Source organism: Magnolia sinica, chromosome 13 (assembly GCF_029962835.1).
Source record: "Magnolia sinica isolate HGM2019 chromosome 13, MsV1, whole genome shotgun sequence".
NCBI lineage: Eukaryota > Viridiplantae > Streptophyta > Magnoliopsida > Magnoliales > Magnoliaceae > Magnolia > Magnolia sinica.
In genome coordinates this window covers 78636182-78708270 of record NC_080585.1, presented here as the reverse complement: position 1 = coordinate 78708270, position 72089 = coordinate 78636182, and the positions used below count along the sequence as shown (strand labels likewise).

Sequence of the window (72089 nt, the reverse complement as noted above, 5' to 3'; positions counted from 1 at the left end):
GTCTTTTCCTGATCTTCAAGGGTTATGTCTATCTGGTTGTAGCCCGAATACCCATCTAGGAAGCAGTAATAGGAATGACCAGCTAGCCTTTTTAAAATTTGATCGATGAAGGGCAAAGGAAAGTGGTCCTTCCTCGTGACGATATTCAACTTCCAGTAGTCAATGCACATTCTCCAACTAGTAGTGACGACTCTAGTTGGCATGAGTTCATTATTGGCATTGGCTTTGATGTGATTCTGGACTTCTTCGAAACCACCTTATTTGGACTCACCCATTGACTATCGAATATCGGGTATATGAAACCCACATCCAATAGCTTAAGAACCTCGACCTTAATCACTCCCTTCATGTTCGAATTTAATCTACGTTGTGGTTGTTGGGAGGTCTTCGCATTATCCTCTAAATAAATGCGATGAGTACAAATCGAAGGGTCAATTCCCTTGAGGTCCGCAATAGGCTATCCAAGGGCTACCTCATGCTTAATGAGAGTAGAGATAAGCTTACTCTCCTGTTCTTGCTCAAGGTGGAAAGAAATCACCACTGGGTATGTCTCATCTTGACCTAAATAGACATATTTCAAATCAGAGGGCAAAGGTTTTAGGTCAAGCTTCGATACCTTGAGGTTAGACAGTAGAGACACTACATCAGTTTGAGGTAATTCTTCAAATTACGGCCTCCAACGGTTAACTTCAAGTACCGGCATAGTATCAAGCATGACACCCGTCTCCCTAGTCATATTGTCACGCCCCAAACTTGAAAATCGGGCTCACAAAATTTCCAGTTGCCGAATTCGGCGCTGATAGCCTCCATAGTACCCCGTTCTTGGCTCCTGGCACCCATTTACAAGGTTCCGATCCTGGGATCCTACAAGGAGGATTTTCAACATTAGTTTGATTCGTAATGAGCATAATCAAAGGCATAATCCACAAACAACAACTAAAAACTCCATCACATTTCCACTATGATTAAAAAACTTATAAGTACAATGCGCATAAAGGGAAATACAATGATGATAAATAAGAAGCTCCAAGATGATCTGCTACACGCTCCTACCTCAGCGTTGCTGCTATCCAACATCTCTTGTATGTAACGGTCGTGCATAAGCTTAAGGAAAGCTTAGAGGGTGGTGAAAGTGTGTGCGTAATGTAGTAATACCATTGTGCAATATTAGAGTAATGCGGAATATGCTGATGAATACATGACTACTATTGGCCGTACCAAGGCTATGCGATGCAAAGCATGAATGATGTCGGCCATACCAAGGCTATGTGATAAGAGATGCAACTCAAGCATATGAATCCTCATATAAGTCCACATATCAATACAGCTCAACTCTAGAATATCACAAGGTCTAGTGCACTCCAAACCAGATTGTCGCCCCATCGCACGCAACAAGGTGAGTGGAAGAGACCTCACTATCCGCCTGCCAATATTGGGCTCGGCTCGTCGATAACGGACCCATTCCTTGAGTTGGTCAAACTCATCCTAGCTTTGCCCCCTCCTCTCGGGCGGGTAAGGCCGCACCCCCTTCCAACCGACCACGATACAGTGGAAAGCATGGCCTTTCTAGTAATCGGCACTCGGCGCTCATGCATCCACTCGGTCTAGACATTGGAGTAACCTCTTGGTACCATACGGATTTAGGAAATTTCACCTAGGGACATCTATAGCACCTCATGTAGAACAAGATTTTTAGTGTCCAATCCTATCAACCATGATATGCTTATGGAGGCTACGGCCCTGATGTCGCTAGGGCGTACAATATACACGTCACACAATGTGAGATGCATGAATCATGTAATTCAATCATACAGCAAACATGCGCGTACCGTGCGCTCATGTGGGCAACTCCCCTTACCAAGGAGTCCCATAACGATCTGCCCAATGGATGTGCTATGATCAATCAGTCCTCATATCAAGCATATAGATGGTGCATATGGGCATGTATCATGATGCGATGTTGTCATAAACTCATAATCGGTATCGATAACCGGTACCGATAATCGGCATCGGCCTCGATAATTGGCACCAATAATCAACATCGATAATCGGCAGCGATAATTAGCATTGATAATCGGCACTGATAATCAGCGGTGATAATCCACATCGGCCTCGATAATCGGCACCAATAATCAACATCGATAATCAACCGATAAGCAAGGCGGGGTCCATATATGAACAGCCGATTGAACCATAATATAAAGATCAGCCCTCGGTCGTGGTTATATCCAATCCGATAGCTTGGAGTCATCCGTCTATGGTGAATGGGGCCTACTTATTTGGGTTAACCCACAAAGAGAATGGGCCTAACGAGGCCTAAGGGAATGTCACAATGAGGACATCTAACCATCATTGCCCATCAATGTGGACATCTAACCAACATTGCTCCTAAGGAGTGGCCCATATAAGGGATTCATACACAACATAATGGCCACACATACATCACATCGGGCCTCATGCAAGGGCCTCGACTGTACCATAATGGGTCATGCCCATGGGCCTCGAATACATACGATGGGCCTCGCCTGTGGGCCTTGGATACATCATAATGAGCCTCATATATATATATATATATATCGAGTGGGCCGCATTACATGGGAAGCATCACATGGGCCACATTATATGGGCCGCACCAATGGGCCTCATATATATCAAATGGGCCGCACTAGTGGGCCTAATACACATCACAAAGGGGGGGCCTAACGTACATCAAGTGGGTCGCACCATCTACACCATTCATCTATTCGTAGGGATCATTTTAGAGCATTTAAAAAATAAACCATATCGAAGGATTATCTGGACCGCACTCCAAATAACAGTGGTGATAATGATTTCCACCCTTAAAATTCCCAAGGCCCACCATAACATTTATTTTCCATCCAATCTATTCATAAGGTCACAAAGACCTGAATTAAGTGGATAAACAAATATCATATTGACCCAAAGCTTCTGTGACCCCAAAAAGGGTTTCAATGGTGGACGTTCATCAACATTGTTTTCTGTAGTGGGGTCCACTTGATAACTAGATCTATCTCATTTTTCTCCTCAAGCCCTAGGACTAGCTCACCAAATGGATGGATGGTTTGGATGAATCACATATATCAGGGTGGGGTCCACGTACGTGGCCCACCGATAGGATGAGCTAATCAAATGGATAAACGGTTTGGATAGAACATGTCCATCAGTGGTGGGTCCCACTAGACGAGTGTGGATGATATCCTTACATCATGGTGGGGTCCCCACAGCCGGTCCAGATGGACGGCTAGGAACAAAAACATTAGGGTGGACTCCCACGTGGTGTGGCCCACGTAGAATATTATATATATACATATATATACACACACACACACACATACATATACACCTGGCGGGTCCCACGTGGATGTGGCCCACTAAGATATTGTATATATATTAATATTATATTTATTTATTATATTATTATTATTATTATTTAAAAGACAACCAACATCTAGATAGATGGATCGCTGGATGAAATACACACTGATGTGGCCCACCGTCCAAGCAATGGGTAGTGAGGATCCACACGTGCAATCATAGTGAGGCCCACCGCAATATGGACGGCATGGATGTAAACCATACATCATGGTCAGGGCCCGCCTGGCCTGCTGACGTCTGTAGCTGCCAGCTGCATGCTGGCCACCGTCCATCAGACGGTCCGTCTGTATGAAAACAGATGGATGGTGTGGGTGAGATCCACACAGGTGGGTCCAACAGAACTTGGTGACGTCAGCAGTTGGTGTGGGACTTACGCCAGCCAATCCGATTTCTCATGGTGGGTCCCACCTCCAACGCCCAGCCCACCGTCGGCACTCATACATCACGGTGGTCCCACGTAGTGGGCCACCAGATTTGGATCAAGCTAATATGTATTTTCCCCCTCATCCGGGCCTGTGTGACCGTCTGGTCATGCAGGCCCCAAATTTGGATCAAGGTGGCCCATTCGTCAGGTGGCATGGATAACATACACACATCATAGGTGGGCTATTAATTATATATATAGAGAGAGACATCGGCGGTGATGGAGGGGCCCCGCCACTATGGGCCCCTCTTTGTTACAATTAAAGCATACATCAAGGTGGGTCCCACCATATGTGGGCCCTTAAATCACGAAAATAAAAAATGAAAAAAAGTAGATCTAAGATCACTCACTGTCGATCTCCTCTTCCTTCTTCCGCCAACACGATCTATGGCTCCAAGGGGTGGATTTTAACGGTTGAGATGGACTTTGGATGGTGGGATTGGGTAGTAGGAAGGTGGGCCACACCTAGCTCTCTTGGAGGTTAGAAAATGCTTGGACGTGGGATTTTTTGTGTTTAGGGTTGCTTGGAAAAGAAGGGAGAAATAAGAGAGAGAGAGAGAGAGAGAGAGAGAGAGAGAGAAGATGGGATGGAGTGATGGATAAGAGAGAGGGATGGGTTGTGTAAGAGTTTGTTGACTTTTGGGGTAGCTTGTGTATGAAGGGTATGGGTTGTAATGGGTTGAGTGATGTGAGTACTTGACTTGTACTTGACCCTTGATGGGATTGATGTAACATTTGGGTAGAGATTCTCTTGAGTTTCGCAACGCGCAGTGTTTTCCTCAAATTGAACGTGGGCCCACATCTCCTGGCCTGGGTATCGCCTCGGCATGCGAGACGCGAAATTGAAACAGCGGCGACAGCGCAGTCGTTAGTGTACAAGTCTCGGGTTGAGTCGACTCAGGTTGACAGCATGTGTCTCAGGGTCGAGCGCAAATGCCGGTTACAAGTAGCGGGTTGCCTGAATTCGACAGGGAGGATCGCAAAAATCTACGAAATGGTATAGACTATGATACGGGTCTTACACATATCATTATCTAAATCATGGGAGTGGGCCAAGCACATCGCTAGAGGGTCAAAGGATAAGGTAAGAAGTGCTCTCTCTTCTATGAAAGAATCAATCAGGTTAATATCGTGAGAATCATCTTCATTCTCTAACTATTTTCCTGTGTTGAAAAAGATATTCAACTCTAATGTCATATTCCCGAAAGACATACTCATGACTCCATTCCTATAATTAATGATTTCGTTTGAAGTGACAAGGAATTGGAGACCAAGAATGACGAGAATTTGAGTGCTTATGTCCATGATGGGTTGAGTATCCAAGATTATAAAATCTATCGGATAGTAGAATTTGTCAACCTGGACCAACGCATCCTCGATTATCCCTCTCGTTACATGGGTTGAGCGATCGACAAGTTGTAACGTGGTCCGGGTGGGTTTTAATTCACCTAAACCCATTTGCTCTTAGGCCAAGTATGAGATCAGATTTACGCTCGCCCTTAAGTCAAGAAGTGCGTGCTCAATTCGGTAGTTTCCAATTACGCAAGCGATGATTGGGCTACCGGGATCTTTGTTCTTTTATGGCACATCTTACTTTAGGATGACACTCACTTTTTTAGTTAAAATGATTTTTTTGGATACTTTGCCATCTTTTGGTCGTACACAAGTCTTTCAAAAATTTATCACATGAAGGTATTTTCTTAATGGCATTAAGTAGAGGAATATTGACTTTCACTTATTTCAACAACTCTAGAATGTCCTGAGAATTAGAGAGAGGTTTTGGTGCAATCAACCGTTAGGAGAATGGTGCAATCGGCTTACCTTAAAGTTCCAGTTCTAACTCTTGTACAGTGTTACTAGGTCTATAAGTTTCATCTACTTCTTGGTCCTTACACTTCTCAGCCCTTACCAGAATAGATTTGTCAATTATCTTCCCACTCCTAAGAGTGGTGATAGACTTAGCTTGCTCAATTTGATTTGAAGAGCTTGAATTACTTATTTCGTATTGCAGTTTAGGATTGGGCAAAGGTTGAGGAAGAAGCATCCTCCTCTCTATAACCATAACACGTAAATCCATCTTTTGCATAAATTTGGTAAGTTCTCGTATTGCTTGAGTAAGCTCTTGGGTTTGTGTGGAATTTTGAACCAGCTCTTCTTGAGGTTTTCCGTAATTTAGAATTTGATTAGGGAATCCTTGAGGAGTAGCAATTTGTCCATTCATCCAACTAAAATTTGGATGATTTCTCCAACTAGGATTGTATGATTAGAGATAGGTCCATTAAAAGGTCTTTGGTAATTATTCACAGCATTGGATTGCTCATTTAGTACCTCTTGAAAAGTAGGTATTGTTAGAAAATTTTCGGTTGTGTGAATGTTGCAAGCACAAATACCGTAAACAGTTTCCTTAGACTTATCCCTCTTTAATTACATGTCCTCGAATTTCCTTATGAGATTAACTACTTTAGCATTGATATCATCATCCTCTTTCAGAAGGTATATTCTACTCCTCTCCTTTGATTGAGTGGGCCTAGAGGTGGTGCTCTATTTTGGGGTGACATCCCATGACTATGTGTTTTCAGCAAGTCTATCCAAATAATCTCACACATCATCGACGTTTTTATTCACGAATTCCCCATTGCACATTGTCTCAACCAATTGGCGCATAGAAGATGTCAGTCCATCATAGAAAAGGTGTGTAATGTGCCATGTTTCAAAACCATGTTGTGAGCATGAACTAATAAGATCCTTGAACCGCTCCCAACATTGGAAGAATGTTTCATCTTCCTTTTGGGCGAAGTTCATGATTGACTTTCTGGAAAAACCATGCATGAGGGCGTGCTCACCCCCGCCGATTGTAAATAATCTCATAAGGTATGAGGCGGGGGTGCTTAATGCACCTCATTTTCATCCTGGACTTCCTCAACCCTAGGTTGAGGAGGATTTGGAGGTTGATTGGCCGGTTGATTGACAGCCATAACTTCAATTAACTCTATGGATCTCGAGTGGTGTCTACTCCTTTGATGGATAGATTACCCCTTAACCAATCCTCCTTCACTCAAGAGACGTTGACTCTTGTCATGGACCTACTTGGGTATGAAACACTCTCAGCCCTCAATTTCATATTCTAACCTAAAACTAAAAAGGAAAGAGGGAATAAGAATTCTGGAAAAAGAAAGGAAGAGAATTAGAAAGAGGTTATCAAATTGGAAGTACCTAATTTAAGATCCTACTAAACAACACAAAAGAAATCAGTTTCTAAAAACAGAAATAAAAAGATAAGTTAGTATCTAAAAAAAGCAATCCTATAATTAGAAAGTTTCTAAAAACATAAAACAAAACCTAATCTAGAATTAGAAAGAAAGAAAAATTAGAAAAAGATTACCAAATTAGAAGTTTCTATATTAGGATCCTATAAAACAGGAAAGTTAAGTTAGTTTCTAAAAAAAAATAATCTAAACAAACCCTAATCCTAAAAATAGAAAGTAAATAAATCCTAATATTAACCTATTTATAAAACTAATCAATCTCAGAAAAACACAGCTGTTAATCCCCGGCAAAGGCGCTAAAAACTTGTTCGCAACCCCAAGTGTAGGGTCACGATGTAGTAATAATCTCGATGAGACCGAGGTCGAATCCACAGGGACTAATCTCGTGTGTATTCTGAATTTAACTAGAACGAGAACTAGATGAAGATGTGAATCTAAATCTGAATTAATTGAGAGAGTAATTGTGATCAAAGTGATTAAAACTAACAAATTCAAAGGTGGAAACTAGGGTTTCCAAGGATCAACTTGTAGGTTCTCAGGATGCTACCTTGCTTGATTCAATGATACAACTAGAATTAGAGTCCTATCTTATCCAGTTAGTAATAAGAGATTTGTAATATCTCTAAACTTCTCATGGATCTAATCATCAATAGATGAGGGTTGCGAGGATTTGGAAGTGATTCCATCACCTAACCATGCCCAGGAGACAATGCAAATAATAGGATTTACTAATCCCACAACCAATCATAAGAGAATTGTGAATATTAGAATGGATTTCATCATCCTACCATGCCCAAGGGACGATGGTGAACAACAAGACTTACTAACTTGTTACGCCCCAAACTTGGAAAACAAACTCACAGAATTTTCAATCATCGAATCCTGTGCCGATAGCCTCCGTAGTACCCCATTCTCTGCTTCTAGCGCCCATATGCCAAGTTTCGATCTTGGGATCTTACAAGGAGGATTTTCGGTGTGATTTTTTTTTGTAAATAAAGGAGCATAACCACAGGTGTACCCAAATCACAAAGGCAACATCATCATCAAATATCCACTAAAATAAAAAAACTTAAGTACAATACATGAAGGGAAAATACAAGATAAATGTCAAAAGCTCCAGAAGCTCTACGGCACGCTCCTGCCTCAGCTCGACTGCGTCCTGGCATCACCTGCACACATCTATTATGCATAAGCTTATAAAAAGCTTAGAGGGTAGTGTACGTGTGTGCGCAAGATAAGTGTCAAGCACACAAATATCAGCATAAACAGAATACTGGCAAGGCTATAAGTAATTCAATATCAGAGTATACAATGCAGACCGGCTATGTCATGCGGAGTCATAATGAGCCAAATATCAGATACCGAGGATGCAATACAATATGCAATTCTGAAGAGTTACGAATACCATCAGCTTCATTTAAGCCATATAAATGTAGAAACATAGCAATCTAAATGCCATATGCCGTGGATGTAATGCAATATGCAAATCCTAGCGAGTCCATAATACCATCAACCTCATTCAAGCTATGCAATACAGAAGCATAGTAAACCAAATGCTGTGCTGAGGATGCAATACAATATGTGGTGCGAGAGAAATGACCAAACTAGAGTATGAAGTCGAGATGATAGTACGTAGTATCATAAGCTGTGGGGTCGATCACAAGGGATTTCTATCCAAACCAGTACCATACCTAAATTTGGATAACCAGACTCAATGTGGTAAACTCCTAATCTCAGGTTGGTCGCCCGCCCCAACCGAAACCCTGGCCATTGCGAATGTACATATAACAAATTAGTTGCGCACCACCAGCCCGAGTGGATAGTGAATGAATGAGTAAAATGCTGAGTATGCAACTCCTACTCAATAAGTCCACATATCAGTACCGTACATCTCTGGGATCATCACCGGGGTCTAGTACACTCTACACCAGCTTACCGCCCCATCAATCGCACAACTGGATAAGTGAAAGAAACCTCACTATCCGCCTACTAATATCGACCTGGCTCATCGATAGTTGACCCATTTACAAGCTGGCCAGACTCAGCCTAACATTGCCTACTCCCTCAGGCAAGTAAGGTCACACCCCCTCCCAAGCGACCACGACGTAGTGGGAGACGCAGCCTCCTAGTATTCGCCCCTCATGCGCTCATGCATCCACTCGGTCTATACGTTAGGGTCATCCCCTGGCCTCGGGGGTTTAGGGATTTTCACCCAGGGACATCTATGGCGCCCCGATGCTAGAAACAAATATTTCTGGTGTCCCATCTGGCTGTCCACGATATGCCTGTGGAGGCCACGGCCCTGATGTCGCTAAGGCATACAGTAGTCATATCACAAAATATGAGATGCATGAGTCCCATAAACAATCATGCATCAAACCTCCGCGTACCGCGTGCTCATGTGGGGCAACTTCGTCTCTCAGGGAGTCCCATAAACAATCAGCCCAATATACATGCTATGCTCAATCTCTCCTCATAACAAGCATGCGGATGATGCGTATGGGCATATATCATGAAGTATACCAAGCATGATTATAATCACATGCATGATGGTGGGCTGGTATAAGACGCCCCATAGCCCATATAAGTGAATGGGTGGTGTGCACATAATCATCTACACATGGTGGGCTTCACACCATCACAATTGGGCCTCACACATACAATGGGCCTCGCGCATATAATGGTCCTCACACATATGATGGGCCTCATACATCACAACTGGGTCTCATACAATCATAATGAGTCTCGTATAATCACAATGAGCCTCATATCATAATAATGGGCCCCATATAATCACAATGGGCCTCATATAATCACACAATGGCCTCATACAATCATAATAGGCCTCATGCAATCACACAATGGGCCTCATACAATTACGATGGGCCTTATACAATCCCAATGGGCCTCATACAATCCCAATGGGCCTCATGCAATCACACAATGGGCCTCATACAATTGCAATGGGCCTCATATAATCACAATGGCCTCATACAATCACAATGGGCCTCATACAATTGCGATGGGCCTCATATAATCACAATGGCCTAATATAATCACAATGGGCCTCATATAATCACTCAATGGCCTAATACAATCACAATGGACCTCATGCAATCATACAATGGGCCTCATACAATCACAATGGGCCTCATACAATCACAATGGGCCTTATATAATTATAATAAACCTCATAATAACCTTATACAATTATAATATTATGCTAACGCATACTCAGTGCGTATACTAACATAGTCATAATCAATAATTGGCCTATATATGGCGGGGTCCATAGAAGGACAACAAATCTAATCCATAACATGAGGATCGGTCCTCAACATTGCATATGCTAAACCTAATACCACAGATTCTTCTACCTATGGCCAGAGGTGATTATGCATCCTCCTCATAACAAGGATGGATCTAGATGGCCTACTCATGGGTTTAAGAGTGAGCTTCAAGGTTTGGGTACCTCTACTAGCATCGATGGGGACCCAAAGAATTGGGATAGCCCAATAAGGCAAAATGGATCATACTAATAATAGTGGGGGTCAATCAATTTGGGTTAGCCCACTAAGGGGGAAATGAGAATGAGCCTAATGCAATCACAATGGATCTCATACCATCTCAATGGCTTGTATCTTGATGTTATACTAGCACGAACTCATAGTCGGCATTGATAATTAGCCTATACACAAGGCGAGGTCCATAAATGGACAACAGACCCATAACATGAAGGTCGGTCCTCAACTGTGGGTATAACAAAACTAATAGCACGGATCCCTCCATCTACGACGATGATGAACTCTCCTCACATTAAGATTGGGCGTAGGTGGCCTACCTACATTCCTAAGGATCTGGAAAGGGTTCCATCTCCATACTATCATATAGCCATGCTAGGTGCCCTAGGGGGGCCAAATAAGCCCTAGATGGACTTTAAGATAAAAGAAATAATCATATAAACAACCAATGGGGGCCCAACATTTTGGGATAGCCCAATAAGAATAGATAGATCATGCAAATGGGGCCCAATGATTAGGGTCAACCTACTTAGAGAATGATGAGAATGGGCCTAACAAGGCCTAAGGGAAGGTCACAATGAGGACATTTAACCATCATTGCCCATCAATGTGGACAATTAACCAACATTGCTCCCAAGGAGTAGCCCACATAGAGCTAAACATATAGTAGGGCCCATGGCCTCACATAAGGGCCTCACATACAATATAATGGGCCTCAATCATGGGGCTTAATATACTTCTCAATGGGCTTCATCGTACGGGCCTCGTATACATCACATCGGGCCTCATCGTATGGGCCAATATACATCACATTGGGCCTTATCATATGGGCCAATATACATCACATCAGGCCTCATCATATGGGCCAATATACATCACATTGGGCCTCATCATATGGGCCAATATACATCATATTGGGCCTCATCATATAGGCTAATATACATCACATCAGGCCTCATATACATCATATTGGGCCTCATTTCATGGGCCGCAAATACATCACAAGGGGCCCTATCCCATGGGCCTCAAATACATCATAATGCGCCGCATTACATGGAACGTATGAATATATAATGCATACATCACGGTGGGCTGCTTGTTGGACGAACAACCCACTAGAGTCCAGGCCCAGCTGAGCGTCCAGCCAACGAACGGTCGAGATAAAACATATATGCATGGTGGGCCCCACTAGTTGTGAGCCGCCCAGGTAGTCGGCCAGGCCGTGGGCCTCCCACGAATGACCCAGTGGCCTGAGAAGGTTTCAACGGTGGATACTAGTCCCCACTGTCCAGCAGTGTCTGGCCTTCTGCTGGACGATGTGGATTTCACACACATCATGGTGGGGGGTCACACCGTCCAGGTGGACGGTGCAGATATGACAGATGCATCAAGGTGGGACCTACATAGATGAACGATTTGGGTATACCACATACCTCATGATCTGACCCACAGAACTTTGTTGTCATCAATACAAGTGGGTTTCACCGTCCATCTATGGATAGTGGATAAAACACATAACAGGGTGGGTCCCATGTACACGTGGTGGGTCCCACTCGAAATTTAGATCTAACTCATTGTCTTTGTGATGCCATAGAACTATCTCTACAGATGGTTGAATGGTATAGATACAACACATGCATCATCATGTGGGCCACACTGTCCACGTGTGGATAGCGTGGACAAAGTATACATCGGTGAGCTCCACCGTCCATTGTTGGATGGTGGACATCGTGGATAAAACACTTACATCTGTGGGGTCCACCATCCATTGCTGCACGGTGGACAGCATGGATGAAGCGCAGACATTAGGTGGGTCACATCGTCCATGCTGGACGGTGTAGATAGGATGGATGCATCCAAAATCGCACGTCCAGATTTATTGGACGGTGCGGATTTCTCACACACATCAAGTGAGTCCACGTACACGTGGCCCACTGATTGGATCAAGCTGATATTTTTTCCTCTTCGGTCCGGGCCGGTCCAAACGGACAATAAGTGGGCCCCACTTAGACAACGGTGTGGTCCACCAATTGTACGGCGTGAATAAAACACTTGCATCATGGCAGGCCACAAATAGGGAAGAGAGAGAGAGAGAGAGAGAGAGAAAGAAAGAGAGATCGGGTATGTGAGGGAGGAGCTCCGCCACTATGAGCTCCTCTCGGTTTACAACGCATACATCAAATGGGTCCCACCACAAGTGGACCCTTAAATAGAAATCAAGGATGGAATTTTCAAGATCACTCACTAATTTCACTCCTTCTTGGCTCCTTAGAATGCTAAGCTCCTTGGCTTCAACTTTGATGAAGGATGATGAAGATTGTAGGGTTAGGATGAGAGATGAGGGGGTAGGAAGTGGGCCTTGATCTTAGGTTCTTTCTCTCCTTGGGAATTTTTTGAAAATGGCAGAGAGAATGGAGATGGGATAGAGTAAAGGATGGGAGAGAGGGATGGTGTTGTGTAAGATGGATGGGATGAAAGGGATGGATGGTGTAAGAGAGGGATGGGTGGAGAGAGAGAGAGAGAGAGAGAGAGAGAGAGAGAGAGAGAGTTGACTTTGGGGATGGCTTGTGTAAGAAAGGGATGGGTTGTGTACTTGACTTGTGATTGATGGATTGATGTGAAAGGTGATAGAGATTTTCTTGGAATTTACAACTCGTGGCGTTTTCCTCAAAATAAACGCGGGACCACAACTCCTGGCTTGGGTATCACATCGGTGCGCAAGATGCGGCAGTGGAACCGCGGCGACAGCGCGGTCGCTAGGGTACAAGTCTCGGGTCGAGTCGACTCAAATATACGGGATGCGATTTACGGTCGCGCATAAACGCCGATTATAGGTTGTGGGTCGCTGGAATTCGACGAGGAGGATCACAAAAGTCTAAGGAACAGTATGGACTAGGATACGGGCCTTACATAACTTCACAATCTAAAATCAGAAAAATAAGATATTCAAAGCTATTACAGATCTATTGTAATTTGTCACAACAAACTATTAAAAGCTAAAAATATTCCATATAATCAAACTAAAATCCAAGGGATTTCAACAAAACATGAAAAAAATAAAACAAACATCCCAATCATGCTACAAGCTTTACCTCTTAGCTCTAGCTAAGAGGTTTAGCCAACCATAAACATAATTGTACTAAAATCTCTTAAGAAAAGCATAAAAATAACTAAAGAAAAGGAAGAAAAACTCTTAGGAATGGGTTCTCCATGTTTTTTCTTCACTCCTCGAACTCTAGAAGATACTTAGGAACATCCTAAGGACTTCTATTTATAGTTTTGCAGCACCTCGTTTCGCACCGACTTGGAAAAATCTAGAAACCACCCTGAATTTATGCAGTTCGATATTATCTAAGGGTCTTCGATATGTCCTTCGATATTATCGACAGGTCTTCGATAGTATCGAAGATTGGTTCAGAATGTCCAGTGAGAATTTAGAGAATTTTTTCGCTAGAGTTCGAGTCAAGGAATCTTCAAGTTGTCGAGCGACTAATTGAAGGAGGCAGATTTTTAGGATTCCTTTTCTTCACTTCAAGTCTTCAATGCTCTTCATTCTTCACTTGATTTTCTTGGATCTTTGGCATGTGAATTCTTCATTCTTGGTCTCATAAGATCCATCCTTAGCTTTGGTGATTCTTGAGTGTTAAATTCATGCTTTTAGCATCCTTTTCAATCCAAGCTCTTAAATTCACCTTGCAACACAAACATGATTAAAATAGAACATTAGCATTATCATGTTCATAAAACTAAGTAATAAATGGGAAATAATATGTAATATTTGACCCTCAATAGAGAGCATTGATCAAACAACCTGAGATGATGCAACAAAGTAGCTCAATTCGATAAGTAAGCGTCAATTAGTGAGTCCATACTCTTCTTCCTTGTGTAGGATTGAGGGTAAGAGTTTATAACACAAACTTGATAGATTCTTCTATACGACCTAGGCTCTTGTGTAGGGACGAATTCATCAGATACTAATGTGTACATGTTAGTATCCATGTGAACCTCCGTCGGGAGTGAATGTAGGTACTTGGACTAGGAACGAGGTTGTTGGTTAACGATAGAAAACTAAGTCTCTTGTGGGAGCCTCCGGCAGGAGTATACGCTAGATAGGCTCTTGTGTAGGACTGCGGTCCTTGTATAAGTTTGTAAAGGTTAGAGGTATACTAGATTTAAAACCTTCGATAGTGAAATCCGTTACACTTCGGAAGAGTGCATCTGATGGGAATGTAATAGGGAAACCGAACCACTACACATGCTTGTGTTAGGATTGTCATTTGAGCATTTTTTTAATAATGCTTAATGTGATTGCTTTGTTGAATTATATCTATACATGACTATATAAATGATAGGATTTGAATAGTTAGCACATCCCACACACATGTACACTATTAATAATTGGGATATCTTTAGTAGAAATTGTGATTGGAACCTCTATTGTCTTGGAAGCCTTAGAGTTATTTTTCTTAGTTTTAATTGGCATATTAGTTTAAGCAACAATTTTGTGTTAAAAGGCATAAATTTTATTTAGTCCTAATCACCTCCCCCTCTAGGATATAGCCACCATTTTATAGCTCCACCAAGCTTCCATGTGCCGTGGTAGATTATTCCATGCAATTTCATGATTCACGAGCATTAAGATATAGTTGTTGCATTTGATAGACTTTAAGCTGAGCATTCAGCCATCTCCCTCAGAATGATTGAGATTGCAACTACTAGAGAACAACTTATGTTGTATATAACAACTTGACGGAGTCAGATGCAACTTTGATTGATATGAAAGCTCAAATCTCGGTAATGGAAGATAAACTGGAAGTGTTGAAAGAAGAAGAGAATTTTTTAACCGAGCACAAAAATGGTCAAAAGGTTGAAATCAATAAATTGAATGCCTATATGTAAGAGCATACTCCACTGATTGATTAAATAGCATGCTCAAAAGCTAAAACCAAAGCTTCTTTTCATTGGTAGGAAGTTTAGCAATCGAAGCTTCAAGAAGCGATTGGCTCTTTTTCATCCTTTGAATTTTAATTATTTTCTACATGTTTGCTATCGGTCTGAATTTTCTTTTTATCTTTAATACAATCAGCTAGAATATTTTTCTTTCCATCTGTCTTGCATTATATCAAGTACTTAGCTTTTTTCTTTTGTGTGTATGGCATAATTGTATTCATGACATGGCACATACATGAGAAGTTGTGTGCCCATCCGTTCCCTCTTCGTAAGGAATGTTTCATGCCATTAATGGGTCACTCCAACCATCATGGTACCTTGTCTTTGGGTGTGACTATCTATTCTAAGTGCCTATATAAAAGAGTCATTGGTTCCTTCTCCCCTACGCACTCAAATTTCTTTACTTTCCAATCTTTAAAAGCTCTTACTTTCTCTTATCAATGGCTAATGTACCTATGTCACCTATCGATTGACCTTAAGTTTTCTTAAAGGAAATCTTTTCCTCCGACATTGATGCTTTCGCTCACTTCACTCTTTAGTACGACATTTATCCTTTCATTCCTAACATCTAGATGATTGTAAGGAGTGATATTTCTTTGAATGAACTGTTAGATGCTTTAACCAAACTTTAAACTATCGGCAATGCATACTTCGTTGCCGAAAAAGGATTTAGAAACTCTCGATGCTCATGCAAATGAGCATGATGCCATTCATAGGGAAAAAATATATACTCTCTGATCAATATGATTAGGCTTGGTATAACTGCATGCATTGGACTCGATAATATCATTTTAACAAAGTGTTGCTAAAAACTTCGTAGGTTTAGTATTAAGAAGTTGATGATGACCTCCCAGAGACCAAGTGCATTTACCCCAAAGGTGCTCGAATTACACCTAGACTCTTCTGAACTTCATCAACTCTTAAATCAATCTTTATTAAGCTTAGTCGCCCGAAAGCAGTGAACGGAAGAGAGAGACAGACTACAAAGACGATGTCATCAGTCGCCACATCAACCAAATCTCGTGCTTCCTCGATTGTATTCTGGAAAGTGGAGTCCTGAAAGATTTAAAGGAAAATGGATGAACTCATTAGGGATCGTACTACCAAGGAATTTGATGAGATGAAGGCTGCTTATGCCTGAGTTACATTCCAACTGAGTCATTCCTTTTCTCTTTATTTTTTTTATATAAATAAATATATGTAATTGGCCCCTCGATTGCGTTTTGTTATTGTTCTCAAACTTATAATAGAATATATATTTTTGTTTAATTTTGTCTTTCGATCAATTTCAACTTTTGTGCATCATTTGTGACTATTATAACCATGGTTTGGCCTAATCTTTCGATATCTCCCACAGATTGAGATGACATGCTTTTAAAAATTGACAATTTATTTGATTTTTTGCTTTCTTTTTATCAATATCATGCAGATATAAGCTCCTCCATGGAGAACCTTTATCACTGTGAATGCTCCATCCTATATAGCTGACCATTTACGAAACTCAACATTTTTAGTTCCGAGAGGCAATATTACCTTCCAAACCTTATTTCCTTCTCCAAAAGCCTTCTTTTTTACTTTCTTATTGTATGCTCGAGCAAGTCTAGCCTTATTTTTCATAATAGAATTTAAGGCAATTTTTCATATTTCATCTAAGTCCTCGAGTTCAACTAACATGTGGAAGAGGACAACAAGTCAAGAAAGTGAGGGAAGCAACATTTTAGAATTTAGTTTGTTTAGCCAATTTTAAATTCCTTTGGTTTAAGTTGATATTATAGTGGTAGAGTGATCAAGTTTTAGTGATGGGCACTATATATTTATTTATTACAGTTATAAAGTGTATGTATTGTGGAATAAGATTACGTGGTTTGATGTGATAAATTATGGTTATTGTTCATGTTTGCATTGTATTTTTAAGTCATGTTCTAGGATGTAGAATAAGGGTTTAGTTAACCTAGGTGCTGGATTTCGAGGTGTGATAGATGTGGGTGTGTTACCCCTATGGTAAGTGTTTATAGCTTGTATAATTGAAAAGTGTGAGATTTGTTCATTCCAAGAGATGTGAATATGTTGGTGTTAACTACTGAAGAACATCAATAGAGGAGGAAATAAAAGCTTCACATAAAAATAAGAGTTAAGAATTGTTTGAATTATCTAAAAGGTAAAAGAATATTGGTTACGGTTGGGTTTACAAACTAAAGAAATACACAAATGGTAATTTTAAAAGATAAAAGGCTCAATTGGTGGAGAAAGGGTATGCTCATATATTAGGTATTGACTTCAATTAAATATTCTCTCCAATTATCTATTTAAGTACTATTTGTACTATGTTGAGCATGACAGCGGTGTGCAACTAGGAGCTTGAGTAGTTGGATGTGAAAATTGTACTTTTACATGGGAATCATGATAAAGAAATTTATGACTCAACCCGAAGGCCTTAAAAAAAAAAAGAATCTCGTTTGTTGGTTGAAAAAGCACTTTACAATTTAAAAAAGACATTAAGGTACAAGCCATTTAATTCATTCATTATAACCTTAGAATTTTAGTGATGTAAGATGGATCATTGTGCTTATATTTGTAGTTATGGTAAATGATAGCTTCATTATCCTTTTACTTTATGTCAGTGACATGCTAATTGCAAGTACTTGAAGAGATAATGTTGTAGTATTAAAAACTTATTTGACTTAATCAGATTCTTAGATGATCGTACTTAGAGGTAAAAATAGTAGAAATTCTGAATAACTCAAAAGTATTATGTTGAAAGAATTTTATATAACTTTAATATGTAGAATTCTAATCTAATTAGCACTCCATTCCTTATTGGTTACAATTAATCTTCATATCGATGCTATAGCATAGAAGCGAAGATATATTTTAAGTACCATATTCATCGACTATGAGAAGTTTTATATGTTTTATGGTGTATAACAGACCAAATATGACAAAAGTAATGAGAGCAATTAATAAATATGAAACGTATGTAGAGATCATTGAATTGTGGTGAAGTAAATCCTTTGGTACTTGAAGGGTACTTTTGAAGCTATTATTTGTTACAGTAGTTAAGATTTAGAGTTGGTTAAGTTCGTGAATGTAAACCATGTAGGAGATTGTAGTCAATAATGGCATTATCTACTAGACAAGTATAATATATTTCAACTATAAAAGCACACAGAATGTATTTGATTGAAGAGATTACCAAAAGAAATGAATTTTAAATAGAAAGTAGTGATGATTTATTGTGATTTTCCAAGCGCATTACACTTAGCTAAAGATCCAATATTCTATACTTAGATCAAACATATTGATGCCCAATATCACTTTGTTCATAACGTGGCAAAAGATGGGTAGATCGCATTGTAAAATATTCACATTAATGATAATGTAGTGGATATGTTGATAAAACCTATTATATGATAAGTTTATTTTTTGTAAGACTTCTCTTAGGTTAATTGTTACCCACTGATAATTATTTTGGATAATTGTTATTGTAGTGGTGTTTGCACAATTGGAGAAACTAGTGGGTGAATGTTGAAGTAGTTGGAAAAAGTGTGATTGCACATATCATGTGAATACATTTTCTTATGATATGTTGTTAATATAAGAGGAACATATGTAGAGATGCAGTGATAATCTTGGAATCTTCCTTGGTTAAAGATTCTTATAAGGTGGAAGAGTGGGAAAGAGAGGTTAAGTCATGTACTCTTCATTTATCTTATTCTAGTAATGAAAAAAGTCTCGTATTATTTTCAAGTAGATTGTAATGACCTGGAAAATTTTGTGCCAAGACCCGAGTGCTACCTCTATTTTTCCTTAGTAGTTAATTGGGGTAATTAGCGCTAAACTCGATTGCTTGTGAAATTAGCATCAATCACTTTAAATCTGATCTGCATGACTCAAAATCTGTAGAATAGTGAGCGCTAGGTTACTCTGAAATCTGGGATTCATCGTTAAATCCAATTGCTCTTGGGAATTTTTGAAAGTTTTGGATCGGACCTGGACCGCGCGTCGTAAGTCCGATAGCGATGATCTTAGGCTGTATTGGTCACCATGTTGGACTTGGCCATCACCTCAAAAATCAAGTCCAGATGATGTTCTGGGTCGATTTGATTGAGTCCGGAGTGAAGAGTGTGAGAACGGTGAGAAATTAAATAAGATTTTATGAAATCTGAGTCGTGTCGCTTGCGCGACGATTTTAAGCAATCTGAACGTTGGATTCTGACCTAATTTCACCCTCCGATCAGGAAAGATGTCCCAGGCATGTCATAGTGCTTGTGGACCTGATCGAGTTTCGGTGATCGTTGAATTGAGTGTGGTTCGCCACGGCTAATCTGAAGATCCGATCGGTACGAAAACTCAGTCTGACCTAGATCCATGGTCAGTGAGCTTAAGTCCGACCTCTCGTGGAAAAAGGCCCACCGGAAGTGCTCCGTTGGATCGAGAGAAGCCTGTTTTGGTTATAACCTAAGTATACCTTGGCCCTGGGGTTATTTTCATCAATGTTAGGCCTATATATAGACCTTAAAACCCTAACTCTCTTTTCCATACGAATTTCCTAACCCTAGCTAAAAAAGAGAGGGGAAAAGAGAGAAAGTGAGAGAGAAGTTGGTGAATCATCTTAGATTCTTTCCTGTTCTTCTTCATCCTTAAACCATCACTTTAGAATCGTTATTCCAGCGATTCTGAGTTCATCCTTGGGTAAGTTAACCTAACCTTAATCTGTGCTAGAGCTTCGAATAACCTTTGTGTTATTGTAGCTCATCTCTATTCTTGCCTTAGGTTATCTTGTCGCCGTTGACAAAGACATATCGTCTGAATCAGTTTGGTGTTCTATTTCTGGTTAAAGGTGCGGACTTTAATTGTATAGGTTATGGTTTTTAAGGCTTTCAATGTTAGCTAATGGTTTATTCTTGTTATGGATGAGATTTCACATGTTAAATGTTATGTTTATGTTGCATTCCTGATATGCATGTGATATATTGAGATTTGTGTATTCTATGTATATGTAGGAAGTACTGTATATGTATAAAATATGCACATGTGTTTGCCATGATTATTTGTCGTATATTTATGCTAGAGGTATGTGTGACGACTCCTTGGCAAAAGGAATTGTCCAAATGCGTGTATTTCCAAACATACATCATGTATGTTGACCTATGTATTCTAAGTGTTTTTAGAAATGTCTGAATGATCTGAAGTGTAATATATAAACCTAGTATGGGCGTTGAGAAGTGATTCTCAACTCTCCCACTAGTGTGTATAATTTCCTTCACGCAAGTTACATTCCTTGTTGTTTAATTTCAAGTATTACTTATGTGAAAATCCATATTAAGTTGATATTCTTTAAATGCTTATATACTACATGATTTAAGTTGTTATTCCATTACTATTCTAATTGTTGATATGAATATCTATTGTAGTGGAATATGTTTGGGACTATGAATAGTCCAGGAAATCGGTAATCAGGCTTGAGGTTGTGGCTGAGGCTGCTTTCGCCACAAAGGACGTGTTTTGACGAACCCAAGTCGTATTAGAGTTGTCGGCAGTGGTTTGGCCACACGGAGTGTTTGAGCACTTTATGTCATTCAACCCAACGTGCGTTCGTGCTAGTCGAGTTCGTCAAGTAACCCGATTGTCCGATCTATGTTCACCATGTATGGACGCTATTGTTTGAATCTAGGGTACCAAACTTACCAGTGTAAATCCTGTAAACAGTTGTACCTTGATCCGCTAAGACTCATGAGCCGGACATAGTGGCATGAGACACCGTAGTCGAGCTGTCGACCTACGCTGGGGTGACGAGCCTCCCCGTAGTGACCAGTGAGCAACCAAACTCGTGAGCCGATTATGGTGGTATGGGACACTATATTCGTGCTGTCGGCCTACATTGATTGGTGACGAGCCCTTTATAGTGACCTCGAGCATGCCTAGATACCGCATTGAGGTGACGAGCCTTAGTGTAGTAACGAAGGTATGATAGGCGTGCATTGATTGGTGATGAGCCCTCTGCAACGACCTAAAACCATATGATCATATGAGATTGTTTAGGACTAACGACCCTAGAATGGATCACTGTTTGGACGTTGATATAAGGAAGGTACCTTAGCTTCCCAATCCTGCTGTATGAAAAGGACTAATAACAGCTTGGTAATCATATTCATGCACCGCATTTGCATGTGCCTGGAAGACGTGGCGCACTTTGAGGCGATGTCATGCGTAACGTAAGATGAAGATGCTAAGGGTGTACGCGCGAGGGCACGCATCATTCTACATACATCCTTGCATTAACAAAAGTACTTAGGACATGTTTGATTGTTCTGCTTTATCATTACTGCTTGATTGAATTGATAACATGTTAACCTTTGCTTTATGTTCCACTGAGTTGATCACTCACTCCCACGTTCTGGGGTGGTGTTAAACACCCACCAGACTCTGTCTTAGTTGCAAATGTTGATGAGACCTCTAAGGCAGAGCAGGAGATCAAGGATGATAAGACTGCATTTTCTTTCATGCAGTTTTCAGGCGGGTTCTAATGAGCCTTGTTTTAATGCGTGGGATTCTGGGATTTCTTTTGGTATTAAATGATGTAATTTGATACTTGTAATTTTGATAGCAACACTTGTAATACGACCTGGTATGTATATGTATTTCAGGGATGTGCACATGTACACATATATTTCTTTAAGTCTTCCGCTTGCATTCTTCACTTATCCCTGAATTATGTTTGCAGTTTGTCTTAATCTATTCCATGTTTTATGTACTCATACAGACAACATACATCCATCATTCAATATGTTGCATAAGTGATGTTTTGAAACTCGGGAGCTGAGTTATGATCGACCCCCGAATTTCAGGGCGTTACATAGATGCAGGGATATTTTTAAACCACATAAATCTTTATGCCTCTTATCTCTTATTTTTCTCATCGGCTTTTAGGTTTTAGCATAGCTCTTTCCTTATATAGGTTTGTTTTGTCTGCACCAATTGTGTGCGAGTGTTTTTCTCAACATAATTAATATAACCTAAAATAAAAACATCATTTGTGCATATTAAAGGTGGGGTGCGTCATGGAAAGCAACATTTTTTTTTTTGGATGAAATGATGTTTTTGCCCTGTTTAATGTAAGCCTCATCTTTGATACATCAACACCATAGTGTATCATAGGACGATGTCAGGGTTACGGGAGATTCCTATAACCCCTAGTTACAAGCAATTCACAACCCTTTTTTCCATGCACGTCAAGTGGGCCATAACTCTATAATGAATGTTGATCGGTGGACCTAGATCGCATTCATATTGCACCCATTTGATGAATGGCCATGATTTAGTATAAAAATATCACTACTCATCAAGCATATTTACTTTGATTGTAAACAAAAAGTAGATCAGAGATTCATTTGATGTCACTTTGGTACCACTAATAGATGACCCTGATGGGTGGGCCTGCAAGATTCAACAGTCTATATAATTTGGATCATTTGCAAAAAGCCAAAGATAGATGGTGCCTGTCTGATGCTCCACCTAACCACTACAGGAGTACAGAGGATTTGATCACCCCTGGTTAAGATTATCCCCAAATTACTATTGATGGCTTAGATTTTCTATAGGGTGGCTCAGATAAACACTATAATTATCTCCCTATTTTTTCTTTGGAATCCCTCTTAGTTGCGATGCATTTATAAGGGATACCTCCCCATATTTATAAAGAGAGGGTTCGAGAGATGAGGGGGAGTTTAGATGAGGAAAGGCTTATCCCTATTTCATCCAATCTCTTTTTAGTATCTCTTCATCTTTCAAATTTGAAGTATAAATTCATATTTAGAATTTGAAGTTCAAAATCATATTTTGAATTTGAATGAGTCTAGATAAGCAAAGTAGTGGGGAAAACATGCAAGTTTCACTTGTGGGTAACTAGTAGTGGGTGGATCCCACATATTTTCCTGTTACTTCGCTTATTTTAGACTCTGATTCAAATTTAAACTTCATATTCAACATATGAATTTGAAAGTCAAATTTTGAAACATGAAGAGGTACCAAAGAAATATTTAATGATAGGGATAAGTCTTTCCTCAACAAAACTCCTCCCCCATCTCTCGATTCCTCTCTTTATAAATACATGGATATATCCTTTATAAAGACATCACAACCAAGAGGGATTCTATAGACAAAATAGGGAGAAAGTTATAGTATTAATCTTACTCACTTTATAGATGATTTAAGCCATTAATCATAATTCGGAGCCATCCTAATAGTAGAATCAGAGGAGTGGTCAAATCATTTATATTCCCATAGTGGTTAGGTGGACAACTGGATGTGCATTATCCATCTTTGGCTTTGTGCGAAGGTCCTAAGATTATGTGCCCCATTGGATCCTATAGTCCAGCTCATCTGGACCGTCTTTCAGCGGTATCAGAGCAACATCAGACGGATCTTCGATCTACTTTGTGTTTATGATCAAAGTAAGTACCCTTTTATGTTCTTAATTTGAAATTTTATTTAATGTTATTTTTTATTTTACATATTGAGCATCATCATCATAAGAGACTGGGATTGTTAATCATAAAAGAAAATTACACCATTGCTTAAATCTTGTCAAAAAATCCCAAGTCACTTTTTAATACTTGGCCTAAATCAACCCACAAATGACTATTTTTAAAAGGGAGACCTAGACTTTGTCTTAGGCCCATCTTGATTTGTGCACTAATGTGGGGCCCATTTATGTTGTCCAAGGTCATGAGGATATGAGATGAATCATACCTCATGCATGATGACCTACGTATTATGGACCCGACATATGCAAAGTTGTGTCTACTATATGGCATAGATTATGTTCACATGCTAGTACTTATTATTTACAGATTGTTTTGATTTAATCTAATCATTGCAATGTGCAAGTCCCTAGTCTCGGAGGTGACTCTTTGTATCATTAACTACCCTCCTCTTATATATAAGAAGATGAGACTGAGCATTGCTACTTTAGTGTATAATGACAAATGGTCCTTAGATTGGCCAGATTTGGTTATGCTAGGAGAGCGGCTTGGTTAATTCTAAATCACACATTTGTGCAGGGAAGATCCGATGTCAATAATGTTAGTGTACTGATTTATGCACCTATTTATCAATCACGTGAGTTCGTGTGTCAGTGACTCGTCGAGCCCTTGGAAGCTGAAGACTGCAGACACAAAATGACATGCATCATCAAGGAAGTGAAGAACATGTATATGGAGATGCCTTGGTGACCCTAACCTTAGATTTAAAATAACCTAGTCTCTAGATAATCCTAATCTTAATAGGTAAACTTTGATCGATCATCCCTTAGCCTTAGGATTCCAATTAGAACATGATAAGATAGGCTAAAAGAGGTGCTAGCACTATTTCCTTGTTTTTAGGCATCGTAAGTATATCGAGCACTCTCATCAACACTACATTTGCATTGATCTTTTAGAATGTTGATGGTTCTATTATCAACCACGACTTATTTAATGGGTATAGTCCATCATTGTTCGACAATTTTTCAAATCATAGGGTCAAGGGATCTCAAGAATGCCCATATCCCAGCTTTCTAGTAGGCATAATTAGACCCATCAAAATAGTTGGTTGTGTGAGAGCATTCCTCTCACGAGTAAACATAATTATAATGTTCATTTTTTGGATCTTACTCTGGACAGTTAAGTCCTTGAAGAGCAACTCACTCTGATACCTATTGAAATTGCGTGAATTGTCTTCTATGGCACGCGCGGAAGCTTAGAGAAGATTAGAATTACAACTAAGTCCTAGAAGGGGGGGTGAATAGGATTTAGCCATAATTCTAAGCTCCACAAAGATTTCGCACACGCCGTGGTTGACAATCCATCCAAGTTCAAGTAACATTAAGTTTATATAACTATTAATACACATTTAAAGACTTATTACCCAGCAATATTGAGTTTTTGATAAATTTTTTCATAATTTTTTTAAAAAATATGTGTATTATAGTATTACTTTAAAAGGATTCAAATTAATGTTTGTGAAAAATAGAGTTTTCAGAATTACTCAATAAGTTAGATAAGGGCGTCTGTTAGCCGAGTACTTCAAATCGAGAGTCAACTCTATCCGGTGTGATCATGTAGATTAGGACAAGCATTGCAAAGCTTAGGCTCCTTAAGTGCTATTTAGATGATTATTTAGTACATAAATATATAATACCTTAATTTTTTTATATGCATGCTTGTCCTGTGATATTTACTATTCATGAGTACTTTTCACACACGCGCACTTACCCACACAACCCCACACAAGTGTACCACTCTACACACGTATTTACTCTTGCACATGTGCACCGCAAGTGAACATACACACACACACACGCAAATCCTTACACATTGACCATTGACCAAAGACTTGGACTTTTTGAACGTGGACTTTAGAATGGTCCCCACATGGCACATTGCCCCCTCACTTTACACATCTCCCTAACTTGTTGACTTAGACTTGGTCCAAGTCAATGAGAGAGGGAATCTTTACATACACCCCTCCCTCTCCTCTCCCATACCTAGCCCATAGGCTCCCGCTCCTCTCCCATACTTCGATATGCCTCTCACCACTCCTCTCTCCTCCACAACGACAAACCCTAGTTCCCTCTTCCTCACTCTTTCCCTCTCACACTCCTAACCCTTATTAAAAGAAAAGAGAAAAAGAAAGAAATAATGGAAAGAGAAGATAGAAAGAAAATAAAAGAAAGAGAAAGAAGAGAGGAGGTGGCGCGGCTGGAGTTGATTGGGGAAGAAACCATTGCCTTTTCAGTAAGTGGGTCATCTCCCTCCTCCTCGCCATTATATATGTGTTGTATGCACTCTATCCATCCATTTTTCTAGCCCATTTTCAAGCATGGACCTAAGATCGAGGTAGGCCCAAACCTCAGGTGAACCACACCACAAGAACCAGTGTTAGTTGAGTGTCCACCATTGAAACTAGGGGCCTATAGGGGTGGGCCACGCTGCGAGGACCACATGCCTTGCACACTGTCCAAATAGCATGTCCACCATGCTGTGAAAAGCCACTATGATGTATGTGCAACATCCACTCTGTCCATCTGCTTGGGTAGTTAGCTGCCCACCGTGATGTATATGTTTTGTTCATGTCTTCTATCTAGTGCAGGTCCCACGATGATGCATATATTTTATCCACAATATCTAATAGTTGTTCGTCCCCACAATAGTCGTACCCTGCAACAATCAATCAAAGGGGAATATGTGTGATCTGTACGGATGCGCATGATGCGCCCAGAGATCTACAGATATGTACGGAGATCTCTCAATAAGTGGAGTCAGGACATATCAGGCGATGCCTTGTATCACTAAAGCGGCCGAGTGGAGAATGGTTGAGCTCGATCGATCGCATAACAGGTGGCACAAGAGGAAGCAAAGGAAGCAGAACATAGCAAACATCCAAAAGCTAAGTAATGGAGAGCAGCTATAACAACTGACAGAACGTGGGAAGGATCCAAAACAGTTGGATCAAAGTTATAAATAGAAGAGGAATACAGCAAGGAAAAGTGTCTCACACCAACCTAAAGAAACCAAATATATCTTTCAAATTATCCTATCAATTTACATTTCCTAGTGTAATATGTTACTTTCCTTATCAAGCAAGTTTACGTTTCTAGCGCAATTTTTACTTTCCAAGTCTATTGATTTATATTTCTTAGTGTAAACCGTAACATGTAATTTAGTTGTAATTCGAGTCTACACTCGCACGTTGGACTCAGTTCATCAGTCAGAAAGGTGTTCTTTGATTGTTCTTCACGACCGACTGTAATTTCTTTCTCATTTCATTTCATTCGTATTGAAAAGTCCTTTTGTATGGAAGGCGAAGGAGTCACCCATCATCATAAGATGAACCCCACCCTCTGAAAATCACCTGATCTAATTTATACATCGAGCGAGCGGCTGAATAGGCGACCGATCTCTTCAGATCTCGGTCATACACTATGTGTCTGCCTACCTCGATGCTCGGGGTCATTGTTGTTTGGTTTGAATTGGAGCCACAATTCCAATTCTGGCATGCCCACATACCCAGTGTAGAAAACAATGGTGAGCAGTAGCATGGGGCCCACCTTTGTTGTATGCATTTTATGCATGCTACCCTCTGTGGGGTCCACAAGATGTATGTGTTTTATGCATGTTGTCTAGCAACGTGGAGCTCACATGAGGTAAGTGTTTTATTCACGCAACCCATTGAGTTGTATATGTGTGGCTAGGAGGCTCACAAGGCCACGGAATCTACCAAGTTGTATATGTCTGTTCCATAAGGCACATGAAGCCACGGAATCCACTGAGTTGTATATGTATGTGCCATAAGGCCCATGAGGCCGTGAAATCTACCAAGATGTATATGTGTGTGTGTCGCGAGGCCCATAAGCTTATGGGCACACCGTGTAGTGAATGTGCATGACATGAAACCCATTAGACTATGAGGCCCATTGCGTGGCATATGTGTGTGGTGTGGGCCTAGTATTTTGATAGTTGGGCCCACTAAGAGTATGTGAATGTGCAACCCACTGCTGGGGGTTACAGGGTTCACCTTATGGTCATACAAGGCCCATTGCTTGGGGCCCACAAGCCAAAAACATGATGCTTTCAATAGTAAGTTTAACTTGATGTTTAATCACGAGAACAATGTGTGGATTTGTGGTTTGATTATGTGATTGTTAAACTTATGCTAGCTTGCTTGAACGTACATTAACTAAGGGTTAAATGGGCCTACCTAAACTTAGTCAATGATGCATAGAGATGATGTTTGCACATGTGGAGAAACAAGTCTATTAGATTTATGTATGTACACTAGATGGCATGAACAGGAAATCATGTAGAGGAATGCACTTAAGGAAACATTAGACTAATGAAATGTATAAAAGCGGTATACACATATAGCCTTTGTTCGGGTATACTCATGTAGCATATTCGACTTATGCAATGTAACCTGCATGGTGTGCAAGTAGCCATGTTTGAATACTAGGGCAAAATCCCTTCGGTTTCAATTTTAGGAGCTCGAAAGCAGCAGCATAGAAGAGAGGTGAGGAGACAAATACATGGAATAACTGAAAATCTTACTCTAGTGCATATGAAATTCAGTCTTAGGACCTGTGATTGAGGAGAGGAAAGCAATGGTTTATAACAATACGCGTGGCATAAAACACCCAAAGCTCTGTCGTCTCCACCATGTTGTATGTGTAAAATCAACTTCATTCATCAGGTGAGAACCATTATTTGGTCTTGCAGCCGATTCCAATCCGACCATCCAAGTTGTTGGCCGATGCTTTGTATGTTTTTCATATTATATTAAGGGCTCGTTTGAGAGCATGTAAATGGAGGTAAATGAATTGAGAGTAAATTGCTTACTTAGTTGTGTTTAAATGGGAGTAAATGAAATGCATTTGAAATCCAGATATTCTATTTAGATATGAGTAAATGGAAAGAAATGAAATGCCTTGGAATTTTTCAATATCATACAAGAACATATTTGATATCCTAAATCATCTTTAATATTGTTGGAGGATAAAAATGAAACAGTTGTAAAGATAGCACTGTTGTACGGTCCCGCAACAGAGATGAGTTGTGCGTTCGCGCAATGAATAAATGGATTTTCTAGAGGAGTGGCATTGGGCAGTCTGCCCAATATGGGCACGAGCCTATGAAGATCCCATAGCATAATCCTGACTTTTCCCAGTGAAAGGTAGAAGGAGTTGGTCGTCGGGCACTGGTAATTGAGGAAGCCCTTAAACACAGTTACATTTTTACAGAAATGGTCTTATGTAACCTCAATTGCATTCAGGAGATCGATCTTGATCAAAAGATTTGATTGTTTTTTTATTATCGCCTTGGCCCAAGTACTGTCGTAATTATGAGCAAACAAGAAACCGCGAGTACAAAATTCTTCAGTGCCCCATAAAGAATCTTGAGTATGGAAGCGTTGCTGCATTGTCTCGAAAAAAATCAGTGGGAAGAGGGTATGAGGGTTGTAGCATGGCAATAAAAACCTCATTAAATATTTTTTTGCCGGTCCTTTGTTTTGAGCACCTGTCCAACAAAAGACCTTCCAGAATCTATAGCTCCCTCGTAGCCCAATTGGCGGTGTAAAGAATTCTATTGTGTGTCATCTGATCGATAGGCTCACTATAGAGGATTGAGCGATGATGGCGAAGGTTCATGGGGGGTGATAATCATCTCTTCTTTGAAAGGGCTATTGAACTTGATTATTTCTTGGTGCACCTTTACGTAGTCTCAAGTGTTCTGCAGACCTTTTTTTTTAATGAACTCATTTATCTTTTCTTGGAGTTGTTGCCCTTTGCTCTTCAAGCACTTCTTCTTTGAAAAAGGAGCCGGGTGTATTCTCTATCAGATGCTTTAGAACTATCCGTCCATAGATTGGAGGTGGCCTTTAGCTAGTTCTCCCAATCTTCCTCCCGACCCTCTCGGGGAGGTCTTTCTATATCACTCATGATGGCATGACGAATATGACTTCCTGAAAGGATTATACGATTGGAGAAGTTTATGATTGGAAGGTTGGACTCCTTAAAGAGGGAGGGATGTTTGGTTGTAGGATTTACTCTTTTGCCTGGGCGATCTTCAACTTGGGAGGATTGAGGGTTCTCAGGCTCAAACCTTCGAGAAATGGGTGCTCTTGTGAAGTGTCAGATGGTCTGTTACCCCTTGCCATAAGGTTGAGATATGAGGAAGGAATATGTTAAAATTTTGGCAAAGTCCTACTTAGGAAATTTTCTTCCGAAGTAGAGGAGTGTTGCGCGGTCACGTGAAATAGAGCAGTTGCATAGTCGCGCAAGAGAAGCCTATTGAGCGGTTGTACAATAGAGTAACATAGTTTGGGGGTGATAAAAAGCAAAGTGAACTGAGTGAAGGAAGTGCCAACTTATATAGGCAGCGGGACCCGATAGCTTATTGTGTAGACCTGATCACGCAACACAATTTGCGCGATCATGCAATGGGAAAAGAATGAATGTTGTGCAAAAAAGGAGGTTCGATCCCTCGTTTGATTCATAGAAAACTTAAAGGAGGATTGATGGGCCATCTGTTGGAGCGCAAAATTAAAAAAAATCACGAAGATAGCACTATTGTGTAGTCATGCAATAGAGATGAGTTGCACAACCATGCAATGAATAAAGGGAGTTGTTGAAGGAGTGACATCGGGCAGTTTTCCCAATATGGACAAGAGCTTGTTGTGCACCTGTGCAATAGAAGCATGATGCACGACTGCGTAACAATATTCAATTATTCCGATTTGGCAGTTTGCATGTGTTGAGGCCTATAAATACCATTTCCTTCTCTCATTCGAAGCATTAGCAGTTGAGGAACACCAGAGAAATCAAAGTGATCTTCGAGAGTCATCAAATTCGAGAATCATGGCATCCAGGTACCCCGCGGTGCACTGTGGGAGGAGAGAAGGAAGAATGTGCAAGGAGCAGAAGATCTCCCTGTTGTGCGGCCACACAATGGAGACTGTTTGCATGGTCATGCATCAGGAATCTCCAATATGTTCTATAATTACGCATCTTCACATATTTATCTGGGATCTGACCTCCTATGCACATATTCTATGCATATTGGCATAAAGCAAGGGTTTTAAATCCACACTACTTTTCTGTTATCACAACAAACGCTATACAGGCCGAGATGCTGCCGAAATTATTATTAATTTATTTTCAATTACGCCAAATAAATGTCCTTTATTTTAGAATTAAGGGCATGCGAGGGATGCAATAAGAATTCAGATTAATGAAATAAAATGATGATGATGGTTCATTAATTTTTCATTTGTTATTATTGAATGTGGATATTTCAATCTACGATACTTTGTTTCTGGTTGAAAAAAATATCCCAAATTAGTGTGGATTTGTGATGTTTAATGAATTATTGTAATAAGCCCATTGAAATATACACTTTAGCCAAAAATTATGAAATTTTGAGCCTCACATGGGCCACAAACATAAGGATCATAAACAAGTTACTAGCCAACATTTTTTAACCGTCCATTTAGATGACCAACCTTTGGACAATTTGGATCGTATTTATTAGTGTGATTTTAGTGATGTAATCGATAATTGGACGGTGTCGGAGTATCATAACCGTGCCACGTGTATGGAAGACGTGTGCAAAACGGCACCTTTGTGTACTCGTGCGACTCTTTAAAGGAGATAAAAAAGGCACTTCACCCAATTTACTTCCAAATCCTCTCTCATGGATAGGATTTCATTTATTGGCCCATTTACTTCCATTTCATTTCATTTCCATGCATATACTACCGTCCAAACACACCTCAAATTTGATTTACTTCCATTTACTCCTAATTTCCCCGATTTACCTTAATTTACCTAATTTACTCCCAATTCTCCCTATTTACCTTAATTTACCTCTATTTACTCTCATTCAAACGGCCTCTAAAGGAATTCTTGCTGCAAAATTTTTGAGGAATCATTGTGTTTACAAAATAATGCCTCACTTTATCTTATGCCTCTATTGCCTTATGAACAGATGATAAATAAACATCGGCCCAAAGAAGATTTTAAAAAAATAATAAAAAATAAAAATTAATGAGTTATGTCTTTTCGATCATTGTTTACTATGATGTGGTCCACTTGAGCTTCAGATTTGTCTCATTTTTCTACCATAAAATGTTATCATAAAATGGATGGATGATGTGGATAAGTCACATCATTGTGGGGCTTATAAATATAAGTAAATCTTTTTGGGATTGATTTTCGAGGCAAAATTCATTCTTCATTTATCATATCTTGGCAAATATGTAGGAAGTAATAATAGCTTATTTCCCTGCAATTCGAATATATATATATATATATATATATATATATATAAAATTAAAAATAAAAATCAAACGGAATTCAGAAAATCAAACTCCCTAAAAAGCATTGTATGGAATATTGATCACTGGCAATAAAAATGCCTATCTTAAATGTTAATTGAAATTATGATAAAATTAGGGCTGTCAACGGTCTGGGCCTAGAGTTGGTCTCATCCTGGATTTGGAACTCTTTCGGGCAGGGCGTTGGGCTGGTCCTATTCAAATTTCTGCTTTTGGCAGCCCGAGCGTGGCCCATTGACACCCTAGATAAAATCCTTGTATTTTCCACAATAGTATTACTCCAATGCTCTCCGAGCACTATAAATTACAGTGATCCTAGTTGCCTTGAGACACTTGGACAGCCCGATGGCTTGATCTTGCCCGCATTTTAGGTCCAACACAGTTTACGGATACCATGCAACTATGGTAATAATCTGACAATTCTACCTATTTGATCTTTAACCTGTAATTAGGATGGTCCAGATCACTCACACAAGCATAAGTCCAACCAACATTTGATAAATTTATTTACTGGAAGCCATCATATATCATTTGTTATTTTATACTGTCACTTTTGTCAGGCAACCCTAGCCATCCCATCCATTGCACCCCAAAAAAAAAAAAAAAGAAGAAGAAGAAAAAGAAGAAGAAGAAGAAGAATTTACTAAAAAATAAGAACTAATCAGTGTGATTTTATCAAGGTAGCCCATCAACTGAGTTCTTTACGTAATAGACAGTTCACATTGATTGGCGGAAATGTCCAAGTAACGGATGCAATTAGAAGCGCTATAAGTTGAAGTGCTAAGAGCACTGGAGGACTATAACCTATAGTGCTGGTGCTGACATATAGCAGCCAGAGCACTGGCGTCCTATAGGTATGGCTGTCAATGGGCCGGGTCTGGGGTTGGTCTCGGCCTAATTTTGCACTGTTTCGGGCTGGGCCATCTGCCGGGGCTATTCAAAATTTTGATTTTGAAACGCCCGAGCCCCGCCCATTGACACCCCTGCCTATAGCATTGTAAATGTTCCATTGTTCTCCATAGTATTATAAATTAATAGTGCTCCTAATTGCATCGGCTGACTTGGATAACCCATTCTGTCAATTTAAACTGTTCATTTAGTCCAGATCACATTTTGTTGGAATAAATACAATAATCTTAAAAATCGGATGATCCGATCCCTCTTTAACTTTGCCTCATTTTCCACAGCCATCCATTTTGGAAGCCATGAATAGGCAAGTTACAATTTCCTAACAAGAGTGATTCTTTGGAGTCATAAGCAATCCATGAGACACTAACAAATAGATGGTTCAAATTGTTAATTGGAGCTACTTCTACATATATCATCTTGGCCATATCGTTCACATTTACCAAATTGCCTGATAGCCAATGAAATGTGTGCTGAACTCAAAACAGTCTAGATCAATGATGGACCGTCTAAGTGTCCCCATGCAAATATATAAACTTTCAAGGACTTAAACCAACATAAAAAAGTTTGATAAATAATTTTATTAAACTGATTCAAATATTCATAGACAAATATATCTTCTTTCATCTCTAAGATATATAACTACTGCTATAAATATAGCTTGTTGGTTGAGGACATTGTCATGTATAGACATTTCAACTTTTCCCAAAGGTTTTTAATTTTTTTGTAGAAATTTTCATTTATGACATTATAAAGCACATCATCCACACATTATGACAATAACCTTCAAGTCTAACTATTTTCACATGTCATCGGTTAATGACGTATTCTTTTATATTCCCTTCAACATGATGTGGAAGCCTGGCTGAATAAGTAGATCAGGTGCATTTATTTACAATAGGTTAAAATTATTCTTCTGATCAATTTTTTTCACTTCGAACTTTGCATTTAATTTTTTCGTAATCATTACAAACTTTTAATAGACACCAGATTGCTAATCAAAAGTGTATAAACCCAAAGACCACAAATCAAATAAAATTGAACCAAAGCTTTGGTGTCAATTGTTGCGAAAAAACTCTCATATGTTTGACGGAATCAACGTAAAACCTCTAAAAAATATATCCAAAAGGCTAAACCAAAAGGCAAGTGACAAGAGGCACAATGAATTACATGCCTTAGCAATATGCCCACGTCCTACAGTAGCAGCATGTAGTTTTCTTCATCACTAGAGTAAGAAAAAACAATAACACAAGACTTACATCTTCATCCTACTCTTTCACTACACAAGCAATCTCTCACCCAAAATTTTATAAGATGATATACTTTCTCTTTACATAGGTTTTTTTTATTTAAAATAGACAATACGCACAAGAGATAGCTTTGCATAAAACCTAGGGAAACTAGGCTGCACCTTGCTTTTAAGTACCTCGTATATAACCGTACCTGACTAAGAGAGAACATCTCAACGTCTCCTACTAAGAGACATCATCATCTCAACGCCCTCCACAGTGTCCTCCCTCTCTTTAGGTCGGGCTAATTGTGCCCAATCCATATTCCCCATAAATCACAGCGAAAAGACAATCTTAACTTGTCCATCCTGGCCATGAGATTGATGAAGCCCCCACCATAGTCGGATCATCTGGACCGTCAGATAGTTGGGGTGATATTTGAACCACTTGTAATGTGGGCCCAACCAGTCTGCTGATCCAGACCATCAGATGATAAGGAAATGAAGTGTGCCATTTTGTAGTTTAATATCAACCATCATAGAATATAAGTGAAGATAAAAGAAGTATATTTTGGTCATTTAAATGAATTTTGACTAAGTTAATAGAAGAAATTATAATTCAAATCCTAGGGTATGCATGTAATTATACCATAAGTCTTTGACACTAATTTTCCCTTTATTTTTCCATGCATATCTGGTGCGCAGCAATCGTAGCCTGAAGACAGATAGATTGCTTTAGGCGCAAGAGCATTCCAGTGGCATTCACCTGATAAAAGGTCTGGATTTAGGAAGAAAGTATCATTACTCGTAGCAGTGGACCACCAACACGAATCATAGTGACCCGGCAGTTGGGTGATGCAAACCTTGATTCTTTTTACATGAATACAGAAATGCTCATAACGGTATTTCTGTAACCTTTATGAGCCTGCAAGAATACAAACTAGAATCCAACTTTGTCACATTCTCTACTCTTTTTAAGAAGAGAAGCGTCCAATGCAATACATAATACAAACAGAAAACATCTTATTGTATATACTAGAGAATTAGTATGATAAAAGAAATAAGTACTAAATTCAGGTGATGAGATGATACTCATAAGTATGACAACCCCTCTTACCGGATTCTGCAATTGACCAAAGAGGCAGAAAAACTCCCATCATCATGGACTGTCCGCAACTGTTGATCGCATCAACTTTCTCGTTTCATGATCTGAGAGAACTTGGCGATCCGAGTCCTCATTTGAATCAGTTAACACATCCCAATCTCTCCTCCTGGAGGCAGAGTGAATTGGGAGCCAACTGGATAGTCCATTGCTGGAGCAGGAATCCTTCTGTTGCCAGCGGGAAACATCAAGAGCAAGAAATATGATACCGATGATAGCCACCACAACACCCACCACACCTACAATTACTGGAGTCCAATTCACTGAATTCCTGGATTGTGATGATTTGTTAACCAGTTTCGGCTTCACTGGCGGATCCAGAGGGAGAACAAGATTAGGCCCACCAAGGTTGAGATCAGGGTCGTTCAATTTAAAGATCTCTATGCCGTTTAAGATTGAATCGAAATACTGTGTCCCGGATCCTATATTCGGATGGAGCTCAACCCACAGTTCCTGGGACGTGTCTTGACCAATCATCACAACATAATCTTTGTAGACTGGGACCCCATTGGTGTTGGTCCCTCCCCAAGCAATCACATCAGCCTCTGTTTCAGCAGTCTGATTGCGGATGAAGATCTTAAACACCCGTTGATTCACCTTGTATATAATTGATTTGATCTCACAGAAATGAAGCCTCACCAGGTAACGAAAACCAGCATCAACCGGAAAAATCCATGTCAGGTTGTAGTTCCGGTTAATGTTTGGGTCAGGACCCATTGACCGTGTGGTCGAGTAGACTTCCTGAGGTGCAGTGTAGGGAGGCACGTGAGCTGTGTATTCAAAGGTTTTTTTCAGATCCCATCCAGATGTCACACCATATCCAGCACCGTATATATATGGGGAGTCATCAAACCAGGCACGGAACAAGCCAGAATCCTCGACAGGTGAGATGTCTCGTCCACCCACATTAAGCCGGATGACTGTTTCAAGGGCAGTGTCATCCAAAACCCGGAACAGCTGAGGTGCCAGCCCCTCATCAAGGACGAGTCTGGCAGGTTGAGAGAAGATGTAGGGCATTGAGACAATCTCGATCCCATTCACAAAGGCATAGGCATTGGAAATGTTTGGAGATGGAGTAAAGGTTAAGTTTAAGAATTCATCTACTGTGTTAACAGAGAATTCACGTGTGAGATAATCAAAATTCAGGGCTTTTGCATTGATGTAGGAGCTGAAATTGCGGAGGAGAGTATAATGACCAGTACTGACGGAGAAGATGGCATTAGACGCATCAAAACTGCTGTAATTTGCTGGGTAGAAGTAGAGGCGAATGAATTTCCAGCCAGGGCTGATGGGGAAGATGTAGGTGTACTGGTTATGAAATATACGAGCAGTCATGTAAGGAACCTGAGGCACAGAGTTCTGGGAATTGGCTTTGAAGGTAATTGTGTTTTGAGAGGGTGTGAATTTTGACCCGACATCACCTGTCCAGCTGCGGCCATCATTATCTTTTGCTTGAGAACATTCCCCGCAGTTCAGGAGGATTATCTCAGGAGGATCGTAATCAGGCGGAGAAGTTTTACTGGTAGCCCCTGAGGTTAGCTGGAGGAAGAAACAGAAGCATAGAAACATGGAGATGCGTCGGAGATTATTTTCATTCACCTCATTCATAGTGCTGAATCACAAGGGACAGAGAAGAGGGAAAAACAGATTTACAAGGGATTGATTGTCTGTTTGAAGACCCAACAAATGATTTCTTTTTCTTTTTTTCTTTTTTTCTTTTTTTTTTTCTTTTTTTAATTTTATTTTTACAAGAAGTGAACGGTTTCAGCTCAAATAATCACAGATGAAGGAGATAACGCTCAAATACACGGATCAGATGCTTGATTAGAAACCCCCAAAATCCAGCAATTCAAGTGAGACAAAGCTCACTTAAAACTGAAACCATATATCAGAACACTGAATTTTCTGAAGATCATCCCAAGGACATTGGATTCCAATTGAGCTTGTTTTTCTACCAGAAACACAACCCGAAAATCCTAAAATCAACCAAACAAGCAAAGAAATCAGGTAATATATGTCAGCCCCATCTGAAACGAGATAATACAGAAAATCAGCAAGAGAAAAGCAGAACACATAGAATCATTCGGGTCTGGGATATTCAACAACCGAAATAGGGTTTTAGCCAAAAAGGTCAAAAACCATATGCCAATATCTAGTCTAAAGGTCTCTCAAATACGCTAAAAACCCGCAAAAAAAATAAAAATAAATAAATAAATAAATAAATAATAAATAAAATAAAATAAAAAAATAAAAAAAATCAGTAAAGCAGCAACATGAGATTAGATTTCACAGCAGAAAAATCGAGATTTCAGTCTCAAATCCTGCAATCTGAAGCTTTTTATTCGAAAGCTCGAACTTTAAATCCTACAAACAGAAATTTCAGTTTAAAACCTCTCGAATCATGCAAATGAGAGAGGAAAGAAGAGAGATTGAATTCCAGTGCGAGATTCCAACGAAAGTTGGACAGAACAGGCCCGAATTCCAACCGATCAAAAAGATCACGAAAAAAGCTGATTTTGAGCTCGGAAACGGGAAAAAGAACTACCGGACAGATGAGATTTCAATCTATTTTCTTATATGCGAGAGCTTTTCCAGCTCGAAAACAGCAAAAAGGGAAAAGAGGAGAGAAGAAATAACAAAACCTGAAATTGTTGAAAATCGGATTCGTTTGGTTTTCGAGAGGGCTTTGATTGAGCAAGAGAAAAGCGACGACCAAACGCAGTCCGCTGGCTTCCTCTCGTATTTTCGGTATCAAGTACTTGCATTTTCGATATGAAAAAAAAAATAAAATACCCTTCTAAGTTGACTAGTATCGTTTCTCAAGGACGCGGATTGCTTAATGACGCTACCAGCAGCGACCCGCTACTGGAAGGTGCTCTGTGGGGGCCATCGTGATGTATGTGTTTTATGCACGCCGTTCATCCATTTTATCAGCTTATCTTAGTGCATGAGCCCAAAAATGAGAGAGATCAAAATCTCAGGTGGACTACATCACAGAAATCATTGAATGCCCATCATTAAAAACTAATTAAGGCAAAAAACAGTTGTGGATCAAGATTTTTTTTTTTTTTCTTTCATTCTTTCGTTTATTTACATACACTCACACCCCCACATGCACGCACTCACACCACATTTGATATCTGTGTTTTCCTTCTTTCAGGACTTTGTGACCTAATCAGCAATTTGAATGGCAAATAAACATTACAGTGAGTTACGGAAAGTTTTTAATTTTTGGCGTTCAGTCAGCACTGTTTTCCTGTAGAGTGGTCCACCTTAGATTTGGATCTGCCTCATGATCCAAAATGGATGGACGGCCTGGATAAAACACATACACCATTGTGGGCCTACATATCACCATTCAGTAGTTAGTAGTTAGGTAGCCACTGACAGTGTTAGTACGCAGTCCAGGTACGTTCGAAATACGTACAAGTGGGGCCCACCGTTCCGAGATCCAAACTATTATCTGATGGAAACCACCGTGGAAACAGGAATCGGGAAACAGATGGTTTAAAAAGACAAAAGTACAACAATTTCCACATTCAGGCAAGGATGGATGGTCAGGATCCTCCAATCCGAATCCTTATAGCACCAGCATCCACACCTGGCTTGAAAATCAGGCTCTTCCACACATCTTCAAGTGGGCCAGACTATCCAACACTACAAGAAAAGAGGGCTTTAGCCTCAGTTCAAAACGGTGGATAAAAAGGTTAAAAATAGAGGAAATCAAGATTGGAACCTCCATGGCTAAAGGCTTTAGCCTCACGCAAACGATGCTTAAAATGCTTTTATAGCTTTAATTTTTCAAGTGAAGTTAAAAGAACATTTTTAGCTTCAATTGCCTTGAAATGAGGCTAAATCAAAATTTTACCTTACAAGTTAAATTTATTTTTAACTTCAATTCTCAACAACTGAGGCAAAGGCCTTTAGCCATGGGAGTTGTAGTCTTAGTTTGGCTAACTGAGGCTAAAGATGGATTTGGCCTCTATTAGCATCAACTGAGGATAAATTCAATTTTTAACCTCAGCTCTCAACAATTGAAGGTAAATCATTCATTTTAATCAATTTATAAACCTATGCATAATCATTCATTTATTCAATCAAATATAATCATTCATTTTAAGTTCAGAGACTGATTAAGCTCATGCTTCAGCTCTGTTTAAATTTTCCTAAGAAATTTAACTTCTTTGACAAGAACTTTAACATCCGCTTTTGATTTCATTTCCTGCTCTTCTTGATGTTTTTGCGGGTTCTTAAGTTCTTCTCTTGCAACATCCAATTCAGCAATAGCTCCCTCTCATGAATGGCAGACACTTTTGCCAACTCCGAACGAATCTTTTCATCCTGAAATAGATCATCATATTCATGGGATCATAATGAATAGAAAGGATTTAAGAGATCATTTCACGAAGGAATAGATGGTAAAAAGGAACTTGTCAAAATAATGAAATAGTCATAAGAATTACAAAAAAGGAACTTGTTCGAACTTAAGCTTTGACTCCATCTCCAAATACTTCCTACAAAGTTCTTTAATATCCCACTGCATTTGAGTAACTCTTTCCCTTTCAATTAAGATGACTTGTTGCAGATTGTCTTTACTTTTTTGCTTAGTACTTTCAAGTTTCACATCCAAATCTTTCACTTGGGTAGGCATGTTACCATTTACAATGGTTTTATAAACACAGTAATAACCATGTAAAAGTGTTTGAATGACATGGCAAGGAGTCTTGGAATCCAATGGATAGTATATGTAAAGTTTTAATTAATTACAAGGCCTAGATTCAAGACAGGGAACACAAGAACTCCAGGGTATCTACGACCACAATCGACCCATTATGATATCAAATCATGTGGTTCTCCTTAACCCCTACTTCTAATAGCCGAAGCTGATGGGTGCTCGATTCGCACAAAGAGAGATTGAATTTCTTATTACCAAAGAAATTTCAAGAAGACTATCCCAAACTGTGGATGTCTACTTTAAACATGATTCTCAATTTTAGCTATCTAACTCGTCTTTTTCTTCAATGCTGCAGATGAGTTGGATTGGACTAGAAAGAAATGTGATTAAAATTCTAGGTATAACTCCTTGCCACAAACACTAGGAAATTTCATCAATTTCTGTTATTTCTTCTTGATTAAACAAAATGATCGTAATTCAATCTACTTTGCATCCAAACACTACAACAATATAACATTATTCATTAACCAAATCGAAAGTCTGGTTTACAAACAAAATTGAAAGTAGTTAAAAAAAAAACCAAATACTTGAACTTATTGTTTACGACAAACACAAACAGAAGGGAATCAAACATGTACCTAGACTTGCCAATCTTTATACCTTATGCAATCATAAGCTTCCATCATCTAGGCGTTAAGAACACTAATGCCTGTGGTGGATCCGACAATATGTGAAAATCACCTAATTGGTGCATCCTACAAGCTGGGAGAAATTCAAGGATCTCTGAATTCCTGTCTACATCATGGCTATGAAACATGGCAGGTAATAGGCTTTTTCTAAGACGGATTGACTTCGCCCATATGTCAGTTTGTAGAGATGATGTGTAATGGTGAATTCATGAACAAGGAGGTTAATGATTCGTGGGATTGCTGTAAGTGTTATGGTTTCTAGCTCCTATAATTGTCAAATTTTGTAGTGCCAAAACATCTCTTGGAATCTGTGTCTTGTGTAGCTCTTCTACATAATGAAGTCTGTGCATCTCTCAATAACAAGGGTCTTTAGTTCACAAATTTCAAAGGCAAGATTACTTGTTCATGTTCATGTACAACATCAATTGTGAATTCAAGCTTTAACGTTAGTCAATTTCAAGCTTTAAGTGACTCAATTTTAAGCTCCAAGTGACTCAAGTTCAAGCTTCATCCTATGACAAGATCTCAAGCTTCGTGAACTTCAAAAAACGACTATCAACTGAAGAAAAAGAAGTTTCAATGTTCATACATCATGTATAAGGTATGAATGACCCTAGATTGACCATAAGGTAGGTCATTTTGAATACATAATTCAATTAGATCATTTTATAAGTGAATAGACTGTTTCTCGACTAGCCTTGGACTTTGTTCGACCAGTCCAAGCATTGGCTCGACCAGTCCAAGAAATTCCTCGACCAGTCCTAAGTCTGTTATAAATTTTTAAAATTTTTTGTTAAGCCTCGACCAGTCCTGGAGATTGCTCGACCGATCATGTGAATAGTGCTCGACTTGTTCTCGACTAGTCCTGCAGCCTCGACTCAAAGTCCAGCAACTAAATCAGGTTCCACACGACCAGTCGTGGATAGGTCACGACCAGTCATGGAGGTCCCTCGACCGGTCGTGCATAGCTTACGACCAGTCATGGAACGGCTTTATCTTATCACGCTCAAATTTTCAAAAATCTGTTAGTCCTATGACCAGTCGTGGTGTCCTCAGGACCAGTCGTGAAGGTGATTTCTTCACTTATAAATAGAGCACGAATTTCAGAGTTTCATATCGAATTCAAGATAAATCAATACGTCACTCTGAGAGATAAGTTAGTCATCTTTTTAAGCTATATTGTGCTCATTTAATATTCTCTTAATTTAGCTTTGTTATATTTGATTTTGTATTCTATATTCCATTCATATTTGAAGAAGGGATTGAGAATTGCCCTTTTCTTGGAATCAAAATCAAATAGAGCTAGCCCAACTTGATTTAATTTAAAATCAATTTAGAACCTAGAACCATTTCGTAAGTGAGTTTGGACATTGAACTTTTACTCCGATTTGGTTCTTCCGGGCGCATCAAAAAGAGAATATCCAGGTATTTTACATTATTGTAAATTTCTGTTTTGGTTTTTAAAATTGTGCCAGAAATCTCTGTTTTGGTTTGTCTGAGGTGATCCAAAAAACTCAGAGTGTGGTGTTTTTGAATTGTCTAAGCCCACTTAAAAGACACAATTGTGAGGGTTTTAGGTGAACCTGGAAAAACCTATTTTCATAGTGAACGCTAATATCCACTGTGTGAGGATATTAGGAGTGGAGTAGTTGTGTGGCTATTTTTCTAAATAGTTGGTGTACACACAAGCAAACCACTATAATTTCTAGTCTTATGGATTGATTATTTATTTCTTTTTGTGGATGGTTGTAATTTCCTTTTTTGTATTGTGGAGAATGTTGTAATTTCTTTTATGCAAGTGTGGAGAATGTTGTAATAGCGTAGATTTCTTTCCTTGCTATTTATTTCTTTATTCCTCTGTATCAGTTTGAGTTTTTGATACACAAACCGTTCTAGTAAGGTTGTCCTGCCATAAACCCTTGGTTTTTATGGTGTAAGGTTGTCCTTAGAACAACATCTGTATCAACCTCTCAATACTCGTTCATTTAAGTTTGTCTTTAAATTCAACATAGTGGGATTGTCTATTGCTATCTGTATTTAATTTATTTAAATTTTGCTGTTATTTTTTAATTTGGCATAGTCCTATTCACCCCCCCTCTAGGATATATAGCCCGGCCTTTTCAAGTGTTATCAGAGCCTAATAGCTCGCTTTTAATTATTCTATTTGGATTTATTTCCTGAGCTAATCGATCTGAGTTATTTGAGATGTCAAAGTTTGATAGTCTTTCAGTCACTAAGCCTCCACCTTTTGATGGCTCCAATTATGCCTATTGGAAAGCCAGAATGAGGATTTTCTTAAAATCCATGGATGAGAGCATGTGGCAAGCCATAGTGACTGAATGGGCCCCTCTTACCACTAAAGTAACTGGTATTGATGGATCCAAATCTATGAAAGTCACACCTTACTTTTCTTGGACCACACTTCAGAAAAATGAGAGTAGTGCCAATCCAAAGGCTTTAAATGCCATAACTTGCACACTATTACCGGATGAATTCAAAAAACTTATATCCTATGATACTACAAAGCAAGCCTGGGATATTTTAGAAATGACACACGAGGGAACAACAATTGTCAAGAAATCTAAAGTCCAAATCCTCACAACCAAATTTGAGGAAATACGTTTGGAGGAAAGTGAAACGTTCATGGACTTTTATACTAGATTAAATGACATTGTCAACTCTATGTAGGGTCTCGGTGATAAAATCCCAGAAAGTAAAGTTTGTGCAAAGATACTACGCTTACTACCTGGACGGTTCAATTCAAAGGTAACTGTGATCTAGGAACTTCGTGATACGGATAATATGAGGGTAGAAGAATTGGTTGGGTCTTTACAAACCTATGAGTTAACCTTTAAAGCTCCTAAAGGTAAATCTATCGCTCTTAAATCTTCTAAATGTATTTATCAAGAAAATAGTAATTCTGATTTAAAAAATTCTGAAGATAATTTGGCCCTTTTAGCTAAAAAGTTTTATAAGATTTTCAAAAGTAAAAAAAGAGGTTGATTTTCAAAATTTTAATAATAACAAAAGATCTAAATCTAAAACTTGGAAATCGTTAAAACATAGTCAATGTTACAACTGCCATGAATATGGGTATTTAGCGAACAAGTGTCCTAAAAAGGATAAACTTAAAAAGAAAGGTATGTTGGTTACTTGGGATGAATCTTCTGGCACTAAAGCCTCTTCTGAATCAGAAGATTCTGAAACCAAGTCGGGCAATGAAGTTAAAACCCTTATGACTCTAGCTAAGTTTACTTTTTTAGATCACGATGATTTAACTAGTGAAGAAAATCTGAATAGTGATCATGAAAATGAAGAAGATCTTCAAGATGCTTATAATGCCCTATACAAGGAAAGTTGTAAAATTTTCGTAAAACTAAAACTTCAGAAGGAAAAGTTTTTGAAACTTAAAGAAAATTTTGATACTCTTGTTTTAGAAAAATCTCACATCTCAGATTGTTTTGAAAAAACTGAATGCGATTTAGATTTCAAAACCTCTCTTATTAAAAATCTAAAATCTGAAAATAAAAAACTAAAACTTGAAGTCTCTTCACTTTTGAGTTTAAAGGATACATGGAGGTATGCCCAAGGTGATCCTAAATTAGAAAAACTATTATCCGGATCCGAAAAATGTGGTGACCGATCCGGTTTGGGCCACGACAAAAATATTCCTCCTAAATATAAGAATAATACTAAAAATGTGAAAGAAGAGTCTTCAAACTCAAAAGGGAAAAGTTCAAATCAAAATTATTCTAAAAATGTTAAAACTTTTCAATCTTTAAAACCTATAAGCAACCATATCAACTATAAAAATTAGAATCGTAATCCTTTAGCTGAGAAAATTGTTGATTTACTTAAGGAGCTCTTAAAATCTAACAAAAAGGGTCGGTCTTATATCAACTATAAACACAAGAAGGCCAACTATACTCCTAAACCCAAAACTGTAATGAAATGGGTTCCTAAGGTTACTTACTTGGTTGCCCACACTGCTTTCAAAGCTTCAAGTCATTCAAAGTGGTACCTAGACAGTGGAAGCTCTAGGCATATGACTGGTGACAAAGGTTTGTTCACCAATCTTAAAGACATGACTGACGGTTTAGTCACATTTGATGATGGTAGCAACTACAGGATTATTGGCCAAGGTACGGTTCAACTTTCTAACCTCTCTTTATTTGAGAATGTTTTATATGTAGAAGGTTTAAAACACAACTTATTAAGCATTTCTCAAATATGCGATAAAAATCATAGCGTAAAATTTTCTAACCTAGGGTGTGAAATTTTAAATGAAAACAGTTCTGTAATATTAACTAGTCGCAGAACTTCTGAAAACTGCTATATTGTAAGTGACTCTAGTTCATCTAATTTATCGTGTTACATGGTCCATACCGATGAGACCGAGTTATGGTATAAATGTCTTGGACATGTACACTATCGTAACTTGTATAAATTGAGCAAATGAGAGTTAGTAAGAGGCCTACCCAAAATATAAAAAATAGATAAAATATGTGGCGAATGCCAGATTGGCAAGCAAACTAGGAGTTCTCACAAAAAAGTGGACTCTAATGCCACATCTAAACTGCTCGAACTCCTCCATATGGATCTTATTGGACCAACTAGAATGGAGAGTCGAGGTGGCAAAAAGTATATTCTGGTAATCGTTGATGACTTTACCAGATATACTTGGGTAGTCTTCTTAAGAGACAAATCAGAAACTCTTGATGAAGTTAAAAGGGTACTTAGACGTATCCAAACTGAGAGACTCAAGTGTGTAAGATTCGTAGTGATCATGGATCAGAATTTGAGAATAGCAGTTTTGAGAAGTTTTGCAATGATCAGGGAATATCACATGAATTCTCTGCACCTAAAACACCATAACAAAATGGTATAGTAGAAAGAAAAAATAGAGTGCTTCAAGAAATGACTAATGTAATGTTAAATAGTAGGAAGCTCCCTAAAAATCTTTGGGCCGAAGCCGTAAATACTATGTGTTATATAATTAACCGCATTTATTCTAGAAAATCAAATAGTAAAACGGCTTATGAAATGTGGTTTGATAAGAATCCTACTGTCAAATACTTTCGGGTTTTTTATAGTAAGTGCTATATTTTGCGTAACCGAGAAAATCTGGATAAGTTTGACACCAAAAGTGATGAATGGATATTTTTAGGGTATGATCTAAATAGTCAAGCATATCGGGTTCTTAATAAGAGGACCGGTGTTATTCAAGAGTCTATTAATGTGGTCATTGATGATCACTTGAATACACCTGTCTCAAGTTTAGAAAATGATAAAGTACTTCTCTTTGATAAACTAGATACTTCATCAAGTCAAAATAACTCTGAACTAAGGACTGTTAAAGATCACCCTACTAATTAGATTCTTGAAAACCCTCTCACTGGTGTGCGCACTCATAAATAATTAGAAGATATGTGTAATTACGTGTGCTTTATATACCAGATAGAACCGGCTAACGTAAAAGAAGCTCTTACTGATGAAAACTAGATAGTTGTGATGCAGGAAGAGCTTAATCAATTTGTTAGAAACGATGTTTGGTACTTAGTTCCTACACCAAAAGATAAACATATTATCAAAACTAAGTGGATTTTCAAAAATAAGTCTGATGAACTTGGTAATATAATTCGAAATAAGGCTAGACTGGTTGTACAAGGGTACACTCAAATTGAAGGCATCGATTATGATGAAACCTTTGCCCCAGTAGCTCATATTGAATCAATTAGACTATTTATATTTATTGATTGCTTTAGAAAGTTCAAAATTTATCAAATGAATGTAAAGAGTACTTTTTTAAATGGCGATTTGCATGAAGAAGTGTATGTTGAACAATCAATGGGTTTTGAAGACCCTAAGAATACTGACCATGTCTATCGTGTAAAAAAGACTCTCTATGGTTTAAAACAAGCTCCCAGGGCATGGTATGAAAAATTGACTAAGTTTTTACTAAGTCATAACTTTATAATGGGAAGTGTTGATAAGACTCTGTTTGTAAAGAAACATAATGATCACATTTTAATAGTAGAAATTTATATTGATGATATTATTTATGGATCTACCTATGCTAACATGACTGTTGAGTTTGCAGATCTTATGAAATCTAAGTTCGAAATGAGCATGGTTGGGGAATTGGATTATTTCCTAGGATTGTAAGTTAAACAACAACCTAATGGTTTCTTTATTTCTCAAACCAAATATGCTCTGAACTTAGTTAAAAAGTTTAGATATGAGAATGGGAAAACTTTTGATACTCCTATAAGTACTACTTTAAAACTCTCAAAGGACTCTACAAGTAAGAGTGTGAATCTTAAATTATGTCGCAGTATGATAGGTAGTTTATTGTATTTAACTGCAAGCCGACCTGATATTGAATTTAGCGTAGGAATTTGCGCTAGATATCAATCTGACCCTAAAGAGTCACATTTAACTGCTGTTAAGCGGATTATGCCATGTCACAATACAGTTAATCTGGGTCTTTAGTATCCACATGATACTAGTGTTCAATTAGCTGGTTACTCTGATGCTGATTGGGTTGGTAACATTGATGATAAGAAATCAACCAGTGATGGTTGTTTCTATGTTGGAAACTGTTTAGTTTCTTGGCAGAGTAAGAAACAAAGTTTTATATCGCTCTCTACCGCTGAGGCTGAATACATTGCAGTAGGTAATGCATGCACTCAGCTTGTATGGATGAAAAGAATGTTAAGCGATTACGATATTACATAGGACTTTATGGTTTTATGTTGTGATAATTTCAGTGCAATTAATATATCTAAAAATCTAATCCAGCATTCACGAACCAAGCACATTGACATTAGATATCACTACATTCGTGATTTAGTGGAAGAAAAGACAATTTCTTTGGAATATATTTCGACTGAAACTCAACTTGCTGACATATTCACAAAACCGCTCAACAAAAGTAAGCTTTGTAAATTAAAGTTTGATTTTGGTATGTATAATTTGAATTAATTATTCATGCATTTTTGTATTATAAGGTATATACTTGTTAGTTTGAATGTTTAAATTTTAAATTTTCAAGAAAATTGCACATTTTTAGCTGTGCACGACTAGTTGAGTACATACTTGACCAGTCGTGGCATGACCGGTCGAGCATGTACTCGACCAGTCGTGTAGCGCGGGCTGGTACTTAATTTGGGGCAAAATCCCTCTTTTCTTCATTTGGGCTTCTTCTCCAACGAGTCCTCTCACAACTGGTCGAATCCATCTCCATAGTTCTTCAAGGTTAGTGCTTTATTTCCATTTTCCTTATATATTCAAGTTCATATCACTTCTTTTTCATCTTTGGAGTGATTTATTTCTTATTTCATTGAGGTTTTTGGAGTTTTCTTCTACAAAATCTGATTTTGAGAAAACTCACTCTACTTCTTTTGCAACATTTTGATTTCTTGATTTCCTAGTTGCAAATGGAAGGTAGAGGTAAAAAGAAAACTACTCGTGATCCTTCAACATCTAGATCGACACCTATCACAAAGCGCCACCTTCAGTCACCCGAAGATGATCCCTCCTATGTGCAGGATTTAAGGTTGTGCAATGTTATAGTTGAACGACCTGTTCATGTTGAACATCTTGCTCCATTTGAAATCCTTCCTCTTCTCCAATCTGTAGGATGGGTTAACATTCTACATTGGGGTGGGTCGGCATACTGGTCTATTACGCAAGCTATGTATGCATGTATTTTAATTTTTCAACTGAAAATTTAACTTTTATTATAGCAACTAGAGAAGGTCTATTTGAAATAGACCGACATCTGATTTCTGCCCTAATGGACATACCTATCAATGATGAAGGTATTCCAATTAGCACTCTAATAGCTAAACCATCTGAATCAGAAAAACGTATGCTTACTAGAGCATTGTGCAATATAGATGTGCAATGGAGTCAAAATGGGAATGCGCTTGCTTCAAAGTATTTGTTACCCAGATACAGGGTCCTTTATAGGATATTTATTTCAAATCATTATCCACGTTCTCGTAACAAAACCGAACTCATCTCTTTCATGGTTCAGATTCTGCATTCCATCATCTCTGGTACATCTGTATGTCTTCCTTCTTTAATCTGTCATTCCATCATACAATTCTGTCTCCATCCTGGACACAGTGATATCCCTTTTGCATATCTTATGATTGTGTTGGCCACCTATATGTTAGTGGCTATGCCTGTTGGAGAGACTCCCATTCAACACTTTATTTTCAACAACTCCAATATTAACAAAATGAATCAAGGTTGGCTGTAAGCCAGGTCAATGTGGGTGTTGGTGGAGCTGAAGCAGTAAACGAAGAAGAAGGCGATTTACCTACAGATGACATTAACATGGAAAATATCTTTAATGAGATTGAATCAAATTCTGAGGCTGACCTTGATTATTAGCCTTCTGATTTTGCTGAGAGGTTGAATACTCTTGAGGAACAGGTGGCTCAGATTCCTATAACCCAGGATTCGTAATTTACTTATATGCGTAAATATATGAGGCGTATTAATAAAGGTTTACATCAAATTGATCCATCTATTCCTGCTCCTTCTTCAGGATCTGATTAGTTTTTTTATTTTTATTTTTATTTTATTTTATTTTTTTTAAATCTTGGTTTGTAATAACTTTAATGCTTCTTGGATTTCTTTTGTCCTATGAGGTTATACTTGACTTAACATGGTAATACTTGGTTGAACTTGGTTACTTATGTTTGAATATAACTTGCTTATTGATTTCATATGTTGACTATCTTGATCATTTATTTCTTAATACTATTCTTATTCTTCCTTCTTTATATAATTCTACTTCTATTTCTTGATTCCTTCCTTTGTTATATTGTGACAAAAAGGGGGAGAATTTTGGCATGCTTAATATATGGTGATTGTGGTATATTGGTATATGGCATGTGGATTGTATATGGAATGTGGATTTTGAATGAGTTGATTATGAATGATTCTATTTTGGTGAGAAGGGGAGTTGAGTAAGGGGGAGTATTGTTAGAAATCAGGTTGTAACTGGTTTCTTTTTATAACTGATGCAAATTGATAACTGGTGCATGATTCTTTGTACGTATAATGCTTATGTTTGTATGGAGTGTGTTTTGTCACAAATTTGATAAAAGGAGAGATTGGAAGTGTTATGGTTTTTAGCTCCTATAATTGTCAAATTTTGTAGTGCCAAAACATTTCTTGGAATCTGTGTCTTATGTAGCTCTTCTACATAATGAAGTCTGTGCATCTCTTAAGGACAAGAGTCTTTAGTTTAAAAACTTCAAAGGCAAGATTACTTGTTCATTTTCATGTACAACATCAATTGTGAATTCAAGCTTCAACGTTAATTAATTTCAAGCTTCAAGTGACTCAATTTCAAGCTTCAAGTAACTCAAGTTCAAGCTTCATCCTATGACAAGATCTCAAGCTTCGTGAACTTCAAAGATGACTATTAGCTAAAGAAAAAGAAGTTTCAATGTTCATACATTATGTATAAGGTATGAATGACCCTAGATTGACAATAAGGTAGGTTATTTTGAATACATAATTCAATTAGATCATTTTATAAGTGAATAGACTATTTCTCGACTAGTCTTGGACTCTGTTCGACAAGTCCTAGCACTGACCCGACCAGTCCAAGAAATTCCTCGACCAATCCCAAGTCTGTTACAAAATTTTAGAATTTTTTGTTAAGCCTTAACCAGTCCTGGAGATTGCTCGACCGGTCATGTGAATAGTGCTCGACACGTTCTCGACTAGTCTTGCAGCCTCGACTCAAAGTCCAGTAACTAAATCAGGTTCCACACGACCAGTCGTGGAGGTCCCTCGACCAGTCGTGCATAGCTTACGGCCAGTCGTGGAACAACTTTATCTTATCGCGCTCAAAATTTCAAAAATTTATTGGTCCTACGACCAGTCGTGGTGTCCTCAGGACCAGTCGTGAACATGATTTCTTCACTTATAAATAGAGCACGAATTTCAGAGTTTCACATCAAATTCAAGATAAATCAATACGTCACTCTGAGAGATAAGTTAGTCATCTTTTTAAGCTATATTGTGCTCATTTAATATTCTCTTAATTTAACTTTGTTATATTTAATTTTGTATTCTATATTCCATTTATATTTGAAGAAGGGATTGAGAATTGCCCTTTTCTTGGAATCAAAATCAAATAGAGTTAGCCCAACTTGATTTAATTTAAAATCAATTTAGAACCTAGAACCATTTCATAAGTGAGTTTGGACATTGAACTTTTACGTTGAACTTATACTCTGATTTGGTTCTTCCAGGCGGCATCAAAAAGAGAATATTTAGGTATTTTACATTATTGTAAATTTCCGTTTTGGTTTTTGAGATTGTGCCAGAAAAATCTCTTTTTTGGTTTGTTTGAGGTTATCTAGAAAACTCAAAGTGTGGGGTTTTTTGAATTGTGTAAGCCCACTTGAAAGACAATTGTGAGGGTTTTAGATGAACCTGGAAAAACCTATTTTCATAGTGAACGCTAACATCCACTGTGTGAGGATATTAGGAGTGGAGTAGTTATGTGGCTATTTTTCTAAACAGTTGGTGTAGACACAAGCGAACCACTATAATTTCTGGTCTTGTGGATTGATTGTTTATATTCTTTTTTTGGATGGTTGTAATTTCCCTTTTTGCATTGTGGAGAATGTTGTAATTTCTTTTATGCAAGTGTGGAGAATGTTGTAATAGCGTAGATTTCTTTCCTTGCTATTTATTTCTTTATTTCTCTGTATCAGTTTGAGTTTTTGATACATAAACCGTTCTAGTAAAGTTGTCCTGTCATAAACCCTTAGTTTTTATGGTGTAAGGTTGTCCTTAGAACAACATCTGTATCAACCTCTCAATACTCGTTCATTTGAGGTTATCTTTAAATTCAGCATTGTGGGATTGTCTATTGCTGTCTGTATTTAATTTATTTAAATTTCGTTGTTATTTTTTAATTTGGCATAGTCCTATTCACCCCCCCCCCCCCCTCCAAGGACATATAGCTCTGCCTTTTCAATTACTTTGACTTACTTGCTGAAAACATGCAATCATGGGACACCTCCTTAAGGCCCACAACTTTTATGTCAACTCAATCAAGGGAGAATGGAGGAATGTATGTCTTGAGGGAAGACGATGACATGAGTGCTAGGGTAGCTAATCTCACGAGGAAATTCGAGGTCATGGAACTTAAGAAGGTAGAAATGGTCAAAACCGACGAAGCTGTGGAAGTTACTTGCGGTATTTGTGCTAGCAACATACACTTAACATAGGATTGCCCTACAATTCCCGTGTTTCAAGAGTTGTTGCATGAGCAATCAAACACTGTGAATAGCTACCAACGACCATTTAGTGGACCCATCTCAAATGCATACAATCCCAGCTAGAGGAACCATTCGAACTTCAATTGGAGAAATGGATAGACGGCTACCCCTTAAGAGACCCTTTCTCAACTCCTCAATCAAAGGAGGCCTCAAGAGAACATGGTTTAGAAATTTATGCAAAATCAAGAGCAATTTAATCAGAATACGTTACAAGCATTCTAGTATATCAAGACAACTTTGGGAGTATTTGCATCGTCTATCCAAATATAGAGTCACAACTAGCCGTTAGGGAGAAATGGGCTCTTCCAGTCCAACCTCTTCCTAACCCAAAACAATAATGTGAATTAAGTGACCCTAGCTCTTCAAACCATATAGAGCAAGCTAAATCTATCACCACCCTCAGAAGTGGAAAGACAATCGATAAGACCATCGCAACGATGGTTGATAAGCCTAAGAACTCAGAAGAAGTTGAGAGGGATGATGGATCTAGCAATGCTCCACAAGAAAAACAACCGGAAAGGCAATACAAGCTGGTTGTTCCATTTCCCCAATAATTGATTGCACTAAAACATCCATATAATACTCAGGATATTTTAGATGTTTTAAAATAGGTGAAGGTCAACATTTCTATTTTAGATGTCATTAAACAAATACCCTCATATGCCAAGTTCTTGAAAGACCTTTGTATAGATAAAAGACGACAAAGTATCTAAAAGAAAAATTTTCTATATGAGAAAGTGAGTGCCATCCTAACGCAAGACGCGCTACAAAAATACAAAGATCCTGGTAGCCCAACCATCACTTGTGTAATTGATAATCACCGGATTGAGCATGCACTTTTGACTTAGGAGAAAGCGTAAATCTGATTCCTTACTTGGTCTACGAACAGCTCGGACTTGGTGAATTAAAACCCACCAGGACCATACTTCAATTAGCTGATCATTCAATTCGTATACTGAGAATAATGATCAAGGACGTGTTAGTCTAATTTGATAAATTCTACTATCCAGTAGATTTTATTGTCTTGGATACACAACCCATCATGGACACAAACACTCAAATTCCAGTCATCTTAGGCCGCCCATTCCTAGCTATAACAAATACAATCATCAATTGTAAGAATGGAATCATGATATTGACTTTCAGGAACATAATATTAGAGCTGAATATCTTTAACATGTGCAAACAACCTGAGGAAGTTGACGATGCCCACGAAGTTAACCTGATTGATTCGTCCGTGAAAGAAAGAGCTTGACTCTTTACTCTAATGCTCTAGAGACGTGCTTGGCCCACTCCCCTGATTTGGATGATGACATGATTAGGGAGATGGACGTCTTGCTTGATGTGATACCTGGCTGATCTTAAATATGCTTAATTAGGTCAAGATGAGACATATCTGGTGGTGATTTCATCCCACATTGATGAAGAACAACCCCAAACCGATACAATGCCTCTACCATCTAGTCTCAAGGCACCGAAGCTTGACCTAAAATAATTACTGGCTAATCTTAAATATACCTAATTATGTCAAGATGAGACATATCTGGTGGTGATTTCATCCCACGTTGATGAAGAACAAGAGAGAATGCTCATTGCTACTCTGAAAGAACACAAAGGAACCATTGGATGGACAATCGTGGACCTCAAGGAAATTGATACTTTAATTTGCACTCACCGCATGCACCTTGAGGATAATGCGAAAACGTCTAGACAACCACACCACCAACTACATCCAAATATGTGGTTAAAGCCGAGGTGATCAAGTTATTGGATGTGGGTATCATATACCCAATATCTGATAGCCAATGGGTGAGTCCAACTCAGGTGGTTCCCAAGAAGTCCGGGATCACCATCATAGCCAATGCGGAGAATGAACTCGTGCCAACTAGAGTTACTATTGGTTGGAGAATGTACATTGACTTAAAAAAATTAAACATTACCACTAGGAAAGACCACTTTCCTTTGCTTTTCGTTAACCAAATCTTAAAAAGGTTAGCTGGTCATTCATAGTACTATTTTTTGGACAGTTATTCTGGCTATAACCAAATAAAGATGGCCCTTGATGACCAAGATAAGACAATGTTTACATGTCCCTTTGGCACTTTTGCATACCGATGGATGACATTCAGGCTATGCAATGCTCCCGCCACATTCTAACAATGCATGTTAAGTATCTTCTCAGACATGGTGAGGCAAGTTTTAGAGGTATTCATGGACAACTTTTTTGTCTTTGGTATATCTCTCAGCCAGTGCCTTAACAATCTTAAACTTGTGTTGAAAACATGTAAAGAGAAGAAACTTGTGCTTAATTGGGAAAAATGTCACTTTATGGTTCGTAAGGGAAAAGTGCTTGGACATATTATATCGTCCAATGGAATCGAGTGGATAAAGGCAAAATTGATCTTATCTCTAACCTACCTCCACCCCAAAAGCATACATGAGGTGCGTTCCTTTTTAGGACACATTGACTTTTATAGAAGATTCATTATGGACTTCAGTCACATATCTCGTCCTTTGTGCAATCTTCTTCAAAATGATTCTTCGTTTGAGTGGTCTGAAGAATGCAAAAAAGCTTTCTTTAAGCTTATGGGCATGTTGACTAGCATTCCGATCATGCAGCCACCCGACTGGAGCCTCCCTTTTGAGATCATGTGCGAAACTAACGATTATGCTATTGGGGCATTATTGGGCCAAAGAAAAGAAAAAAGCCATATTTTATCTACTACATAAGTATAATGCTATACTCTACCTAGATGAATTATTCTACTACGAAGAAGGAACTCTTAGTCGTAGTCTTTGCACTTGACAAGTTTAGGTACTACTTGATAGGATCCAAGATCATAATATTCACGGACCACTCAACACTGAAGTACCTTCTTTCTAAGAAGGACACCAAGCCTCGTTTGTTGAGATGGATCCTTCTACTTCAAGAATTTGACATAGAGATTTATGATAAGAAAGAAGTAGAGAACGTAGTAACTGACCATCTTTCCAGACTTTTCATATCAGATTCCATTGAGACGACACTTATTGATGACACATTCCCTGATGAACAACTTTTCACTGTCTCCCATTTACCTTGGTTTACTGACATTGCAAATTATCTTGCTACAGGTATCACACTAACACATTGGACAAAGCAAGATAAGAAGAAAATTTTCACCGAGGTGCACAAGTATATCTGCGAAGATTCATACTTGTTCAAGTATTGCCCAGATTAGATCATAAGGAGATGTGTTCTTGACGAAAAACATCAAACTGTCATCTCCTTCTATCACTCTCATGCTTGTGGCAGCCACTTTTTGGTTAAGAAGACCACAACAAAAATTTTGCAGTTTGGCTTTTATTGGCTCACTATGCTCAAAGATACAAATAAATTTTGCAAAGCTTGTGAGCATTATCAAAAGTTAGGTGGGTTGTCCCATCGAAATATGATGCATTTGAAACTCATTCTTACTATTGAAGCATGTGATTACTAGGGCATCGATTTCATGGGATAATGACTATCGCAAGGTCGAAGTGATTCTATGTCAGAATAATGACCAACGCACGGTCATTAAGTTCTAGACAGAAAACACCCTTTCTCGATTTGGAACGCCCCGAGTCATTACAAGTGATGGTGGAACCTACTTTTGCAATAGGCTATTTGAAACATTAATGAAGAAATACGTGATTTCGCATAAAGTGAGTACCCCTTATCACCCACATACAAGCGGTTAATCAAAATTTTCAAATAAGGAGATTAAGCAAATCTTGGAAAAAATAGTAAACCCCGATTGTAAATATTGGTCAATTCGATTGACTAATGCATTATCGGCATACCGTACTGCATATAAAACCCTAAAGCAATGTCTCCCTTTAGACTTGTCTATGGGAAAGTGTTCACAACCCCAAGTGTAGGGTCATGGTGTAGTAATAATTTGGTGAGACAGAGGTCGAATCCACAGGGGCTAAACTTGTACATATTCTGAAAATAATTAGAACTAGAACTAGAAGAATATCTAAATCTAAATATGGAATAAAAGAGAATAATTGTGAATGGGATTTCAATAATCAAAAGGGAACTAAGGTGCCAAGGATCCACTTGTAGCTATCAGGATACTACCTTACTTGATTAAAGAAACACAATTGGAATTAGAGTCTTATCCTATCCAATTGGAAGATGAAGCAATTAAACCAAATCTAAACTTTTCATTGACCTACACACACATGAAGGAGTATTGTGATGATTGGAAGGAATTTCATCATCCTACCATGCCCAGGAGACGATGGTGAACAACAGGATTTATAAATCTCACAATCTCAAAATACGAAAAGAAGATATTCAAAGCCATCACAATATTTATTGTAATTTGAGTCACAATAAATCATAGAAAATTGAAAATATTTCTTAAATTCAAACTGAAATCAATGAGGTTTAAGAAAAACCAGAATGAAGGCAAGAAAATCATCCTAACACACTACAAGCTTAACCTCTTAGCCCTAGCTAAGAGGTTTAGCCAACACGCTACAATCGACTTACTCACTCTTTCTGATTCTTCCTCATGTGGGGCTTTGTTAGGTCTATCATTCTCAATTTCTTCTAGGTCCTTAAGCTTTTCATCCCTCACTAGAATAGTTTTGTCAATAATCTTCCCACTCCTAAGAGTGGTGATAGACTTAGCCTGCTCCATCTGATTTGAAAAGCTTGGGTCATTTATTTCATGTTGCAGTTTTGGGCTGGGGAGAGGCTGGACTGGAAGGATCCCTTTCTCCCTAATCGAATTTTTGATATCAAGCCCTTGTATGGCCTTTGAAAGGTCTTGAAAGGCTTACAGCATACCCTGATTAAAAACCTCTTGGTTTTGCATGTGTTTTAATACCGGATCCTCTTGAGGTTTCCTTTGATTTAAAAATTGGTTAAGGATCCCTTGAAGAGTAGCAGTTTGTCCATTCCTCCAACAGAAATCTGGATGGTTCCTCCAACTTGAGTTATATATATTTAAGGTGGGTCCACTGAAAGGTCTTTCATAGTTGTTTATGGCATTTAATTGCTCATTTAATATCTCTTGAAAAGTAGGAATTGTTAGGCAATTTTTAGTTGTATGTATGTTGCAACCACAAATATCACAAACAACTTCCGCAGCCTTTTCGGGTTCTGCCTTCTTAAGTTCCATGGCCTTGACTTTCTTATGAGTTTAGCCACTCTTGTATTTATATCATCTTCCTCTTTTAAAACATAAATCTCTCCCCTTTCCTTTGATTGAGTAGGCTTAGAAGTGGTGGGTCTTAGGGAGGTGTCCCATGATTGTGCGTTTTCTGCCAATTGATCAAGGTAATCCCACGCATCATCGGCCTCTTTGTTCATGAATTCACCGCTACACATCATCTCTACGAACTGGCGCATAGGTGAAGTTAATCTGTTATAGAAAAAGCTTATTGTTCACCATATTTCATAGCCATGGTGTGGACAGGAATTTGTGACATCCTTGAATTGCTCCCAACATTGGAAGGTCTCATCTTCTTTTTGCACGAAATTCATGATTACTTTCCTTAAGGTATTCATTTTATGATATGTGAAGAACGTTTTAAGGAACTTCCTTATCATCTCAGCCCATGTGCCAATGGACCGTGGTCTTAAGGAATGTAACTACAACTTAGCCTTTTCTTTCAAAGAGAAAGGAAACAATTTCAGTCTTACTATGTCCTTAGACACGTTTGGGAAGTGTAACGTAGATATTATCTCATTGAACTCTTTCATATGCAAGTATGGACTTTCAGATTCTAGTCCATGAAACTTAGGAAGGAGTTGAATTACCCTCGGTTTAACATCTACAGTTCCTGCATTCAATGAGAATATCATGCAGGAAGGTGTACTCACCCCCGCCGATCGTAAATAATCACGTAGGGTATGAGGCGGGGGTGCATGATGCACCTCATTCTCATCCTGGGCTTCCTCAATTGGGTGTTGAGGTTAATGTGTAGTCATTACTTCTACTAACTCAGAGGATCTCAAGTGGTGTCTAATCCTGTGATGGATAGGCAACCCTTTAACTAATCCTCCTTTATTCAAAAGATGGAGAGTGTTGTCACAAACCCACTTGGGCATGAAACACTCGCAGCCCTCAAGTAACTAAAACAACTAAACCTAAGAAAAAGAAAACTAAAACTTACAGCAAATAAGAAATCTAAAAAGATAAGAGAGAGTTAGAGAGAAGTTACCCGATTAGGGTTGCTATGTTAGAATCCTACAAAATAGAAAACAAAGTTAGTTTCTAAAAACAATTTCAGAAAAATCCTAACCTAAAAGCATAACAGAAAAATAAACCTTAATCTAACCTAATTCTAATACCAATTAATCTCATAAAAACGCAGTCGTAGTCCCCAACAATAGCGCCAAAAACTTGTTCACAACACCAAGTGTAGGGTCGCGATGTAGTAATAACTCGGTGAGACCGAGGTCGAATCCACAGGGACTAAACTGGTACGTATTCTGAAAATAATTAGAACTAGAACTAGAAGAAGATCTAAATCTAAATCTGGAACAAAAGAGAGTAATTGTGAATGGGATTTCAATAATCAAAAGGGAACGAGGGTGCAAAGGATCCACTTGTAGCTATTAGGATGCTACCTTACTTGATTCAAGGAACACAATTGGGATTGGAGTCCTATCCTATCTAATTAGAAGATGAAGCAATTAAACCAAATCTAAACTTTTCATTGGCCTACCCATACAAGGCGTATTGTGATGATTGGAAGGGATTCCATCATTCTATCATGCCCAGGAGACGATGGTGAACAACAGGATTTACCAATCTCACAATTTCAAAATAGGAAAAGAAGATATTTAAAGTCATCACAACATCTATTGTAATTTGAGTCATAATAAATCATAGAAAACTGAAAATATTCCTTAAATTCAAACTAGAAATCAATGAGGTTCAAGAAAAATAAGAATTAAAACAAGAAAATCATCCCAACACGTTATAAGCTTCACCTCTTAGCCCTAGCTAAGAGGTTTATCCAACCATAGATATGATTAGATCTAAAACCTTAAAAGGAAGCATTAAAAATAAATAAGGAAGGAAGAAAAAATCTTCGGAGGCTTCTTCACCCTTTGTGTCTGCTTCTTAAAACCTAATTTATGTTTAAAACTCCTGCATTTTAACGGTGAAAACCACTATTTTCTAAGCTATGGCCCGCCAGATAGTCAGATTGACTTCATTTTTCAGCTCAACGCCTAAAATGAGCTTGGGAATGGGTTGGACGGCGTTAATTAAACTTATATATCAAGGTGGGGCTTGCACGAGTGGCCCACCTAAAAAGGCTAAAGGAATGATTTTTTTTTTGTTGCCGTGAGTAGAACCCACTACCTGTTCACGCTTCAGGCCACGTCCAGCATCCAGAGACGCTGGACGATACATTTCATCAAAATGGGTCCCATGTGTGGGGACCACGGCTGGTGGGTCCCACGTGGATGTGGCCCACTTGACTTGGATCAATTAAATATTTGTGTTTTCCTATCACCACAGGGGGGTATGGTCCATATGATTTGGACGGTTTGGATAAGGCATACATCAAGGTGGGGTCCATCTGAGTGGGCCACACATCACACAAAAAAAAATGAGAGGGAGAGAGAGAGAAGCACCCACTTATGATCTTCTCCTCCTTCTTTCACCAAAGTATGCTAAAACCCCAATGGATGAACTTCAACGGTTGAGATGGATCATGGGTGGTGGAGATGAGAGTTAGGAAGGTGGGCCACACTAGCTTCTCCTCTTAGAAGCCATGGACGTGGGTTGCTTGGAGAGAGGAGCTTGAAAAATGAGAGAGAGGTGTAAGAGAAGTGATGGGAGAGAGGATGGTGAGGTGATGGGAAAGTTAACTTTTGGGATGGCCTTTATGTACTTGGGAATGGGGAGAGTAATGAGTGTACTTTTGACAAATGAGGTGATTGATGTGATGGATTCTCTCAGGATTTGCAACGTGCGGCATTTTCCTCGAAATGAATGCGAGCCCACATCTCCTGGCCAGGGTACTGTATCGGCGTACAAGACGCGGCATCGTCGCCGCGGTCGCACTAGTACAAGTCTCGGGTCAAGCTGACTCAGATATACGAGACATGCCTCAAGGTCATGCGCAAACACCGATAATCGATCGCGGGTCGCCGAAATTCGACCGGGATGACTGCGGAAGCCTACGTAACAGTACGGGCTAGGATGCGGGTCTTACATTTATTGTAATTTGAGTCACAATAAATTATAAAAAATTAAAAATATTTCTTAAATTCAAACTAAAATCAGTTAGGTTTAAGAAAAACCAGAATGAAGGCAAGAAAATCATCCCAACACACTACAAGCTTAACCTCTTAGCCTTAGCTAAGAGGTTTAGCCAACACGCTACAATCGACTTACTCACTCTTTCCAGTTCTTCCTCATGTGGGGCATTGTTAGGTCTATCATTCTCAGTTTCTTCTAGGTCCTTAAGCTTTTCATCCCTCACTAGAATAGTTTTGTCAATAATCTTCCCACTCCTAAGAGTGGTGATAGACTTAGCCTGCTCCATCTGATTTGAAGAGCTCGGGTCATTTATTTCGTGTTACAGTTTTGGGCTGGGGAGAGGCTGGACTGGAAGGATCCATTTCTCCCCAATCGAATTTTGATATCAAGCCCTTGTATGGCCTTTGAAAGGTCTTGAAAGGCTTGCAGCATAACCTGAATAAAAACCTCTTGGTTTTGCATGTGTTTTAATACCGGATCCTCTTGAGGTTTCCTTTGATTTAAAAATTAGTTAAGGATCCCTTGAAGAGTAGCAATTTGTCCATTCCTCCAACAGAAATCTGGATGGTTCCTCCAACTTAAGTTATATATATTTAAAGTGGGTCCACTGAAAGGTCTTTTATAGTTGTTTATGGCATTTGATTTCTCATTTAATATCTCTTGAAAAGCAGGAATTGTTAGGCAATTTTCAGTTATATGTATGTTACCACAAATATCACAAACAACTTCCCCAGCCTTTTCGGGTTCTGCCTTCTTAAGTTCCATGGCCTTGACTTTTCTTGTGAGTTTAGCCACTCTTGTATTTATATCATCTTCCTCTTTTAAAACATAAATCTCTCCCCTTTCCTTTGATTGAGTAGGCTTAGAAGTGGTGGGTCTTAGGGAGGTGTCCCATGATTGTGCATTTTCTGCCAATTGATCAAGGTAATCCCACGCATTATCGGCCTCTTTGTTCATGAATTCGCCGCTACACATCATCTCTACGAACTGGCGCATAGGTGAAGTTAATCCGTTATAAAAAAAAGCTTATTGTTCGCCATATTTCATAGCCATGATGTGGACAGGAATTTGTGACATCCTTGAATCGCTCCCAACATTGGAAGGTCTCATCTTCTTTTTGCACAAAATTCATGATTACTTTCCTTAAGGTATTCATTTTATGATATGTGAAGAACTTTTTAAGGAACTTCCTTGTTATCTCAGTCCATGTGCCAATGGACCGTGGTCTTAAGGAATGTAACTACGACTTAGCCTTTTCTTTCAAAGAGAAAGGAAACAATTTCAGTCTTACTATGTCCTCAGACACGTTTGGGAAGTGTAACGTAGATATTATCTCATTGAACTCTTTTATATGCAAGTATGGACTTTCAGATTCTAGTCCATGAAACTTAGGAAGGAGTTGAATTACCCCCGATTTAACATTTACAGTTCATGCATTCAATGAGAATATCATGCTGGAAGGTGTACTCACCCCCGCCGATCGTAAATAATCACGTAGGGTATGAGGCGAGGGTGCATGATGCACCTCATTCTCATCTTGGGCTTCCTCAATTGGGTGTCGAGGTTAATGTGTAGTCATTACTTCTACTAACTCAGAGGATCTCAAGTGGTGTCTAATCCTGTGATGGATAGGCAACCCTTTAACTAATCCTCCTTTATTCAAGAGATGGAGAGTGTTGTCACAAACCCACTTGGGCATGAAACACTCGCAGCTCTCAAGTAACTAAAACAACTAAACCTAAGAAAAAGAAAACTAAAACTTACAGCAAATAAGAAATCTAAAATTATAAGAGAGAGTTGGAGAGAAGTTACCCGATTAGGGTTGCTATGTTAGAATCCTACAAAACAGAAAACAAAGTTAGTTTCTAAAAACAATTTCAGAAAAATCCTAACCTAAAAGCATAACAGAAAATAAAAAATTGTAAACATCAATGGAGGCTAGCTCACAATCCACATCTAATTTATAATTTGTGAAGTTACTTTCTAATGGGAACATGATAATTTCTTAAAAGTGATTAGGAACCAAGTCTGGAGATCATTATCTACCTAAAAAGGGTTAAAAGAGGAAAAGCGAAATAGCTAAAAAAATAGTGAGATCGAAATTGGCTGCCTTCTATATGCGTTTTAATGAAAAATTCATGAAAAGAAAGAATAAAAGAATGAAAATAGGTGTAAGCCATCGATATAAAATTTAAAGCTGGAAAATTAGTGAAAAAAAAAGAGATAAGATCGGAATCAGTACTTGTGTTGAGCTATCCACTTTAAGGTAATAAACATAATTAACATTATGAAAAGTAAATTAATTTCATGGAATTGTAAGTTAAAGATTATTAAGCATGCTAGAAACTTGATGTTTTGACTTATTCTATTGATTAAGTGATGAATGAGGATTTAGTTCATTTATTGCTACGGATATTAGAATCTAGATTGCCCATGTTTTATATATTTCATGCATTTGAATATCACTCTCATGTGTAAACTTGCACAAAAAATTATTATCTAAAGAAGGTTTGAAATTTGAGATTTTGAGAATTGAGTCTTCGCATGTTTTTCTCAGGACTAGTAAAATGCTGGTTGGGGGGTGTAACACCCCGAACTTTTCAATACTAGAGTATTGAAAGTTCTCGAGTATTACCATAAAATTTAACTTATTATGTACATGTATACGATACCAATCTAGCTATCCTAACCTTACATTTATTCTCCAACACGAATCTGACCGTTGAGAATAATCTTCATTCATAGATCAAGTCATCTGACCATTGATTTTGAGATTGGATCATCATACACCCAAGTATTCTTACTTTTCCATCATAACCAACTGTTCAATGAACTATTCACTGCTAGATAAGGATATCCGACCTTCCACTCTGAGTTTGGACCACCTGATCATAGTAAACTAGCTACTTGATCTTAACATCCACTCGTACACATATCAAATTGAGATTATGATCTATTCATCTTACTCACCACCTATGAATATACTTAGCCCACTATCAAAACTATAATCTAAGAAACTTACACATGTGAACAAGTCACTTGAATCTAACGGTATAAATGTTCTACCTCTTGATCACAACAAAAACTTACGTGTGATCATCCGTTTACAAAACTGACCGTACACCTTACATACATGATCAGAGTACTAACCATCAAGTTTTTCTATTTTTAACATGTCACCTGACCATCCATTATATTTGTAAGACCCGTATCCTAGCCCGTACTGTTCCGTCAACTCCCGCGATCCTTCCCAACGAATTCCGACAATCCGCGACCTATAATCGATGTTTGCACGTGACCCTAAGTCGTATCCTATAGAATTAAGTCGGCTTAATCTGAGACTTGTACCATTGCGACCACACCGTCGCCACGATTCCAACGCCGCGTCTCGCGCACCGATTTGATACCCAGGTCAGAAGGTATAAATCGACATTTATTTTGAGGAAACACCACGCCTTTGCGATCTCAAGAGAATCTCTACAACATGTCCCATCAATCAATCACCTCATGTCAAGTACAAAGCAACCCATGCTTTCTTTCTCCACAAGTCAAGCAACCACCAAGTCAACCCTCTCTCACCCTCTCTCTTACACACCCATACATGTAAAGCACACCATCACCTCACCCATCACTCACATCCATCACTTTCTCTCCTTACAACTCTATCTCTCTCTCTCTCTCTCATTTCTCAACACAACTCCCAAGCTAGCAAGAGCATCACACGTCCAAGCTCTTCCATGAGAGAAAAGTGCATGTGTGTGGCCCACTTTTCATCCCAAAAATCCATCATCCTAGCCCTTCATTTCTCATCCTCTCCATCAAAGTGAGACACAAGGAGACCAACGTCCCAACGGACTGAGAAGATTGAACGTTGGGTGCTTCTATAGGCTTAGATTTCATTTTCAGATGAAGGGCAAAGGGAGGCCTAACGATTGATGGTATGGATCTCACTTTGGACCCTAGGTGTGGCCGATGGCTCACCTTGATCCTCATGATCATTCCATGATGGGGCCATTCTCCATGGACCCCATCATGATGTTTACTTTCCTTGTATGGATAGGGTCATCTAGACCTTGCATTTGGTGGAGAAAGGATCTTCACCGTTGATTTTTAATTTGATGGGCCCACGTGTAATGGGACCCACTTGATGTATGAATGCTTGCAAGGGAGGACTCATAGTGGCGGATGCCTCCATCTCACGTGTCTCACTCTCTTTATCTCTCTCTCTTCCCCTCTTTTTCATATATATATATTTTTTGTGATGATGTGGTCGTGTGGCTCACTCGGATGGACCCCACCTTGGTGTATGTCTTATCCTCACCATCCATGCATTTGGTGGCCCACCTGAGCTAGGCCCACCTTGTGCATGCGTTATGCCCAGACCGTCCACGTCCAGGGACGTCCTTGGACGTGAAATGAAACACAAATATGAGCTCGTTTCAAGCTCTTGGGAAGGGCCACTTATATAGGCCCCATCTTGATGTATGTTTGTAATCCAAGCCATCCATTTCATTCCTTAGATCATTTTAGGCGTTGAGCCAAAAAATGAAGCTGATCCGAATTTCTGATGGGCCATAGCATAGCAAATAGTGTTTTCTACCGTTGAAATTCACCATGATATTTTTATATGCCGAAACACTTCGGATATTGGGCTCGTTTGGACGATCATGAGCCATAGAGTGCAATGGATGGGCTGGATTCAGCTGATGCGAGCCCCACGTATGAAAAACCCTGGAATTTCAGTTTTTTTTTTAAAAATAAAAATAAAACATACAACAACAGCATTATTGCTGCTACTGTAGAGGCACAGGTAGTGCTTGCTGCTGATGGGAGGACGAGTAGGGACCCACGGTCCCTACTGTGGGCCCCACCATGATGTGTGTATGTCATCCAAACCGTTCATTAGGTGGGCCCCTGCTTGAAGTGGGCCCCCTCCAAAAATCAACCACATCCAAAGCTCAGGTGGCCCACATCAGAGGAAACAGTGGGATTGAATGTCAGCCCTTGAAACCCTTTCTTGGGCCATAGAAGTTTTAGATCAAGATGAAATTTATTTTTCCTATTCAGCCAGGTCCATGCGACCTTATTAATGGGTTAGATTGTGTATAAACATAATGGCGGGCCCCACGTGGGACCCACAGTGATGTATGTATTTGTTTCCCACCGTCCAAGCGGACGGTGGAGCCCACAATGATATATGTGTTTTATTCACACTGTCCACTATTTGGACAGCGGGACCCACCCTTGATGCATGTGTTGCATCCAAACCATCCAACCACTTGGCGAGCTTGTCTTAACCAGCTTGAGACTAAAAATAAGTCAGATCCAAAGTTCAAGTGGACCCCACCATTTAAAGTAACGATCAATGACATCCACCGTTCAAAATTTCTAAGGGCTATAGTAGCTCCCTATTAAGCTGATATTTGTTTCCACTTCATCTATCGCTATGTTAATTCATGAACAGTTTGGATGGAAAATATATGTTATGGTGGGCCTTATGAATTTTAATAGTGGAAATCATTATCACCACTTTATTTGGGTGTGGCCCATTTAAGGTACATATGGGGCTCATATTGATGTATTTGTGGCCGTTGGTGTGGCCCATCTGATATACATAAGGCCCATGTTATGAGGCCCATTGTGATGTATTTTAAAGGCCCATGGGATATGGCCCATTGCAATGTACATAAGGCCCATTGATGCGGCCCACTTGATTTATATAAGGGCCATATGATGTGGCCCATTTGATGTATCCAAGGCCTATGGGTCGAGGCCCAACGGATGTCCTTAGGGTCCATTGCAATGTGTGATTCCCCTATGGTTTATGTAACGATATTTATGACGGGCTGTGCCTAGGGAACAATGTTGATTTGACGTCCACATTGTAAGTACAATGTTGGTTAAATGTCCGCATTGTAACTCTCCTTAGGGCCCATGGATAGGCCCATACTTGTTGATAATTCATCACTTTATAACATGCTTAATATAGTTCCATATTCATGCCCATACGCATCATATGTATGCTTGATATGAGGAATGTTTGATCATAGCATAAGCCATTGGGCTGAGACGGAGTGTCCCCACATGAGTGCATGGTACGTGCAGGATTGTTGCATGATTGTACGGTGTGACTCATGCATCTCGCATATGTGTGACTTGATCACTGCACGCCCTAGCGACATCAGGGTCGTAGCCTCCACAGACACATCGTGGATGATCATATTGGATACCGAAAATATTAGCTCTAGCATTGTGGGCACTTAGGATGTCCTTGGGTGAAAATTTCAAAACCTTTTTGGTACCAGGAGTTGTTCCAACGTCTAGACCGAGTGGATACTCGAGCGCCTGAGTGCCGAATACCAGTAGGTCGTCTCTCACTGTGTCGTGGTCGGTTGGAAGAGGGTGTGGCCTTATCCGCCCGAGTGAGGGGGCTATAAGCTAGGCTGAGTTTGACCAGCTCACAAATGAGTCCACTATTGACAAGCCGGGTAGGTATTGGCAAACTACTGGTCAGGCGGATAATATGGTCTCTTCCACTTGCTTGGCTGTGTAGCTAGGGAGGAGGCAGTTAGTGTGAGTGTACTAGACCCCGGTGATATCTAGAGAGGAATTGTACTTGATGAGTACTGGCATGCTTACTTTACATCTCACATATGACATTTGGCTACATAGGCCTCGCATCGCATGGCCTTGGTATGGCCGATAGCATTCATGCCTTGCATCATATAGCTTTGATATAGCTGATAGCATTCATGTACTTACCACATATTTCTGCATTACTCTGATATTATACACTTGGCACTCGCCTTACACACACTGTCACCATCCTCTAAGCTTTCTATAAGCTTATGCACAATGGATGCGTGCAAGTGGCGTTAGGTTGCAGCAGTGTTAACCTTGAAGCGTGCAGCCGAGCTTCTGGAGTTTCTGTTACTTTCATTATATTATATTTTCCTTTTATACGCATTATACTTAAAGTTTTTGATATAGTGGATATGTGGTGATGTTGTTTTGTGACTTGGTTATGCTTGTGGTTATGCTCCATTACAAAAAAAATCATACTGAAAATTCTCCTTGTAGGATCCCAGGATCGGAATCTGGCATGTAAGTGCCGAAATCCGAGAATAGGGTACTACGGAGGCTGTCGGCACCAGATTCGGCGATCGGGAATTTCGTGATCCTGTTTTCCGAGTTTGGGGCGTGACAATATTGGTTGATATATGTACATTCTCTTGATTAGTTTGGTAAATAATTCCTTATTCATAATGATTTAAATATAAGTTCTTTTCTAAGAATTACTTAGAAATGTGCTTATAACCATGTAGAACTATTAGATTTCTTAAAACTCTCATAACAACAACAATTACAAAAAATGACATTAACCTAGACCCCTGAATTCTAGATCACATGGTTCCCACGATCCGTTTAATGTGAAATTTTGTACCGTGTCTATGTATCATAAATTAACCATACATGTGAAATTTCACCATTGGATCATTGTAAACGTGACCTAATTGAGAAATCAGCCCATTAACCGTTGATTTTTATGTCCATCGAGTGAAGAAACCTCATGGGTAGTCGTAGTAGAATATTTTTCTTCATATGAATGAATTGGATTGCTCATAATATGGACCAAGTGTGAAATATGAAGACCCACTTTTGTAGCCTTTTCCTTAGGCGCAAAGTTATCTTTTACAAGCCTACAAACTTCTTATAAATCTGGATCTTTCTATTTAACCACTTCTTGTCGCCCATCGTAACTCAAATTTGGACTACATTTTGGTCTCATATGACTACAAGGTTATACAAAATTTAGACCCCGATCTATGATCCTACACAGTTGACTGTTGAAGCCAATTCCTTTCTTTTGATATAGAAGGTGAAACTTTAGATTTAGGCTTTTTCCACCATTAATCAACCACAAAATTTTGTCCAACCATTTCCCTATCCTGACTACACATTTCTCCCAAAATTGAACCCTAATCATTAAGTTTGGACTGTTAATTGAGATAAAGTTTGTTTTGACACCCGTTAGGAGAATTTTCAAGATAAGCCAATCTAAATTTCAAACCACCAAGAAAATCATATACCCCAGCTCTATTTGACGACCCTAATACAATGGACGAATTAGATTTAAAGAAAGATCGTCAGAAAAGGAAAAGTTAGAGAAACCCAATCCAAGTGGGATGTGAAACACAGCCCTCTCACATGCCTACTCTTTTTTAAAAGGGGTGTGCATTCCCCTCTCCACTCACACGCCTAATCTCCCAATACCCAAGAAAGAGAGAGAAAGAGAGAGAGAAAGAGAGAGAAAGAGAGAGAGAAGGAGAAGGAGAAGCCTAGACGCCCTCTTCTTTCTCCATATGTATGGTGTCTCCATCTTGCTTAAGTGATATCGTGGTTCATGTGGAAGTTTTTCATGTAAAAGCTTTCCTACATGGATATCTACCTAAGGTTTAGATCTAAGGCGAAGGTAAAGGATTCCTTTAAAGCTTACACTAATTTGAGTTGATATGATTTATTTTGTTTTTGCACACTTTCATATTACTGTGTTTTTTCATGCAATTGATTAGTTTACCATTATCAATTATTTATCCTTTTGAGAATTATGGTTAAGGTATTATTTTAATTGTGCATGATTTTTATTAATTTATGTGGGGTGATGGATATAACCCTTGCCCTTTGCCAATTTTGAGAACGCGCGTGCTTTCACTCTATATTGAGTTGGCCTTTTGCTCATCTCCCCTTATTCTTGTTAAGTTAGCCTATTTGTTACTATTCTCTTTTATTGAGATAGCTTAATGATACTTTTCTCATTTATTAAGTTAGCCTTGTGTTACCTCCCTTTATGGCTTGTGCATGTGTCTTAGAATTCCAAAACCCTCATGGTTTGACTTATTTATCTATTGATTTAAGTGATGTGTTATAGGCCTCATATATATTATCGTGGACGTAATGCATTTCAAATAGCGACCCTTTTGGTCGGCACGTAATCTCGTGGATTGGTGAGTGTTGCACAATTGATGTAACCAAATCACCATGCATGTTACATCACTTCTCGGAATTGGATGTCGCAAATAGTTACTCCATGAACACATCGTGTCACATAAATCCCCCAATCACGTTGTTGTGTTGCCTTGAAATATTCGCATAAATCCACGTTAATGTTGGACATGCTGATGAATCTCTTTAGTATAGGATATGGGGCAAGCCGGGTTTTCTATGAACTATATTCCACATTATGATAATCTCTTTGTATGATGAGCTGCACACACTTTGCTAGGCATGCATTCATATATATTGGTTGCGCATACAGATACCACTCGTAGTGATGGAGTATGAGATGTATCGGAACCCTTACATTACTTTTATAAATCTCTTTAATTATTGTCAATCTTAAAGAATAACCATAACTATGAGTAAGGCATTAACCCTCTCCAACCGTACAGATGATGTAGGTGATGTGTAGATTGAAGACACAGATAACAATCATCCTACAAAAGATTATTTTGAATAAATAAAGAGATAGCTTTATGTTTAGTTTTGCTTATTTCCGCTGTAAGCTTCGATAATGTAATCAACTCCCATTGAGAAGGCATTTGATAATTTGTCAAATTCTTTTACTCTAATAGAATGATAAATGTAGTTGATTTTACTCTCGTGAATGGTTACCTTTGTGAGTGTAATTGCATATAAGTTTTTTTTTTAAGAAAAAAATCAGGTGCGATTTTGAAGCATCCAATTTTTACATTATTAACACCCAAAATTCTCGGGCACGGGTATGTACTCGGGCAGTGAAATTTTTAGGGCGTTACAGGGGGTATGTTGAGTATGGAATATTGCATATATTCTCCATTATTATGCCTTGGTTTTATGAACATGATAATACTTAACTGATCTATTTATATATGTTTTGTCTTATGAGGTGATTTTGAGGTGAAAAAGATGCTAAACACATGGATTTGATGATCAAAATATTACCAAAGTAAGGAGTGAATATTTAGAGGTCAAGATTGAATATTTTAAAAGTCCAAGATCCAAGAAAACCAAGTGAAGAAGGAAGAAATTCGATATTGCAAAGTGTAAAAAACTGGAACTGCTGAACTTGATAGTTTGATGCTATCGAACACAACTTCGATGCCATCGAAGTAAGTGTTCGATGCCATCGAAAAAAATTAGAAAAATCAAGTTTGGTTGCTAGATATATGAGTGTAATTATCGATGCCATCAAGGACCCCTTCAATCCCATCGAAACTAATTCGATGACATTGGACAAATCAGAGAGAAATCGATTTACTTGCTAAATAGTTTTGGACATTCTTTGATCCCATCGAAGCACATTCGATGCCATCGAAGGTTGGGTGATCACATCGAAGGACTTACGCAGACAGTTGCTGACAATTTCCAAATTTGAATTGAACTCTTCAATCAGACTTTGATCCAATCAAAGTCCCATCGAAGCTACGATAGCTGCATAAATTTGAGGCGGTTTTAAAGGCGGTCCGAACAAAGCCTATATAAAGGGATCTTCTGAGTTCTTCTAATGATGAATTAGGGTAGGATGAGTAGAACAATGATTTGTGGTACTTCAAGGAGTTCTCCTTCTCCAATTTTCTTCTATTCTAGTTAGTTTTTCATATTTTTTTAAAGAGTTTTAGTTCAATCATGTCTATGGTTAATTAATATCTTAACTAGAGCTAAGAGGTAAAGCTTGTAGTTTATTTTAATGTCTTTCTTACTTTAATTCAAGTTTATAATCTTCATGCTAAACAATTCATAGTTTTATAGTTTTAATATAGAGGTATTTTTTAATTTATTTTGATCTATTGTCAACTCCGGGCACAATGGATGCTTAGGAACTTCTTGAATACTTTCTTCTCTATTTTGTGATTGTTTGATCTATAGAATTCTTTGATTTACCATTGACTAAGGGCATGGTAGATGCTTTGAATTCTCTACAATCAATACAATAAGACTGTTATATGTTGAACTATTACTATGAATGTTCAGAATTTGTTTTGAATTGTTTTTAATGTTTCAACCACTCTATCATCTAGCTGGATAGATTAGGACTTCGATACCAGTTGAAGTATTGATTGAATCAAGTAAGGCCACATTAAGATGACTGCAAGTGGATTCTTGGCGCTCAAGTTTCCATTACATTGATAGTTTTAATTCACCACAACATTCTTCTTAAATTCCAGATTTAGTTTATTGTCAGTTCTAATTCTTAAATAGTTCAGAAAATTACAACAGATTCAGTCCCTGTGGGTACGACCTTGGTCTCACCGAGATTATTACTACATCGCAACGCTGCACTTGGGGTAGAAGCGAACAATGAGCCCCAATTAAGTTGAAGACACAATTAAGATCATAGACATTCTCCAATTTTCACATGTACTCGGTCAATTTTCACCTGTACTC

At 38.7% G+C, this 72089-nt stretch overlaps 1 protein-coding gene, 2 non-coding genes and 1 pseudogene across 4 annotated transcripts; 3 read left to right on the top strand and 1 right to left on the bottom strand.

Annotated features, from left to right (window-relative positions):
• The first annotated feature begins 6533 nt into the window (after nt 1–6533).
• LOC131224557 (small nucleolar RNA R71) lies at nt 6534–6632 on the top strand (annotated as a pseudogene).
• Nucleotides 6633–35501: 28869 nt separating this feature from the next.
• LOC131223896 (receptor-like protein kinase FERONIA) lies at nt 35502–38502 on the bottom strand. Of its 2 annotated transcripts, XM_058219460.1 has the most exons (3): nt 38365–38502; nt 37472–37698; nt 35502–37437 (listed from the first exon to the last, which is right to left on the bottom strand). In XM_058219460.1, exon 3 carries the CDS (start codon nt 37328–37330, stop codon nt 35720–35722), a length of 1611 nt encoding a protein of 536 aa, XP_058075443.1. In that variant the 5' UTR covers nt 37331–37437; nt 37472–37698; nt 38365–38502; the 3' UTR covers nt 35502–35719. The 2 variants fall into 2 exon arrangements, with proteins under 2 accessions (XP_058075443.1, XP_058075442.1); XM_058219459.1 differs by having other exon boundaries at nt 35502–37698.
• A 19340-nt stretch (nt 38503–57842) lies between these two features.
• LOC131224514 (small nucleolar RNA R71) lies at nt 57843–57947 on the top strand. The gene has a single exon (XR_009160992.1). It is a non-coding gene; the product is annotated as a small nucleolar RNA R71 (small nucleolar RNA).
• Nucleotides 57948–61711: 3764 nt separating this feature from the next.
• Nucleotides 61712–61816, top strand: LOC131224417 (small nucleolar RNA R71). Its single transcript, XR_009160903.1, has one exon. It is a non-coding gene; the product is annotated as a small nucleolar RNA R71 (small nucleolar RNA).
• The last annotated feature ends 10273 nt before the right edge of the window (nt 61817–72089 follow it).

What these genes read in the sequence shown, in the direction of transcription:
- LOC131223896 (XM_058219459.1), bottom strand. Translation starts at nt 37,330, where the DNA reads ATGAATGAGGTGAATGAAAATAATCTCCGACGCATCTCCATGTTTCTA.